We start from the raw sequence: 71,424 nt of genomic DNA on the forward strand, positions 1-71,424 counted from the left end.
CCATCGCAGCGGCGGCTGGCGCTTCCGGCGCGGGTGGTGACGATGACGAAGGCGACGCACGGCTGCTCGGAGGGCCGGCTGTCGCGGCCGGCCGCGGGGCGGCGGTGCCGGTGTGAGGGGAGGCGCGCCGGGCGGGTGCGCTGTGTGCGCTGTGTGCGCTATGCGCGCTGGACGCGCCTCCCAGCAGGGCCGGGCTCACGGACCCCGCGGAGGTGCAGGAGTCAGGAGCGGGCCTGCGAGGACGCGCTGCCCGGCTCGGGCGCTGCTGGCACCGGCTGAGCTCAGGGGTGGAACAACCGGTACGCCCCACAGCGCAGCCCCAGGCAGGTATCCAGCTCTCCAGCCTTGGCTCCCGCCGCCAGCTGTGTGGGCCCTACAGGGGGCCCTGGGCATGGTGAGCCCAGCGCACTCCCTTGGCCTTGCCTGATGTCTGTGTTACAGTGGCATGGGACAAACGGGAAGGGATGTCAAAACTTTGTTAGCAAACAAGAGCCAAAAAAGGGGGAGAGGGAGGAAACTGTTAGATTCTGCTTGCTAAAAGCCTTTTATAGAGAGTTTGTAGTACATGGAATATCAGAATAAATACCATCTTGGTACCATCTCCACTGCTGGTTCGGGTAGTGAATCCCAGCCTTAACCTCAAATTTCAGAGGCTTCTCTGTTTAAGGTGTCCCAGGAAGAGGAGCCCCCCACAACCAGCCGTGTTTCTGGGTTGTTGTTTAACGGCTGGCTGCAGGGTCCCCAGCAGCTTGGTGGCCCTCATAAATCACAAGCTGTGCTAGGCTTGGGTTTAGAGGAAAGTCATCACTGAGACCGACATCCACATGTAAAACAGGGAAGTGACATTGCTTATCCCAGCCATGAGGTTCTGCAAAGGGGGAAGCTGTGGCCAGTGTAGGTTGTTAGATTAACCATTTAGATTAAGCCAGATAGGGACAACTTGATACCTTCAATACCTTTCATTTTTGTTACATGTCCGAACAGTAACGTTGCTATTATTATTCAAGGTACAGGTTTATTTCAGTAGAGTTTGTGATGCAAAATTAACATTTTTCAACCGTCAAAGAGATAGTCTTACAACTGAAATCTGGCTATTGTTAATCTCTTTTGTACTAAAAATTCTCTGACTTGGGAGAGTAAGCTGAGCACCAGATAACTCAGTTACTTCAGTTAAAAGTCTTGCCAGTCATAACTTCTGTAATGTAGACGACCTCATTTTCTCTAGTCACCCATCACTTCAGTAGGGTCGCGTACGGTTGGAATAGACAAGTCTGTTGTTTGAGTATTGATTTGTATCTTTGTTTAAAATCTGTCCTCATGTTTCTAGCAACAAAGGTCAAAAAATCAGGGAGATGCTGCTGGCTGTGGAGTTTACTACCTCTGATCTCTCACTGCCTCTTTGCTCCTGGGGTAGGTCGAAGTCTCGCTCACTGTAAAACACAGAGGTACCTTGAAACCAGAGCAGCCAATTCCTTTTCCTTGCCAGCCTAGTCCCAACCTGTGCTGCCGTCTGCTCATACATGATGGATCTCCAGATACATAAGGGGTTTATATTCATGTCGTGGAGGCATATTGGCTTAGCAGGTAATTATCACTGCTTGGTGAAGAATACTTAGGGAACAAGTTAGGCAGGGTATAGGAAATGATGTTTTTTTGAGTGCTGCTGTGAAGCACAAAGGCACTAAAGTGATCCCTAATAGGGAATGAAATTGTGGATCTCTGCATGTGTGTAAAGAAAGGGCCAGTCTCTGCAGGGTATTAAGTGTGAGCACCAGCTGGTTTGTATCACAGACCTCCTGGCAGTTAAGTATATGCCACAGCAAGCAGATCTCTTGGTTTTACAAAGTGTGGACTCCTTGAGTTGTCATTGCTACTAAAAACCCATCAATTTTCATGAATGGAGTACCAGGATAAGTGCTATGGGTCTTTAGGGTTGTATGAGTACTCCTTCACTTGATTTATGCCGCAATTCCTAGGGCACTTCAGGGATTAATAGTCAAATCAGTGTTGGCGGTGGTGGTGTTGTAAATCCAATGATCCAGGCTAAACTAGTGCCTGGGGAAACCAGTCTCTTCCAACAGCTCTACATCTTCATTTCCCAATTTATCTTCAGATATGATGTCTGAGGGAGTCAGCTGAGTGCATTAAGTGTGTGTCCCAGCAAGAAGGCTCTGCATCAGGAGTTGAGAGTTCTATCAAATAAACATGAAAAAGAATAGGTGAAGAAACTGAGAAGCCAGTGAATAGGCAAAGACAATTTGTAAATAAGAAAAAGAAGGCTCAGGAATGAGGAGAGATGGGTAAAATGTGAATAGAAAATGAAGTCAAATATTCAAACAAAATAATTGTAATGCGTGTTTCAAAATGTGCAGCATTAACTGGTTTGCTTAGTGCCTGAGACTTCTCAAGATTTTTACTTCAAGTAAATCATCTTGGAATGGGTTTATAGTGATGTAAATCCCTAATATATATTATTAATACGAAGTTATAGGTGCCAACACTGGCATTTCTTATTCTGTTAAATCTATGTACGGCTTTATTTATTGCTTTCTAAAAACAATCTGAAACCCCAAACCACGCACAAGGCCAGCGCTAAGCGATCTGACCGTGAGCACTAGGGGGCTGTGTTGCTGCACTGAGGTACTGCTGAAGGGCTGTGATGCGTAGAACGCCCTGTGCACGCCAGTGCGGGAGCAGTTACAGAAAGAGCTTTATGTTGGCATTCACAGAGAGCTAAAAGGCAAGATGCAGACTGAGCAAAGATAATTAAAGATAATAAAACCACAATTAAGGATATTTGTGTGACACAAGAATAGAGGACCAGTGGTTTTTTTACAAAGAGTCATTGTGAACTGAAGAGAGATGAGCAGAAGTATGAGAAGTGAACTGATGTGTGTAAAAAGTGACTGGGCTATAATCACGGTTCACCTTTGCAGATTGTCACTGGTACAAGAAATAAATACCATCCTTCTATAGAAGGAATGTCTCAGCAAGCATGTGAGCTCTCAAGATCAATACAGTTTATTCCTCTTGGCTACATTTTATTAGCAGCTAAATGTGGTCCTTAGAGATATCTGTACTGGTGAAAAAAATTTCCATTTAAGCCCTTCTGAACTGATTCCCTCTATCTAAATATCCAGCTGCTAATACAACTGCCACCCCCTTTCCCACATGCAGCCAGCCTGTGTAGGTCCCACAGCCGACCCTCCACCTCCTGCCTGCATCTCACCATGACTTTTGCCTTTTCCTCCCTCTGCTGGCATCTTCTTTTGGCCTGGATGCTCTATGCCCATGTTCCCGGGCCCTGTGGCTACCGATACCCTGCACACCTGAGTTCCCCCTGGGCTCTGCTGTGCAGCTTCTGGGCAGTGCTGGTGTGCCACGTGCCGTGCGCTTCCAGGGGTCCGGGACTCGCAGCTTCCTGCAGAAACCGGTCTAGGAAAGGGTCACGGGGCAGAGCTGCCATTTAGAAAGGTGGGTAGATGGAGTATTTGGTATCAGTAGCCTGAGTTTTCATGTCAGTGTAGGTTTGCTAGAGGGAAGTTTGCAGGTGCTGTGTGTGGAAGCCCAGACTCTTGCATTATGGGCTTGGCTGACTGCTTTTAGATGGCTGTGTTTCATTAACAAACATCATCTTTTGATGTACCCTGTTTTCCTTGAGTGTTTCTTTTCCATTTATTTTTCTGTAAGTTTTTCTGCTTTTTCAGCTCGTTTAAAACTCATGGGTTGGGATGAGATGGGTGTCTCCAGGTGTCCATCCCGTGTGTTGTCTTACCCCTCAGCTGACTAACTGCTCTTTCCATCATAATGTTCATTTTTATCCTTAAGAGTCCTGGCTCCTGTTACCTCAGATTGCAGGTACCACCTCAAGGTAAATTAGAGATTGGCTTTTCTGTGTGCAAGGAAAACAGAAAGTGCAAGGAAACACAGTCCAAATATATCCTAGTGGCACAGAAATCAGAACACAGATAATAATCCCAAAATGGTTCCAGAAACTGTCAAGGAATTAAAAGCCGGGGTTTAAAATAGAAACGAAAGAAGGGAGCTGTTTTGGGAGGCTGGCTGCAGCACCCATTGCGGAGGCTGATCTCACTAGAGGGCAGCCCGAGATTGGGGTCGCAGCCACAGGCTCCTGCATGTGTTCTCTGTACCTATTCCTGCCTGCTTCAAGTCTAAAAATAACAAAAAAATAACAAAAAAAAACAAAAAAAAACAAAAAAAACAAAAAAAAAAGAAGCTTTAAAATGGTTTCCTGTTTCAGAAGAAATTTGCTTGTTTGCAGCTTTTTCTTTTGCATACAGGTATCCATTTCCACCATCCCCCAGCCTCTTCTGCATTACAGTACAATTATCAGTGGAAAGAGGATTTTGAAGGAATTCAATTTCCCCACGAGTTTAGCAGGCCACTCTTCTAAATACCAGTATAGTCTTACATCAAAATAAGAAGCTATGTCCTTCTTTAAACATTAAAAAAATGAGGGACCTGGAATACCTGGAAATAACTGTTGCAAACTAGAGCTGCCCAGCCTCGCCATGCAGAGCAACATGAAAAAAGCACCGCTTTCTCTGTAAAACAGTAATGGGGAGTCCATAAGCTGAAGCTTTGGTGGCAGACATTTGGTTCCCTGGCTTTGGCAGCAGACATTTGGTTCCCCGGCATGCCGAGATCACATATGATCCAAACCCACCTCAGGGCAACAGCCACTGCTGCTCTCCTGAACAGCTTGTATTTACTAATTAATAGCAGCGTTCTACATTCATGTATTATTCCATCAGTCTGTCTCACGGCCATTACTGTTGCTGTGCTTTGAATCCCATTTAGATCTTGTTGAATATTTTATTTTAAAACAAAATTAGCATTGACTCATGTGGTAGTCATGTGTGATGCAAAATGAGTATTAAAAATGATAAATTATAGAGTAATAGTAGTCACTGGAGTTGTAGCAGACCAACCAGTAGAATGTAATTAATTTGGTTTTGGTTAAACTACATACAATTAGCATAATTCATTAACATTTAAAAATAATACAAACCAAGAGTTTTTGGGCTCAAAACCCAGTTATCTTGGACATCAACATTACATAAACAAGGGGTTTGTGTGTATCTCCACCTTGGGGCTCTGGTGTGAGATGAAGCAGTGCTGACTAGGACTGAGGTGACAGGAGGGAAGAGGCACGTTTCGCACAAAGCTCATGTTAAAACAGCGTATGTTTCACTACAGCATCTTTTGCTCCATTCCCAGCAGGTGCTGAAGAGCTGGGGCTGTGGCATGCTCCAGCTAAGGGGCTCTCACTCATGGAGGAGCAGTGTCTGCAGCTCTGCTGCCTCCTGCACAGCTTGCAGCCAGCTGGTGCTTCATGCCAAACATGCCTGGAGTTATGAACTGGGGTGAAATCCTGAGAAAGTTGAAAAGGTTCATTAATTAAATAATACACTTTCTCATTTTTCTCTGTAATGAGTCATCTTTCTCAAAGGCATCACTATCAGCATGGCCCTGTTCCTGCCACACTCTTTCTCAGTAACATGTGTAGACTATCAGGGCTGAGCCATTCTCTTCAGTAGGAGTCAGCTCGTAAAGATCCATAGAGATGCATTGCTAAGTACGCACACATAAAAGCCTTGTCTGCTGAGGCACCCTGGAGTGTCAGGTCCCACTGGTTTGAATGTGTGTCTCCACAAATGCAGGTAGTGCAACCCAGAGGAAAACAAGTGGAAACTCTTACTCTATTGAAGCTGGGCTGAAGGAGACCCATGGCTGCAGTCTACACCTAACTAGCAGTGTCCTGAAGAGGAGCTAAGAGCTGCTTTACCCTGCCTGGTCACTCAGGTTACTTAGCACCAGTAACACTGGCTGTGACTATGTTGGTAATGCATGTAGGCAGCATTTTTTACAATTGTGTCTACATTATTTTTATATCAACCAGTTTTAGAGGCATCATTGTCATGTAAAGTGTGGCCCAAACAATCATGAGGAATTTGGGCAAATCCCTGTGGCTGGACTGCAGTGAAGGGCACTGAGCTGTGTGCTCGGGAGTCTATCGGCTTTGCTGGTTGATGTTTTCATACATGGGAGGATGAAAAGAAGGCACAGCACCTGAGGGTTTTTTGGCTTTCACTGTGGGCAAGGTCTTTTTGTGCAGGGTGTTCAGGCTTTCAGCTCCCCTTCCCTACTGTGATTTCTTCTCAGCTGCCAGTATGTGATGGGGCTGCGAGGGACTTAATGCTGCTGGATTGCTTTGATAATTGTGTAAAAAAGCCCAACCCATCCAAAGCCAACCAGAAAAACCCTGTTTGAGGTCAGTGCTCTGGTAAGTACCTTTTAAAGAAACAATAACCTGGTGCAATAGAAAATACTTTATCCATCTCCAGTGGAAATCTGATAAACAGCAGAGAGGCAGGTGTCCAAGGAGATAACTGTAGTAAATGCGGCTGCAGTTCTGGAGTGAGCTAGCCTCTCAGGCTGGTAATTAAATAAAGCCCCTCTCAGGAAATGCTGGAAGCTAATAGGTATACATGGAGATGCCAGTTCATTTGCCTCAGCAATATATGTTAATTTTAGCATAAAATTAATTTATGTATTTTGCAGTGGGACAAAACATCAGGGGAAGGAGAAGGAGGAGCTTTCATTCTGCCAGTGATGAGTTCAAGCGGTATTAAGCACCTTCTTAAAAACTGAATAGTGGGTGAGAATGGGAGAGAGAGAAAAGCAGATTCTTTAAACATAATTAACCGGTCACAGATTTAAAAGTGGCCTGGACTACATTTGCGGGCAGCTGCCAGGGGATCCTCTGCTTTGCCACAGCTCAGTTAGTACAGAGCCCTAGTTAGCAAATAGCTTGAGTTGCTCGGTGTTGGTGTGGGTTAAAGGGATTTTGGAGAGTTACCTGAGTGTGAAATTAGGAGTGCTGCAGTGGTGAGTTGCACCTACAGTGGTTATTTGAGACTACAGTAAACTCAAAGGGGCTTTGGTGGATGCACAGGGAAGGGGCATTTGGCACAGAAGCACTAACGGAACCTCACGTGCCATATGGGCTGGCACAGTGAGCAAGTCTCTGCTCAGGACCCTATCAGTGATGTGGCACCTACCCCTGACAGAGCTACCCAGCACCTGGTTTGTGGCTGTCATATTCTGGCAGAAAACTGATTCTGAGGCTGGACAGACACCAAAGTGGGGGATTTTTGCCTGATGTCGGAGGCAGTGAGGGGACTGTTACAGAATCATAGAATCATAGAATAGTCAGGGTTGGAAAGGACGTTGAGATCATCTAGTTCCAACCCCTCTGCCATGGGCAGGGACACCTCACACTAAACCATGGCACCCAAGGCCTCATCCAACCTGGCCTTGAACACTGCCAAGGATGGAGCATTCACAACCTCCCTGGGCAACCCATTCCAGTGCCTCACCACCCTCTCAGTAAAGAATTTCTTCCTTATATCCAATCTAAACTTCCCCTGTTTAAGTTTGAACCCGTTACCCCTTGTCCTGTCACTACAGTCCCTAATGAATAGTCCATCCCCAGCATCCTTGTAGGCCCCCTTCAGATGCTGGAAGGCTGCTATGAGGTTTCCATGCAGCCTTCTCTTCTCCAGGCTGAACAGCCCCAACTTTCTCAGCCTGTCTTCATACGGGAGGTGCTCCAGTCCCCTGATCATCCTCGTGGCCTCCTCTGGACTTGTTCCAACAGTTCCATGTCCTTTTTATGTTGAGGACACCAGAACTGCACACAATGCTCCAAGTGAGGTCTCACGAGAGCAGAGCAGAGGGGCAGGATCACCTCCTTCGACCTGCTGGTCACGCTCCTCTTGATGCAGCCCAGGATACGGTTGCTTTCTGGGCTGCGAGCGCACACTGAAGCCGACTCATGTTCATTTTCTCATCGACCAACACCTCCAAGTCCTTCTCTGCAGGGCTGCTCTGAATCTCTTCTCTGCCCAACCTGTAGCTGTGCCTGGGATTGCTCCGACCCAGGTGTAGGACCTTGCACTTGGCATGGTTAAACTTCATAAGGTTGGCATCAGCCCACCTCACAAGCGTGTCGAGGTCCCTCTGGATGGCATCCCTTCCCTCCGGCGTTATCAACTGAACCACACAGCTTGGTGTCATCGTCAAACTTGCTGAGGGCGCACTCAATCCCACTGTCCATGTCACCGACAAAGATGTTGAACAAGACCGGTCCCAACACCAATCCCTGAGGGACACCACTCGTTACTGGTCTCCAGCCGGACATTGAGCCATTGACCACAACTCTTTGTGTGCGGCCATCCAGCCAGTTCTTTATCCACCGAGTGGTCCACCCATCAAATTGATGTCTCTCCAATTTAGAGACAAAGATGTCATGTGGGACAGTGTCGAACGCTTTGCACAAATCCAGGTAGATGACATCAACTGCTCTGCCCCTGTCCATCAGTTTTGTAGCTCCACCATAGAAGGCTACCAAATTGGTCAGGCAGGATTTTCCCTTAGTGAAGCCATGCTGGCTGTCACCAACCACCTCCTTGTTTTTCATGTGCCTTAGCATGCCTTCCGGGAGAATCTGCTCCAGGAGTTTGCCAGGCACAGAGGTGAGACTGACTGCTCTGTAATTCCCTGGGTCATCCATTTTCCCCTTCTTGGAAATGGGGGTTATCTTTCCCTTCTTCCAGTCATCGGGAACTGCACCTGACTGCCATGATTTTTCAAATATGATGGCCAGTGGCTTAGCAACTTCATTCTCCAGCTCCTTCAGGACCCACGGATGGATTTCATCAGGTCCCATGGACTTGTGTGTGTTTAGGTTTTTAAGATGGTCTCGAACCAGATCTTCTCCTACAGTGGGCCTAGGGTCTTCATTCTTACAGTCCCTGCGTCCGCCTTCCAAGACTTGGGTGGTGCAGTCAGAGCCTTTGCCAGTGAAAACCGAGGCAAAGAAGTCATTAAGAACCTCAGCCTTCTCCAAATCCCAGGTAGCCGGTTCTCCCGATATCTTCCAAAGGGGGCCTACATTGTCCCTGGTCTGTCTTTTATTTGCTACTTACCTATAGAATCCTTTCCTGCTATCCTTAACATCCCTAGCCAAGTTCAATTCTAACTGGGCCTTAGTCTTCCTCACCTGGTCCCTATCTTCCCGGACAACATCCCTGTATTCCTCCCAGGCCGCCTGTCCCTGCTTCCACCTTCTATAAGCCTCTTTTTTCCTTTGAATTTTCCTGAGCAGCTCCTTTTCCATCCAAGGAGGTCTCCTCGCCCTCCTGCTGCACTTCCTTCTAGTTGGGATGCAACACTCCTGAGCTTGTAGCAGGTGATCCTTGAATATCAACCAATAGTCTTCGGCCCCCCTGCCCTCTAGGGCTGTATCCCATGGAACCTTACTAAGTAGGTTCCTGAAGAGGCCAAAGTCTGCTCTCTTGAAGTCCAGGGCAGTGAGCTTGCTGCACGCTCTTCTCACTGTGCTGAGGATCTCGAATTCGACCATCTCATGATCGCTGCAACCAAGGCTGCCCTGGAGCGTCACATTTCCAACCAGCCCTTCCCTGTTGGTGAGCACGAGGTCAAGCATGGCACCTCTCCTTGTCGGCTCCTCTATTACTTGCAGAAGGAAGTTATCTTCCACACAATTGAGGAACCTCCTGGATTGCTTGTGCCAGGCCGTACCTTCACTCCAACAGATGTCAGGGTGGTTGAAGTCTCCCATGAGAACAAGGGCCTGTGAGCGTGAGGCTGTTCCTATCTGCCTACAGAGCACTTCACCCACAGATTCCTCTTGATCAAGCAGTCTGTAACAGATCCCCACACTAATGGCCCCCATTGCTGCTCTCCCTTTAACCTTGACCCACAAACTCTCTGTCGACTGCTCACCCATCCCCAGACACAGTTCCATACTCTCCAGCCTATCCCTAACATAACTACTCCCCCTTCCCGCCTGCCAGGCCTGTCTTTTCTAAAGAGCCTGTAACCTTCCATTCCAACACTCCAGTCATAGGAGCCATCCCACCATGTTTCTGTGATACCAGTTATATCATATCCCCGCAGACGTGCACACATCTTTAATTCCTCTTGCTCCCCATGCTACAGCCGTTTGTATAGAGGCACTCTATATGTTACCTCACTGTGCACACGAGCAGAGTGTGTGTGTTACAGCCCCTCTCTGAGGTCATTTTTACCCTTGTGTCCAGTTTCAGTCATATGAGTCACAGCCGCCCAGCTCTTGAGCACACAGCTGCCTGTGTTGGAGGATGGATGCTGTTAACACAGCACGCTGTGCCATGGTGACTCAGGTTGTCAGGGCTTGCTGCTGGTGTGTGCCTCCACACAGGCCCTCTGCTGTGGGCAGCATGAGCTCCTGCTGGGTGCATGGTGCTTGTAGAGGTAAGGCCCTGATTTACACCTCAGGTGTGGCATTAAAGGCATGACTATAGGTATTTCAGCTCTGAAACACTCACTGCAGCACAGCAGGCTTCTTTCTGTAAAGAAGTCTTCTGATCTGTAAATTATCAGCATTGAGGCAGCAGAAGTGAAGCGGATTTCCCTTTGTTGTTTCCTGCCTTAGAGGAGGAATACTTGCTTGCCCTTCAGTGTGATTACAGCCCATTTACCAACACTTCTTTTTGAATTTCAGACACATGCTTTGGAACGCTCACAAGATGTGTTCCTTTTCAGAGCCGGGAGCAGTCGGTGCCCTGGTAAAGTTCATTTAAGAAAAATGGTAGTTCCAGCTGAATACATATTGTGAAATTACAGGCCCATTTGAATCAAAGCAGAAATGGTGGTAGGTTAGGGTCAGGGAAGGAGGATAATAACATCTGCAGCAAAGTGCGTCCAGCAACTGTCTGCAAATATTTAAGTTTTTTTATAGGATGTTTTTCTTTTCTTTGTATAATTATGCAAAAGAATAGAACTATAAAAAATGCAGCAGATGCTGAAAGCAAGGTCGAGCCTTGCTCAGGGGTTGTAAGTGGAGACATTATAAATAGTGTCTCAGATGCTGATGGATTTTAGAGCGATGGGCTCTGTCCTTCCTGTGGATGGAGGTCTGTGACCTCCTTGCCCGCCGTGTGTCCCCAGGGGTGTCCTCCCTGTGGGGCTGGTGGGGCTGATCCTGGCTGCACACTCCTTAGCAGCCATTGCCCTCATCCCACAGAAGTCAGCTCAATGCCTTTTGTTCCAGACTGCAGCTGTCAAAATGCACATTTTTCATGGGAAAATAGCATTACTGGCAGCTTTTCATAATAGTACTTTAAATATTGTTTGCTCTTCCCACTCTTGCTACAGGGACTGGCTGCTGTGGCTCCTCCAAGGCACTGCTGTAGTGCCTGTCTGACCCTGCTCCGTGGCTCCCTGTTTGTGTAAGACCAGGAGGTGACCTAGAAAGAACCCTGGGAGTATTTTTTAAGTTCTAGCTGTATCAGCCCTGTGTGTTTGCGTGCAAGAGCTGTGTGAGATATGGAGGAGTTGTGAGAGCCGCTGTCATTACAGGAGGGGCTCCAGTGCTAGGGAGATAGATCATCTAAATGATGCCTCCCTTTTGCCTGAGGAATTGCCTGTGGCCCTCTGAGATCACCAAAGGGACTTCTAGAGATTCTAAGAGACTTTGGGGCATGCCTTAGTGTGTCTCTGTTCTGACACTACTGAATCCTACAGAGCCCTTCCATAACCCTGGCCTTTAAACAGAGATTGTGTTTATAGTTGTCCTCTTATGAGGTAAACTAACCAGAAGAAGATAGAAAGAATCATTTCCCACATTGTCTTGCATGGAAAAATACTAAGCTCCACAGTTGCTGCCGTCTATTGCTGCCCTCACAGATAAGGTGGGGTCAGTTCTGGGGATGGAAAACAGGGGTGTTCAAGTTGAAGATGTTCAAGTGAAGATGGGTTACCGGTAGGTTGCAGCTCAAGTTCTGCTCCAGCTTGGTAGCACCAAGAAGTGTTCCTGCTTTGAACAGGGGTGATGAAGGAACAAACCAGCTGGAGCCCTTGTTCTACCTGAGCACTGGAAGGAAGTGTTTCAGAGGCTGGCTTTGTATGCACCATAAGATGCAGCCCAGGACACGCTGCAGCAGCACTGAGTCCTGCTGCTGGGAGTTGTGGGTTTAAAAATCTCTGAGCCTCCCACAGGGCACATGATTTACTAAACCACTGAGATACTGGGTCAGCCTTGTAAATCATTTTAATTATTTCACTAAACAGGTTGTGGAAATAGATCAGTAGAAAATACGGCATTTAGGCTTACAATGCAGTGCATTCATTATGGGAAAGAAATTATATGAACTGATTTAGGAGCTAGTAATAACTGAAAATAACAATTTAATGGAAGTCTTCCAATCCTGCACTTTGATAGCAGGATACAGCTAGATGCAGTCTACCAAATTTAATCTCAGTCAAGTACACACAGCCTTTTTTTGACTCTCAGAGAAATGTCAGTGAAGTACAAGTAACTTGCAGACTTTCAGCATCCCATAAATTACATTTATAATAAGACAAAAGCAGAGAAAGTTCAACAACTAATTTAGATACTGGCAGGGTCACACAAACCAGGCTCATGAAAAATCAGAAAATACATTGCAATATAACAAAGTGAAAGGGTTGCACTGCAGGGGCTCGTTTCCACTTGCAGTTGCTATTTCATGAGCCCACGGATTGCACTGCTGCGCTTGAAGGGTACTTCTCTCTCTAAAATGTTGGGGGTTTGTCTTAAACATCTAAATACTAAATATATGCTATATACTTGAAATATATATAAAGAGACAGGGAGGAAACAAACCAGAGAAACCTAATCTCTTATGCAGCAAAAGCCAGGTGTCAGCATCTAGTAGCTGGGGTCAGCATTGCTTCACTACTACTACAGTTATTTTACTGTAGCTAAACTAAATCTGGTGTGCTGTGTCCTGGTTTTCTTAATGCATGTGTGACAGTCACCTGGGCTGTTGAAATATTTTCTCCTGAAATAAACTCTGCGCTGTGACTTCTTAATGCCTTTTGGGCCATCGAGTAACTGCTGAACCACGCAGGCAGGGCTGTGGACAGAAGTTAAGATGCAGTCCGAGGGTGCACCCACTGCAGGAGGTTGCCTGCAGCCTGCTGATAGGCAGGTGTCACATCAGTGATCTCCATTTTGCAGGCAGAGTTAAGCTTTTCTTTAAACCCTCAGGCTGGATAGCACTCAAATTAAGCACTTGATAAGCACACACCCCAATTAGCTAGGGATGCATGGTGAAAATCATTATCAGTGACATTACTGGGGAAAACACCTTATTTTGCCACTCGGTTTAGCATGTGAAGAAGAAAAACCACATACCATTTTTCTCCACTGAGAAAAGCTTGTTTTATAGCAGAGGGAAACTTTAAGCCGTGGCAAATCCTGCTGCTCCTGCTTATTCACTTGTCTCCCTGAGCCCCATATGGATGTTTTGGGAATGTGAAGTGTTGCATAGGAGTAAATGGCTTCAGCATGATGGCAGCACCTCTGTCTCCTGCTCCCGAGACGCCACGGCAGGTGAGGTGTGCAACATCCAGGTAAGTGTCCCTGTGGGTGCCTCCCTTTCTCCCTTGCCAGTTTGCAGTCACATTCCCAGCTGTAAACAGCAAACCTTCCCCAGCCCTGTAAATACCAGCAGCAGCTGACTGAAGGGGAGCGCGTGTGCAAACACGTGCCATTTCTGGGGCCCTGGACACGAGCAGTGCTCTCTCTGCTGCTGCTCTGCTCCAAAACCCAGCAGTGGCAAGGTCAGGGTTACCCAGGTGGTGCGCCTGAATCTGGGTGACTTCTCCATGCACATTTATGACCAGGTTGAAGAACACTTTATGAATCCAGCAAAGCTCCGCACATTCGCATTTGAGCTGGTTTGCTTTAGTGAAATTCTTTAGTCTGGCATAAGTAGCGTAAGACCTCTCTGGTGTTAATATAATTAACTCTTGGGTTAATAAAGAGATTTTATGTTCTAGAAAAATACTGCAGAAAGTTCAGCTTCTCACATTTGACACTGCGCAAGCTGGGTTTATTAAATCTTGTTACAGTTCAGCTTTTGCCGGGTGTCTGGTGGGTGTTAGCTGCTGTTTGCTTGGGTTTGAGCCCCCAGTGCTGGCAGCAGCAAGGCGAGCCCTCCTCCTGACTCCCTGCGTGCTGAAGCGCTGCAAGGCAGCCACATCTGCAAACCCATGGCAGGGTCAGTGCATGGGTCTGTACACAGTTTTGCTCTTCTGTCTTATCAAACCCTTACTTCTCTGGAGGCCGAAATGCCAGCATTACTAATTATTACAGTATTTCACTATATGAGGAGTCTGGCTGCCCACTTCAGTGGACTCAGCTCACTTGGATACAAAATGATTCGCTCAACCAGCGACTTAACCGTAAGCTGAGGTTCATTTTAACCAAGATTCCAAGTAGCACCTTGCTGTGCATTTAACTAACTTGAGACTTTCATACCACTGTACTATAAAGTTGAGATTATATCCAAGCGCTCTGTAAATGGATTACACTATGAACATTATTTGTAGCTCTGAATGGTTGTATTTTTACTGTCTTCCACTGCATTACCATAAATGAATCACAAACATGAAGGTATTTGGTAAAGGTCATAAAGTAACTGATATTTTCTTAATCAAACTCTACGTTTTAGTAACCTCATTTGATTTGCTTGCCTTTAGCTTTTCCTGCACACTTTATTGAGTCCGGCATTCCCCTCAGGGTAACAGGTATCACTGACAGACATGGTTTGGTCTAGATCCTTGCTCAGTACCGTTATTCCTTGGCCTGGCCTGGATTTAGATATGCACACCATATCCTTGTACAAAGGTTTATCAACATTCCCAGGCAAGTGCTTGGGCTTACACATCACTTGGCTTAGTTGTGTCAAGGCACTCTGATGAGGTACCGCAGCCCTCCAGAGCTCAGAGCAATGTAGGTTTAGTGGAACAATGTGGTGTGTTTCAACACCGTCCTTATTCCTGTTGGACACTCACAAGATTAGCTTAACTGGGGAAAGCAGGCTTTTAAATCCTGAGGCACATGAGGGGCCCTTCAGGAACCGATGAGTGGCTTCTCCTTGTCCCCACTGTCCTGCCGGAGCAGAGCGTGTGAGGCTGAGCTGTGCACGGGGACACTGAGCAAGAGGATTCCAGAGCTGCACTGGCCGCGGTTCTAGGAGCATGGCACTGCAGCCCCTGCGTCTGCTGCCAGGGCTTTCAAGGGGATCCCAGGAAGCAGAGAAACAAGAGCCCTCACCACCGTGTCGGTGATGCTGCTCTGGGCCCTGAGGACTGGTGGTCTAAGTGTGTGTCTCAGAGCACAGACTGTCCCCCAGCCTGGGGCCGCCTGATGCCATGGGAGGACGTGTGTCCCACAGGGAAACTGAGTTACCAGCCCCTTCACTGATGAGGCTGCTCCTATTTATGTCATGGCAGCCCCTGTGCTGCTCCTGGGAGGGAAGGATGAAGCAAATCAAGGCAGGTATCGAAGTGCTGACATCAACCTTCCTCACACCCATCCAAGCAGTCAGAAGCTGTCCCCATGGGATATATTTAGACATGTTTTAAAACTGCAGAGACAGCTGATTAATAACATCCTGACAGGTATCCATCACTTGGATCAACTCTGGAAGCACTAAAGTACAACTGTCCCAAACAATAAGTAAATAAATCACAGCAATGCATTAGAAAGAGACTCTGCCATGGGAAATTAGAGCTAAAGCTCATGTTTGCCATAGAATGGCAAATGAATGAAATGCTATGAATGCAGAACCACACTGTTAAACAAAAACAAACAAAAAAAGACATTAAAAGCTATTACAAAACCCACAGCACTTTGAAATCAGAACTATCCTACTAATTTTTGCCAAACCAGCTGACTTCAGCTGACAGCCTAAATATCATCACCTGCCTAGATATACGTAGATCACTCTAAAGTCAAAATGAGTCATGATACTCAGTGGATTAGAGTAACTTATAAGCCTGGAAAATATTCAGTAATAAAGAATTCCTATTCTAGGGAAAAAAAAAAAAAATCAATTGCTTCAGGTTTTCAAGGAAAATGACAAGAAAATCCAAAAATAAGAACCCATTTTGTGTGGTCATCTCTTTTTTCACCCTGCATAGCATTCCTAAAGTCTTACCTGTTGCTTCCTGTTTCAAGGGTAATAACATAGAGATGAATTAAAAGTTTTTGGCAGATCTGGTAATGGAATAGAAAAAACCTGAAATACCTTCACAGTCCCTTCCCTGCCTTCCTCAGAGTACATTCAAAAATATCTTACCTGAAAAGTAAATTGAAGTAAAATTGAACTGTGAGCATTCCGGAGTTATTAAGACTGTGGTCATTTAATTTGTATTAAACTACAGATGGGGTTTAAGAAACATTTTAACAGTAACAGGAAGCCACATCTATAGGCAACAAATAGAGAAATCCATTAATGAACTCTGCAGCACCGTGCAAGTTGACTCTTACTGTAACTGTGATTTGCTTGGACTGTCCATAGTTGCTGTAATTAAAAAGCTGGCAGTCATCAGAGGAAAAACAGGAGATTTCAATCCATTCATTGACACTCACATGGATCCTTAGAAGCCCCATCTTGCTCAGTGCTAAACTCTGGATTGTTGTTGGTGCAGAGCTGAACCATAGACGTTCTTCCCCACTGGCTCCATTTTCAGTTAACACCCATCTGTACTCAGCAGAAATTGCTGGGTTTTAGAAACAGGGTCTAAAACCAGCAACAACCCCTCCCCTGTCAAACCATGGGGCTGTGCACAGAGGATGGGCTGACGCTGCTCTGGGGCGGGATGGGGAATGCAGCATCCCTCACAGCTTTCATCTTGTTGCCTTTGATTTAGGGCCAGCTGCTTTTCCTATGGATTAACTGTACCCGTTCCTGCGTGAACAACACCCAGCCTCGTCATCAGCGTGCCCACAGCCCTGCTTTGCTCTGCCTTGCTGGCCAGGGACCTGCAGCATTGCCAGGCTGCCACAGGACAACACACCACAGAAACCCCAAGGCAGTGAGTGCAGGTTTTACCATCTGAGCAGTTGTTATTCACCAGCAGCATCTGTGTGTGTTGGTATTTGAGCACTCTCCCATTTCTTGCAGCCCTAGTTCTCCTTGCTACAAATTAATATTCTCACAACCCCCCTCTAATCAGTCTTTGCTAAAAGCATTAATTAAGACTTTAACATTTTTGATCCCATCAATTTTCTGTTCTCTTCTTATTAAATAGATGTACTAGGGGAGTTTGAATAGTAACTGCCCGAAGTTTGGGGGTAATGAATAAATTAACTTTGCCAGCCTCTGGCTAAGCATGAAATTTACTGTGCAGTAACAAATGGAACAGAGGCAGCTCATGCATTAACCAACCCAGTTTTGACACCAAGTTTGGGAGCACATTATTTACTCACTAATTCTGAGTGAGGCTAGGCTCCTGCATAGTTTATGCAGGCAATGAAAACTGCCATGGTCAGACAGTCTCTTGTGTGCTCCATCACAGTGAGAAGCCGCTCACCCACCTTCCCTTCAGTGGGGCGCTGGCCTTGTGCCACACACAGGGATGCTGTGGGGACTGCATGTGTCCTCTTCCAGGGAGCATGCAGGGAATTAGGTAAGTCTGCTTTTCACTTGCCGAGTCTTGGTACTTTGAAGGTCACCAGTGCTGTACAGCTACTTTTGTTCCATGTATTTTCACATGTACATGGCTTTTAGCACTGGCCCTGTTACACTGCTGTAAATCCATTCGTTTTTGTAGCAGGCAGTGAATTTATAGCAGTGTAACTGTGAGCAAACGTGGCTGATGGCACACGCTGGAAATATTACAAGGGAAAGTGCAAAGTTCTATTGATTTTCTCTCAGGAACAATGTGTGTTTTCTTATGACTGTATTATAGACGACTCAGCTCTGGCCCCAACTGCCATCACCCACTTCCCAGCCCAGGGCTGCAGCTTTGCTGGTGAGCTGGCCCCATGCAGGACAACAGCTGTGTCCCCTGGGCCCCCAACCATGGCACTCTCTGCCCAGCTCCACACAGCACTGCAGGCGCCTCACTGCCTTCCCCTGCCTCTGCAGGCTGAGCACTTACTCCTAATTGATTCTGACAGCAGACACCACAAAGAATGCGGAGATTTATGAAAGAGCAAGATTTGCCACTAGCCTCTGTCCATTAAGGGTACAGGAAAACCTCACTTTGCCCTTTGTAAATACAATCAGCAGCAGAGAGGCAGTTGCCCTTTTCAGAAGAGCGAGCACTCTCAAGGACAGATGTTTTAGCAGAAGTCCTTAACGCACTCACAAGCAATAAGCCTCCAAATTCTTTACTTTTTTCTATCAAAATGTTTCTCATTCCTTTAAGTCCTTTTTAAAGACCAATTATGGTACCAAGAGCTGCAGCCTCCTCTTTAGCCAGTTATTTCCCCTGCACTACACAAATACGGGGCCAACCACTGGCTGTGTGTTTTGCAAAAAATGCTGGCCCAGATGTGGAAACCAGGACCCAAAACCTGGAGAACTCAGTTTGCTATTTCTGAAGGCTGAAATATAGCAAAGTGAAGGTACAGCCAAGTTATGGCTGCTCTCTTGCTGAAGTTACCCTGTGTGTGCTGGGAATGGGTGTGCACATGTGCAGGTCTATCCTGGATAGAAAAGATGCCTCTTGCTCTTGTTAGAAGAGGGTTTTTTTTTAATCAAATCCTCAGATTAGTAGTTGTGAGGTTTTATAGTGAATTAGAATGTAAGAATTGTTATTCTTACTGTGGTACACTTAATTCTGGTCTCAAGAAGGATAAGAAAAAAAGTTATTTTTAGTGGCAGATTTAGTATTTTTTCACCTTTAATGTGATGAAAGTCTAAAAGACCTTGATAGTTCTGCTCCTGCCACTGCACACACAAGTCTCAGTTCTGCCACATCCCTGTGCAGGTAACAGGCTACAACACAAAGGGAAGGACAAGTGCAGGATGAGGTATTTCCTTGCCCGGTTTCTGTATGCAATTCAAGACATTCTGTACTCTGTAAGTGATGAAACACAAGTATCAGAGCAAAAGAGATCTGTTTACTAAGAGACCATGCTGGGAAGGGCTGCAGGTAAACCACAGACACACTGCACTACTTCAGGCATCAGCCTTTTCTCTCAATAAATTCAGGCAGATTTTCTTCTTCCTCTTGTGAAAAAATGTGTTCGGGTTCCCTTCCTTAGGAGGAAGACAAGTCACTGAGAAGTCTTCACTGCCCTTGAGGAAAAGCAGCAGCTGATGAGGCACAGTTCAAACCCAGGTGGGCTTCACTCTCACGACTCAAAGGATGAGAGCTCTGGTGACATTCTACACTCCACGTGTAGCACTGCTTGAGTAACTGTGCTTGAGCATGTTCCCAGACATGAATGCTGGAGCTGATTCACGCATGGTCCTACATGGAAATCTTGTTTTCCACCTGTCTTTTCAGGTTACAGAAGACTCGCCCTCCCAAGCACATGTGGAAGCCAAGGACCATGTTCTTCAGTGTCTCACCTCTGATGCACTTCCAGGTTTGCAATCACCACCTCTCCAAGCTTTATGAAGAGCAGTTCCAATTTTTGTGGGATGATTATGGATTATTCCTCAATCCAGGGGATGCTACAGCTGCCATTAAGGGGATGAACATCCTTACGAAGATTTTAACACCTTTGGTGAATCTGCCTCAGCACAAGAGGACTTTTACTATTACAGTGTAGTAACAGGTATGAAACACAGATGCCTTCTGGTTGACACCCAGTGTGATCTGAGAGGCACAAATCCCTCACTGTTACTGGCAGTCCCAGGAAAGCAAATTCTGGCTATCTGAGGAATGGAAATTCCTTTCCTGCCCTCCTCCTAGAAGAGAACTCGGGTATGAGGTGATGCAGTGGCATATACTGCTTCTGCTCCACAGCTTCTGCCAGCAGAGTCCTGCTGGCACAGTGGCTGCCTCCTTACCATTTCCACATTAAGGCCCTTTCTAAAATGCTACACAAATGAAAGGATAAGAATCACAGGTACCAGAGGATGTTTCAAAGTACTTCACTAAATTCAGCTGAAGAAGGTCATGTTTCTTTACCAAGTTATCCCATTATCTCACTTAAACCCCAAGCATTCTGGAACAGGAAAATAACTCCTGTCTTTACTGTAAAAAAAGCCTTTTGTCCCAGTAGAGGACAGCTCACTTGGTAACACAAATGACAACTGTGTAATTTTGAAAATCAGATTATAACCACACACTGGATCCAGCCCTAGGGAATAAAACACTCTAGGTTGATTAATTTCTCTTTTATTTTTTCAAGGCTTGATTCACCTTTCTTCAGGAGGCCTGATGAAAAACACAGCAACTTACCTTGAGTGCTCTGCACCGTGCCCCTGTCCATCTGACCACATCTGGCACTCACAGCCCAGAGACAACTGGCGTGGGCACAACGAAATGCAGCCATAGCTGGTGACGAGCTGTCAGCACCGTCTGCAGGGTTTGGCAGAGTGTTGAGGGGTGTAATAAAGAACTGATTTCACTTCAGGTTTGTTTGTGATGCACTTTTCCTCAGTTGTCTGTGCTGCGCCAAGGCAGGGAAGGGACACAGCCCTGATGCCCTCATGGAGCTCCAGGCACATGGAAGGGCACAGGCATCTGCAGAAACTTTATTTCAAAATCTTTTTATTCAACTGTTATCCAGCAATATACAATACAGTTTATAAACAAATGTCTTACCTTGTTTCCAATCATCTTTATTTAAAAATAAATATTATTGACAGTGAATATTAATTATGGTAAGATGTACCTTTTTAATTAAAATGTCTCCAAAAGAAATAATTTAATTAAAAAAGAAAAAGGAAATCCAAAAAACCTAAACACAACAATCTACTAAAAATATTTCCTTTTTTAGGAAAGGCTTTGACCCAACATCTTTACATATTGTGATAACTGCTCAACAGTTCGTGCAAAATGAAGAGTCAGAGGGAAGGTTTAGAAAAGAAAAAACATTACATTAAAATAGAGAAATCAAAAGTGCCATGCACAGAGCAGGGCTTTACACCAGAGAGTCTGGAAACTAGATGCATTATTCTAAGTGGTTTATTTTCTGTGACATCCCCAAAAATATGTTTATCCCCTACAGAGAACTGATCATGCTGCTTGCAGTCTCTTTCTGTTCATCTTTAAAACCATAGGTATTGTTTGTCAGGAGTTTGTTCGGGTTTAAATAGGTTCTTGGCTGCAGAGGAATGGAGGAAGCAGTCGATCAGTGGTTTACTAACAAATGTACAAGCTGATGCAGTAGTAAGAGGGCCATATAGAGGAGTGGATCTGTAGCATAAATAGGTCCTGTACCTAGAACAGAAAGAGACAAGGGAGAGACAGAGATTTTATTCTTTATCTTGTCTAATATAGAAGATGAAATGCAGAAGAGAAATATGGAAAGATTTATTTTTATATCACTTCAGAGCCAGGGGTCAGAAGTGTAATTTTAATAGTAAAACAGCATCCTCAAGCTATCCAACTCAAATAGCTTTCTCTTCCCCCTCCCAAATCTCACTCCACTTAGGCCATCTCATTATGCATTACTAATGGTATGCCTAAACTTGGCTTCAGCCAAGTAACTAGCAATTGAGATTTCTATAAATACACCTTAATCTGGTATATAGTTTCTTGAGAAATGACAGGTATCAACCACCCACTACTTCAAAGGGAAATGACAAATGTTGCAGCTGTACTCCTCGATTAACAGGACACGAGCCCATTTCATTTGGAATGGGAACAGGAAGACCTTGACATCTTCTTTACCTTTCACAGGAAAGAGCAGAATTTTGCACTAAAAATGTGCACAGGAGCTACAGGACAAGAGCGCAGTGGGACACAGCAGGGAGTCAATGTCCACATCCATGAAGGGCAAAACGGCTCCAGCTCCCTTGAGGTGAGGTTCTGTGGCACGGAGTGGCCTCCGTGGCCATTCTGCAGCTAACCAGGCTGTCCCTGCCTCACAGACACACCGAGACACTTGTTCACCAAGAGAGGCTTTTACAGCGTGTCACCATGGCCAAGCCCCTCGTCCCTGCTTGCAGGAGAAACTGGTGCCTGCAGTACTGACAGCCGCCAGCAAAGTGACTGCTGGTGTGAGAGCATTTTGTGCTTGGCATCTGAGAAAGGAACTGGGCCACGTCTATTGAGGAAACTCTCTTCAGGCACCCTAATGTGAATACTTCAGTTGGTCTCTGGAGCTGTGAGTCTCCCTCAGCTGTGGCATGACCAAAGGACATACCTCGAGCAGCTGCCAAGTAACCCGCCGCTCCTGGGCTGGCTGTTCCGCCTGCCTCAGCCTCACCAGCAAAGCTGGGGTAGTATTATCCAGCATAAAAAATAGTTGATATTAATGTGGTGGGCAATTGAGGAACTCCCACAATGTCCCCACAGCGCTGTCTCACATGCCTAGACTGTGTGGAGATTATTTAGTTATTAAGGTTTTAATTAAATCCTTGCGTGCATAAACACGTGGCTAAGGGCTGCCTATGCAGCCACAGCAAGGCATTAAGATGGATGCAGGATTTTTCTTTTTAAAGCTGAAGATCATTAACAAACACAATTAACACAGGTAACTGAAGGAGTAACTCATTGAAGTCTTGCGATAAGGACACCAGAAGTGCGTGCAGGGAGGCTCATCACAGCCGCTGGAGCTCAGGGTCCAGCCAGCACACAGGACAGAGCATCACCAGCCCAGGGCGCTCAAAAACCTATGTTCATCCTCCCTGCCCCAGGACCCGGCCCTGCTGAGCCGGGGTGCACGGGGGTCTGTCCCTGCATCCCCTCCCTGTGCCGGGAGGGTGGGTGCAGGCAGCAGGAGCCCTGCCTGTGCTGATGCCAACTCTGCGTCTGCCTCTGCCAGCCTGGGAGCAAACAGGGCTGTGACAGCCATTCCCCAGCCTCAGGGACCTCCCTCCTCCATCAGAAACAGAGTCGGTTCACAAACACATCAAACCCTGTCCTTTCCACAGGGGCAGAACCCCAGCAACCTATCCACCTACACCAGCAAGAGAGAACAGTTTCCTCACTGAGCAGGCTGAAGGTGAAACCCCCTTTCTGTGTCTGTCTGACGGGCTGTGTGCGCTCAGTGAGAGGCTGCTTGCTCACAAACGGCAGTACTCGCACAACGACCCACGCTTCCCATCAGCGCATCCCCGTTCCCAAGCTGTCAGGTGGCTCCTCTCACTCCTGGGACATGGCACAGCCCAGGGTGGGCCCAGGGGCTGTCACCATCCCCTGTGCCCGGGGAATGGCACGAGCTGTGCCCGTTCCACACCTGCCCAGCACAGCAGCAATGATCGGACCCCGCATATTTATTATGCTCAAACCCGAGGGCAGCGAGAGCCCCTGTTCCCCTGAACCTGTTCTCTCAGTGAACAAGACTGGAGCTGGGGAGATGCCGCTACCGAAACAAAACTGCGCTTTTGTGCGGGGGAATCCCCTGGAAACACTGAGGAACAAAGCCTGCAGAAACGGGCTCCTGTGGCTCAAGTGGCTTTGCCGCACGCAAAGAGTTGTGGTCAATGGCTCGATGTCCGGCTGGAGACCAGTAATGAGTGGTGTCCCTCAGGGATCAGTGTTGGGACCGGTCTTGTTCAACATCTTTGTCAGTGACACGGACAGTGGGATTGAGTGCGCCCTCAGCAAGTTTGACGATGACACCAAGCTGTGTGGTTCGGTTGATAACGCCGGAGGGAAGGGATGCCATCCAGAGGGACCTTGACACGCTTGTGAGGTGGGCTGATGTCAACCTGATGAAGTTTAACCATGACAAGTGCAAGGTCCTACACCTGGGTCGGAGCAATCCCAGGCACAGCTACAGGTTGGGCAGAGAAGAGATTCAGAGCAGCCCTGCAGAGAAGGACTTGGGGGTCTTGGTCAATGAGAAAATGAACATGAGCCGGCTTCAGTGTGCGCTCGCAGCCCAGAAAGCCAAGCGTATCCTGGGCTGCATCAAAAGGAGCGTGACCAGCAGGTCGAAGGAGGTGATCCTGCCCCTCTACTCTGCTCTCGTGAGACCTCACTTGGAGCATTGTGTGCAGTTCTGGTGTCCTCAACATAAAAAGGACATGGAACTGTTGGAACAAGTCCAGAGGAGGCCACGAGGATGATCAGGGGACTGGAGCACCTCCCATATGAAGACAGGCTGAGAAAGTTGGGGCTGTTCAGCCTGGAGAAGAGAAGGCTGCGTGGAGACCTCATAGCAGCCTTCCAGTATCTGAAGGGCGCCTACAAGTATGCTAGGGAGGTATTCATTAGCGACAGGACAAGGGGTAACAGGTTAAAACTTAAACAGGGGAAGTTTAGATTGGATATAAGGAAGAAATTCTTTACTGTGAGGGTGGTGAGGCACTGGAATGGGTTGCCCAGGGAGGTTGTGAATGCTCCATCCCTGGTGGTGTTCAAGGCCAGGCTGGATGAGGCCTTGGGTGTCATGGTTTAGTGTGAGGTGTCCCTGCCCATGGCAAGGGGGTTGGAACTGGATTATCTTAAGGTCCTTTCCAACCCTAACTATTTTATGATTCTATGATTCTAAGTGCTCTTACACCCATCACGCTGACAGGCTGCTGCGGATGCTGAGTCGGGGTTGTTTCTGTTCTGAATGGGAAGCAGTGTTAGTCACAGCTCCCTGCAGGAGCTGTGTGCCCCATTACCAACACCATCCGCATGCCAGTTTCACCTTCAGGTGCCAGTTTTAGTTTAAATCTCAGTGCAGAACTGGGAATTAATGCAACAGTCCTAAGTTTTTGTCTTTTCTAGAAATTGCCATGGTTTTTAACCTACATTCTCCATCTTCTAAATGTGACAGCAGAAAGTGAGTTCAGACTCTGTTAACAATCTCAACAGTTAAAAAAAAACATTTTTACAAACTTACTTGAAAGCAATTATTCTTACTGAACACCAAATACAACCTTCTTTTTTTTCCTACACTTATTCAGTGTTATTCTCCTCCAAGACTTCAGGCAGTAGAAGCAGATACACAGACCTTCAGAATTCTCCCTCTGAATATAATTAGACGAGGAATGTAATTTCCAGTGACTTTTCCCTGTTTAGTTAACCCAAACCCTTCTCATTATCCGTAGTATTGTTTATAAACCAGCTGGACTTATTCTGGTCTTGACGTTCACTGAAGGAATTTCTCCGCCTGCAGATATGAACAAACAGCACATGGTGCTGACCCCCAGGATCGTGATGTGTTACCAACCTCCCATCTCAGACCAAGGACTTTCTATCCAGAGACTCTGGATCAGCAGCACAGAGTTCCTTACAGATGCTTACAAGAAAACATTTCATTTATACTTTGAATATTCACTTGTTTTGTTATTGCAAGCCTACTTATCACTACAGAGATTTCCAGTTTTGCTTTTAGATTATTGGTATGCATGCGGCTAGCAGGGAAGCTCTGCCTCTAAGCAGAACAGTAACAGATTGTTCTGTTCCTGGGTGGTGAATTGCTCTCTGGCATCACTCATCCTTCTTTTTGATTTACAACATAATGTTTTACTGTAGTTTTCTATTTAGTAATTTGTTTTGTGCAAGCATTCATCAAAGTTTGACTTAAAACAGTTCATCTAACTGAAAACAAACATTAACTAAACAAGAGACGTGCGACACAGAGAGAAAATTGGAAGTTTCTTTTACAAGCTATACCTAACCAGTGGCCAAACCCCCAGTTTCCAGCAGTTACCTATTTTTCTTCCTAGAAAGAATCTGAGAAGTCCCTTGATGTCTCTTTCTGAGGTGGTGGTAAAATGCAGTGGTCCATATATATAAAAAGGTAAAGGACATCAGTGGCCTGTTTTCCTTGGGAGACAGGATAACACGCACAGCCTGGTTGCTGCTGGAGCAGGGACCCAGTCGGTACCGTAAAGGCCATTTCTCTGTGTGGCCTTTAGGCAGTGACCCGGGAGACTCAGCCCGATCCCCAGAGAGGAACGTTCAAGTAAAACACGTTTTTAAACCTGGTGTTTCACCAAGAGGTGAAGGATCCAATTAACCAATTAACCTCACGGGTTGAGCCTCTCAGAACAGAAACTTCAGACTGTGCTTGAGACATACTCTTGGATAAAATGCTCTGGCAGCCTTGTATGTACAGCAAAACCAAGGTTTTATATGGGCTGCTGGTCAAGGCTCATTACAGGTGATAATGTCTCAGACAAAACAAATTCTCAGTGCCACACACTGGAGCATTTCCCCCGAAATGAAGGGAATTTACCAAACCTCAGATCTAAGATCATCTTAGAAGTTTTTAATTAAAAAGACACCGTCATTAAAGTCCCCCTACACTTACTGAAGAGGTAATAAGCTCCACCACATTAGCATTACTTCACAGTCTGAGACATCATCTTATAAGCTGCATAAATCCTTCTTCCACTCAGAAATACAGCACAATCCAATGCTGCAGTTTTGCTGCTGGGTTTAAGGGCTGTAACTGCTCCTCACCCATTGCTGGTTCTTGACGAGCCTGCACTAACCTCAGCACCCTCCCAGCCAAACCCAGGAGCACTGCGGTACACAACGTGATCCTTTTGAAAGGAGAACACAGGACTATGGAGATCTATGCAAAACTACCCAACTGCGCTGCGCCCATTGTTCCTGGCCCCCACATTGCTGACTGTGGACCACCATGCCCAGGCACAACCAGATACAGCTCCAGAGCTGCCCTCTGGTGTTGCTCTTTTTGGCCACGGTGACTTCCCAGATGTTTATAGGCGACTGCATGGGATCTGCTCACCACTGAGCACCTACAAGGCACAATGCAGAATTAAGTTTTCTACCCATCACACATTTTTGTTTACGATTCACTGGATTTTGGAGCAGCTTTCCATAACACATCTCAAAAATATACCTCATAGAAGCCACCACACATATTTATTTCTACACAACCACGCAGGTATAAGCCAGTGATCCTGCTTGCTTCCTTCACCCATGCCAGCAAGGGTTTTAAAGTGCTTAACCTCCACTTTGAGGCGGTAAACTACAGCATGGCCAAGCACCCTGGAGCACTGTGCAGCCCCTCTCTGAGCATATTCTGTGAAGAATGGGTCACATGCACCATGTGGCTATGGACAGATCAGAAAACAACAACTTGGCTGGCGAGGGGTGGGAGGTGCAGTCACACAGGGGAACGATGCAGACAGGAAAGGCTGTTCTGACAGGAGGGCCAGGAAAGAGAAAGGTTCCTTCTGCAGGTCCGTTCCCAAGTGCTGCAGCGCTCTGCAGGGAGCTGACGTGTGTGAGTGCCCAGGACAGGATGGACAGATGCAGAGGGGACTCAGGGGTGCTCCTGAGGAATCGCACAGCTCCTGAGGTGGGTTCTGGGTCTCATCAGGGCTCATTTCAACCGAGACTCATCACGGCCAAGGTGTTCTCAAAATGTTAGGATGGACAATCCCTCCCAGACACACACACGGTGCATGGAGCAGCCCAGTCCTCAATCATCCTCCATGGGGGCTCTTCCTTTTCCTCTTGGGTCATAAGGACATTACTAGACATACGCTACATGATTAGATGGATAATGAACCTGCTCCAGTTCTACAGTTGCTGCAGGTCTGTGTGGCAAGACAATCTTGTATCAAACACAGCTGCTGCCATACAGAAAGAGGGACAGCTAAACTGGTGGGTTTGATTAATGTTTGGAAGTGCATATTACGTAAAGAGCAATAAATACTTCGACCTTTATCAAAAATGTATCTACTTTTTAGGTTACCAGAGAAAAATGCAGTTTTGTTGTCAACAGTCTCGTAAAAACTCATTTCACCCAAGTAACAAGAAGTAGGGGCACATAATATGGAACAGTTGGTTCATTTCCCCTCAATAGCTCGTTTCCTCTGTGAAAGCCAGAGAAGTGCAGAGCTGGGGGCAGCCTTGCTCCACCTCCTCCAAGTGCTACACTGGGCTGTGAAAACGGCTGCTCTGAGGTGGTGGTGCACAGGAATGTACGTACCCTGGATACTTAGAAAGAGTCATTCATTACAGATGGATTATACAGCTGTCATACAAACCCCAACAACAGCTTAAATACTGCACACTGCTCTGCATTTAAATAAGCCAGGAACTTCCCTCTTTTGAGATATTCCCATCAACAGATTTCTGCTTTGGTATCTGTGAGATGATCTCTTCTCACCAAGTATCTTATTTGAGACTCAAAAGATCCAACTCTGGATTTATTTCATTTCCAGAATTTTCTGCAGCTCCATGATCTAAGATCACTTCACAAGACTGAGCATCATTATTTCACTCCTTGACACTTGAATAATGAGAGATACAAAACCATTTATAATGCGATTTGGTGGAAAATGAATTTTGAACTAACACATACAGAAAAGTAGCTAAATTAGTGGTGGTTCAGGTGGTAAACGTGCATCCAGCCCCACGTCTTTCCTCAGTAGCACTGTGTGAGCAAGTCCACGGCACATGGATCTGCACAAACAGCAAAAAGCACAACTCAGACCACCCCCACCATGAGGCAAGGAAGAATCCTGGTGGCTGAGGTGGGTCTGGGCCATATCCTTGAGTTTTTTGTTGTAAGCAGGAGCACTAAAGCCACGCTGCAAAGAGCACACCGCTTCCTAAGTCGACACTTCAGGAACAGACCAGTAATAAAAGCCACGCTGGAGGGAACCACAGATTTCCCCTTCTGTAACTGGTACAAAACCTGCAAATATCTGCAACCCAGAAACAGAGACCAAGACACCGTAGTTCTCACTTCAGTGTCTTCTAGACTGTTTTTGACTTGGTTGGGATTAGGAGGAAGCTGCCAATGTAGTTGTAATTATCACTCCAACCAGAATTACCGAAGTTAAGCAGATCTGAGTGCAGATTATCTAAGGATTTCTCTTAGATAAATAACCCTATCCCGTCCACACTTAAAGAACAGAGCTGAGAGCATGGGCAGGACACATAGAAATGGCTGCACGGAGAGCCTGTGCCTGACAAAGCAGCACGGGCTGTGGTCTGCATGGGGTTTTTTGCTCTAACAAACAGCGACACGTTGGGAGTGATCCACAAATCCACAGATCCTCCACACCTTCCCAGTGGTGGATATTCGGTAGATGTCAGCTAAGTGAAGGCACTGCCCTGTGCCAGACTTCTCAGGATAGGCCAGCGAGGGGCTATTTGGAGAAACCATGGACATGGACATTCCTCTGGGTCCTCTCACATGTGGGATTCCTGCTGCGCAGTGTGAGCGGGATTTGGGTCAGAACACCGACCTCATCACTGACGCAGCAGTGAAGCAGTTCTAACTACCCCGGTGCAATGTCTTCACCCGTCAGCTCCAGTGCACGGGTGGCCACTCCACATCCTGACCCAGGCCGTGGATCCAGGTAACACCGGGCACATCCGTGAGTCCTGTGACCCCAGCTCCGGCCCCAGCGCGGGCACGGCTGCTCCTGCCGGCAGCAGCCACCAGAGCCTCGGCTGTTGGCTTGTTGCCGTTGTGACAGACGCGTTCCCCAACAGCCTGCTTTTCCCAATACAAACCCCCCAGAACTGCTCATTATTGATGCATGGGGCTGCTCTGACGTTACCTCATTTAGAAACAATCCGCAAACAGCAGTGCAGAACCTGCCAGCACTCCAACTGCTTTAGCAAAGCTCAATCACAGCCCAAACCAACCCCCTTTTACTGCCAGCACAGCCCTGCCAGGATCTGTCTTGTCAAGAATTCCCTGCTATGAAAAAAAGAAACGCCTTCCTGGCAGGACTGCTGCAAGAGCCATTTCTGAGCACATCCTGCCTTACATCTGCTCTGCAATCACAGACCACCACTGCTGATACCTTCTCAAAACCAGCCCCAGTTTGCCTGGACACTTCTCTCTGCTGTGACTGCTGAGCACACTACTGCAAGTGTTAGGGACCTTTATAGTCCACAACACAGCTCAAACATTACTTTACATCCATAAAGCTGCACCAGTACAGCAGACGTGGGGAATGTGTAACAGTTACCCACCTCTTGTGAAGGACACAGACCAAGTCAGTGATTAGTAACGATCCATTTTGCAAAGTATCTCTTGAAACCATACATAAAGGGCTAGCATTATACATATATTCCTGCCCCAAATGTTGTTTGTTCATGCAACGAGACACATGGGTACACTCAGCCTTTCCTCATACTAATGCTAAATTTTCACTGACTAATGAATCCATCTTATATAGAAATCTAGACCAATGTCAGGTACAGCTTCCACATTCATTAGGAAGACCTGGAATACTCCTTTCATTGTGTTCAGTAGTATTTCTTTAAACCATTTTTCCATCTATAACTTGAAAGTATTAAAGAAGTTCAAATAATATTCAGATTTCTTAAAGGACACTGCACAGGCTCTGGCATAGGTTAGCAGTTTTGTCTGTCCTCTGGGAACAAGGAAGAACACTGAAAGGTGCTACTCAAATCAACTGCATTTCCACAGTACAAACCCACCCTGGCACTGCTTGTTTCTGTCCCACGTCATGAGGTGACATGGTGCTGCTGTTTGTGCTTCTATTCAGTTTGGGAATTAATCCATATTGCACACACAGAAAAGAAGATATTTGACCTCAGTTGTCCCCAAAGCAGTCTAATTTGCCTAGATATTAAAGTGCTACTGATGTGTATTTAATGGGAATTCTTTTTGCATGTTTATTATCCAGTGACATTTAGGAGGTCAGCCTGGTAATTCAGTTATGGCCTCTGTCTTGCTACTTTTAAAGTAAAGGAAAATGGGATGTGACCCAGGTTGCATTTAACTACAAATAACAACAGCTCATGAGCTCATGCATGGTCTCATCAGAAGCACAGAGGAGTGAAGCAGGCCCAGGCACTCCAAGTGGAAAGGCAAGGAGGCTGAGCAGCAACACAGGGACTTCCCTTCCCTGCTATTTTGTGCCTTGCTCATCTGTCAAAGACTAATGAGACGCATGGGCTGTTCCTCCCGCCAGCCTGCAGTCTTCCCAGTTCTGACAAAACCGGGAGGGCCCTCAGCCAAAGTTAATCCAAATTCAACCACAGACCCTCAGACGCAGCCCCTCCGACAGCCACAGCTTGTACCCCCAGAGAAAAGTGTGTGCGTTTGCTTTCCTGTCTCCAGGCTGCAGAAGCATACCTTTTACTTCCCAGTCCGTGATGGAGGTAACTCTCTCCCATGTGGTCTCCTGCCTCAAGGCAGGCTGCCACAGCCTGACCCTGGGCATGTACTGCTCTTAGGAGCATCACGGGAGCCGCGCACACACACAGACTGCAGAACTGCGACCTGGTGCTTTGTTATCTTTGGCTGTGTAGCCCACAAGCAGACATGCTTCTGCCTCAGACATGAAAGGCTTGGTAGGGGGAGAAGGGAACAGGCGTGAAGACGTACGCTCTTCCTTGCTGTGAGCTCTCATCTCTGCATAACACACAAGTCTGTGTCCTTCCTAGAGCACTCTAAGCATAATGAAGCACAGTTTCTTGTTTCACACTCCCATCCTTGTTTATTTTATTTAAAGGTTTCACTTCAGAGCTTTGAGGCTAGAGATCAAACAAATAAAAGGGAATTTGGAAGCTGCAATGTCTCATCTAGATTCTGCTCAGAAGTTAAAAACTGTCCCCAAGCCAATACACAGTGCCCGTTTTGGAGACAGTTTGGTAGTATCTAACACAGTCAATCTGCGTCTCCAAAGGTCAGCACAAAGATCCTTGTTTATTACTTCACCTACTAGATGACAAAGTTAAGTCTCATAACTAAGGCTGGACTTGAATTTAAGAGAGCTGAAACTAAATTTTGGGATTTAATTTCACAGCTGCCACACATTCAACAAAGCTGGGCACTGCTCTTACTGCCATTTGTCCATCTCATCCATCCCAGACCTTCTGGGACAGAGACACTGTGTATCTTGCTCTGTGATGCTCCCACACCCCTATTTACTCAGTACAAACCAGGACCACTTCCAAACACAATAACATACAGTCTTTCATTTGCTAACCCCAATTTTCTTCTAAAGCAAAAGATTCCATTTGTGTGTAAATATTTAAACTGAAAGCCAGGAAAATATTATTTTCCTTTAGAACCAAATGGACAAGGGCTCCTTCACTGACACCATTAAAGTCAATGATCTTATCAGCAGATCTTTGCCTCCCTGCAGCCTAACTGACATTCTCAGTTTCCATGTCAGCGTACCTCACCAGCAGACAGCAGTAATCAATGTGACTCTCCTGAGACCACAGCACTGAGGTTTAAATACTGCAGATAAAATTCTGTATAATTAGCCAGCATTTCTGGCACAGTGGGCAATTTTTCCATTACACTGGATCCATTCCTGTACATACTATAATGTTGATCACAAATACTAACTACAATTTCAGATGACATCTCCAAAACTATGGATTTTGATTCTACCTGCTTTGTCAGATGTAACTCTGTGCTTTCAGAAAATCTCAGTAACAGACACAGTTATCTGAGCAAGTCCATGTTTCAGTTCAACCTGGAGACGTAAAGAATCATGTTTTTCAAAGGCGCACAGCTGGGACCCCAACAGAAGTCAACAAGAGACTTGTGGGCATGTCCGGAAGCACCATTTAATCTACAATCACATTTACTGGACTGCAAACACAGAGAGGCCCTAACCTACCGCACTGGACATATTGGGAAGATTTCTATTGCAAGGAAAGTAGGATTAGAACCCAGCTCATGCAGGACACAATGGCTGTGCCATGCCACCAGCTTTTAGGCAGAGCTCTCCAGTGTATAAATGAAGGTGTTAACCACTGACGGCAAATCCATTGTTTGCGCACATTTCTACTTCTATACAGAGGAAATATCTCCATGTACAATATAAAGACTTACAGACACTAAAGACTTGAGAGTAAACGTACTGGATGATTCAATTACTAAAGACAGATCTGGTGCAAGTACTTATCTGTATGTGTGTTGCAGAGCTCAAAATAAGGCAATGAATCACATGTGTTATGCTACTATGCATACCTATAACTCATCCAGCAACACAGGTTTAGGTCCTACAGTCTGCTACATTCATGTGAACAAAGGTTTAGTTTGATTTGATGACCCTGCTGTGTGGAAAACCAGCTCTTACACTGCCTGGAAGGGGTGGACTCCAAACTCCAAAAGGCTTCTAGTTTCCAGAGGTAAAAAAAAAAAAAAAAAGAGTTAAACCCAAGTATTTCCTATAAAGACACTGCATTCTTTGCAGAGAAAAATAATTACTGTACCTAAAATAGCTCTGAAGAACACCACTTTAACATATAAATGGGAAACTCTGAAGCTCAGGGACGTAATTTTCTTTTAAGACATTCTGAAGCAAGTTTACTGCTTTCTACTGCTTATCAAACGTGAGTGACAGCACTGCAGACCCGAGTTTTCCATTTTCTCACAAAACCAGGTGATGTCCCTGCAAGTCCTCACAACACCAACTTCCACGTTAGTATTTATTTGGTGTATACCTGCCTAAGTCAGTGCTGTGCACAACAGGAGTCCTCTGCTCTCTCCACTGACTTCAGCCTTCTCCTGGCATGGCACCTGTCCCAGTGTGGCACGATTCACAGACACCACTGTGCGCAGGAGGGACAGCACAGCAGGAAACTCTGGTTTATGCTGTTTCATAGCCCTCTTAGCATCAGTCTCCATCTGGAGATCCCCACAAAATATTTTTCTGCATTCCACTACCTTTTCCACTGATTTAAGTCATTCCATTATCTCCACTGCTGGCCACAGTGCTCATGATTTATTATCAGAATTTAATCCAGCCTAGAAATGATGCACCAGTGCCATATCCCCAAACCACAGACACGGATAAAATCAGGACAGACTGAAGTTTAGATGATCTGGGCAGGGGGTCTTGCCCTAACAGCCATATGTGACAGGCTGTCCTGGCGCATACATTCACACCCATCTGTCGAGATGGAACAGAGCCCACTGCACTTCCACCACCCTGGTTTTAGTTCACGGGCATGACATCAGCTCTGGGTGCAGTCAGCAGGGTGCAGAGCTGTGAATCCTCAACCTAACTTACTGTCAGCATGGAAAGCATTGCAAGAATCCTCACTAGGGTGTGTGTGGAAGGAAGAAACATGAAAACAACCACCAGCTCCAGGCTTCTAGAAGGAAAGCAGATCTATCCAACAGGAAAACACCAGATCATGAGCATTACAGCATCCATCTTGAGCCTAGTGAATTCAGCAAACCTAACTTTTTTTATATGCCCACAGGCACCTGCAGTTAAACCTCACGAATTATCACTTTGTCTTCCACTAGACACCAATGAACAGCAAGCTTGAGTAAACCTGAGTTTTCACACATTTCCACATGAGAAAGAAATTAAATTATTCAGAAATAGCTAAAGGTAGTGGCCAGATAAAACCTAGTACCTGTACAGCAACCACAGGTCACAGTGGTCCATTTACAGCTGATTCCCATCACTATGAGTCAAACCCTGCGATGTTTGCCCTGTGAGTGTGAAGAGGTATCAGGAAGAAAGAAGTGTGAACACTCCAAGTGAGGATTATGAATCTGCGGAGGGGAGCTCAGCGCCTTCCCTGCACTGCCACTGGCATAAAATTGTTTCCCTTCTCCCTCAAGCAGCTTGGCAGGGACCTCTGCTCAACATCAGCCAAGGGACAGCAGCTGAGTGGCGAGCTGAAGCCCAGCCGGAGCAGCACCACAGCTCTGCAGTGTGGCACACCTTCACAGTGCAGATTTAAGACTGTCTTCTTTGAGCCAAACTCTGTCATAAGTGTAAACGAAGGTCTACCACGGCCTTCTCTAGCTAGCTGTAACATGGTAACATGGTAATAATAACTTAACACAGTATTAACTAACAGACAATCAGCATTAGTGCAACTTCTACATTTGCAAACCATAACAGAGCACAGAATCTTCAAATCTCACCCTGCCAGTAACGCAAAGGTGGAGCTCACTGCACAGCGTTTAGAATTTGCCATCCACACCTGGCCTTGATGCATGGCTCACGCCTGCCGGGGCTGACCAGTGGATTTCAGTCTCCTGCACATGAGCCCTGGCTTTTCACTCACCTGAGGCTCATGTTCAAGTAACACCCAAAAAGCTGCATGGGGGAGTTCTGAAAAGGGGGCCCCTACCCCACAGCACACACTGAGAGGACTCAGGCCCCCACCCTGCTCCTGGACCCCCCCCTGCCCAGCCCCTGCACTGGCAGCTGGTGAGGCAGGGCTGAGCTTTTGGGTAAAGGAAGGACATTTGCCTAGTTGTTCAGCTTTAGCATCACAGTGATAGTCCCACCTGTGACCGAGAGGGTTGTGGTGCTCAGCCCTAAACCGAGTGGTGGGCCATGGAGATGGTGTGAGGCCTCGAGCACCATTGCTATATAGACAGGCTAACATTGCTGCGCTTATTCAGCCCGGAGAAGAAAAGGCTCCTTATGGGGAGACCTTAGAGCAGCTCCAGTGCCCAAATAAGTGGTAAATGCCCCATCCCTGGCAGTGTTCAAGGCCAGGCCGGATGGGTCTAGGCGGAACCTGCTCTACTGGAAGGGGTCCCTGCCTGTGGATGAGCTTTAAGGTTCCGTCCCACCCGAACCATCCCACGGTGATCCGTGACCCCCCTACCTGATCCGTGCTGCTGGCGGAGGATGGCGGCCTGGCCGGGCGGCGGCGAGGCCGAGGTGGCAGCTGCGGCCGCCCTGGCGGTGGGGGAAGCGGCGCCATCCCGCGGGGCCGGGCGCTTGACGGGCCCTGGCGGCGGCGTAGGGCGGGCGGCGGGGCCGTGCCGCCGCGGGGCCGTCCCGCTCTGGATGTGCGAGACGGCCTCTGCCGCCTGCACGTCGGGCGGCGCGAAGCGGGACAGGACGCGCAGCAGCGCCTGGGCCCGGTGCTCCCGCGTCTCGTCGTCGCTGTAGTCCGCCACGCGGCACTGGTAGACGCCCTCGTCCTGCCGCCGCACGCCCGACAGCCGCAGCCGGTGCGAGATGTCGTTGCCCTGGACGCGGACGGTCTGAAAAAGAGAGGGCGGCTCAGCACGGGCCCGGGCCCGCCCCTGCCCCTCCCCGCAGCGACCGCGCTGGCCCGGCAGCGATCGCTCTTGCCCCACGGACGAGGCTTCCACGGTCACGAACCCCGAGCCTGGGCTGATTCCCCCCCAAACCGAGAGCACGGGACTCTTCAGCCCAGCACCTCGCTGCCGGAGCCCCATCCAGAACCAGCCCCTGCTCCCTCCTCCCCGCCCAGTCCCGCACGGAGTCCTGCAGCGCTCCCAGGAGCTGGGCGGGCTCCAACCTCCCCGCAACTGCGGTGCAGGCCATGCGCCAGCACAGTTGCACCCCATGTCCTGCAGGATCAGGAGCGAAGGGGGTCCCCACAGGCGACTGAGGTTTGCAGAGGGCAGGGACAAAAAGCAAACTTCTCCCCGGATCCATCCCACTGTCTCTTCCAAGCGTGGCTAAGCTCGGGCTGCAAGGCAAGCATCACCTCCCGGTTTGTGAGCAATGAGACCTGCCTGCGAAAGCAGCAGCAGATGAGAACGCGAGAAGAACCGTGCCCCAGGAGCGGGGCTGCGGTGAGCCCGACGGCACCCGTGTGTCGGGGCAGGAGGGGCCCGCAGGGACCCCACGCGCGCGGGAGGAGGGTGCCCTGCCCAGCTAGAGCTGCACTTACACTGATTTTGGTCGCATCCTTACTTGTCACCTAAAGGAACAAAAAAAAAGGGTGATGAGACTTAGCTCTGCCAGCACGTCAAGATGCTCATATTCCCAGCCCAGTTTAAGGACAGGACATGGACTCTCTCTGCTCACCATAAACACAGCCCGTGTGTGGCTGTGAGGCTCCCTAGGCGACGGGAATGCACCAAACCAGTGCTCAGCTTGGGGGGCCAGTCTTGGTAAAGTGCCTGCAGCACCCACGGAAGCGCTGCCTTCATCAAGGGTGAGAACAGCAGCCAGGGGAACGCTTGTTGCATGCTGTGCTTCTCCCATCACTGACAAACACCGGGGGAGATACTTCACCAGCAGTGTTAGCCCAGCAGTGCAGAGCTTGGGCAAGCTGGATCCCGCACTGCTCAGGAAGAGCTTCAGTCCTGAAACACCCTGGGAGCTGGTATCACTCTGCATGTTACTGCCAGATCACCTAATACTTGGTTATTTTTTGTCTCCAGCCAACTACTGTAAACCCAAGCGATATCTGGGATCCTGGCGATGCACCTCCCAGCAAGATGCCATTACTCTCCAGGCATGCCCTGCCATCGTTTATTGTGAAAGCAATTCAGGGGTTTTATATAAGGTTAAAGAAGACATTTAAATCCAAGCGATTTACTTCCCTGTCTGACAACTGACTTACACTTTCCTCAGCTAGGCGGCATCGCATGAGCTCAGCATCTCTGCTTTGCATCTCTATTTGAGCTCTGCAGGAAAACAAGCCACAGAGAGGGGAGCTGGCAGGGGGGCTGCGCAGGGATGGAGATGACATGGCCTGTGCGGGGGGTGGCATGGCTTGGAAGTCCTGCTTCACCCCACCCCTTGTACAGCCCCGTTTTGCACAGCAAGGTGTCCTGAGCTGGGGAAGCTGCAGAATGGATGGGCTTATGCTGGGGAAATGCAGCTGAAGAATTTAGACTAGAGCCTACTCTCAAGCCAGGCAGCTTGCTAGGGGGAGGGGAAAGGGAATGCAGGATTTAACTGTGCTTCATGCATTTTAATTGCCACATCCGACTGTCTCAAAATGTCTTGCTGCGTTCCAGATATAGAGAGTGTACATGCAGCCCAAGAAACTGTGCATTTGTCTATGCAGATTGATATGTACTGAACATGCCAACAGGAAAGGTTCATCCCTCATGCCTCCCTCTGCTCTATCACGGAGCAAACAGAGGCTCTCCCACCTTTCACAAGCTCAGTCCACAAAAGCACTGGATGTTGCTTGTCCCCACTTCATGCTCATCTATTTTTGACTGCCTCTCACGGGTCTTCACTGCTGATCTTGCAGCAGGACATTTATAATTTTCTATTTACAATGCTTAAAGCACTGATGCAGTTTCCGGAGACGAAGTTGCCCATGGTGCATGCCCTGTCCTCCCACATCCCATAGAGTGCCAGGGATCCCGGTGCATCCACCTGCTTTCTGGCACTGGGCAGGGAAGTGCTCTGCTCTCTGGGACTGCTGAGTTCATCTGCTCACCCTCCGAACACGCTGCACGCAATGGAGAGAGATCTCCATAGCACTGCATTACCTTGCTCCTGCTGCCGGGGACACTGATGGCTAATTCGTGTGCAAGTTCTCTGGCTGGTTCTTTAAGGTACCACCACTGGATTTCCAAGGAGTAAGAGGTGGATCCGCTGGCTCGGAAAGCACAAGGCATCTCAATATCATCTCCCTCCCTAACCGTCACATCTTTGGGAACTTCGGTAAAGGTAGCTGGGAGGGGAAGAGAGTTACAAGGGCTAGTTAACGGGAGGGATTAAGAGACAAATCAGTCCTTCCCAGGGTAACGCAAGCTGCTCCAGCTCCAGGGCTGGGTGCTCACCAACACACGTCTTTCCCGTAGTTTGGTAAAAGCAGGATAAGCGCACCGAGGCCAGCGCCGAGCTGGCCCCCCCCCACCCTACCCCCGAGGCCGCAGCTGCGGCGGAAAGGGGACGCTGAAGACGCGCTTGAACCCCTGGTCCTGCCGGGAGAGCCCTCGGCTGGTGCGGGGACAGCCGGATCCCGCCGCCCGCTCCCCAGATCCGGCGCGGGGACGGCCCTGCGCTGCCGGCAGCTGCGACCGCAACAGAGACACCTTGTTCTGCGAGCCCTGCCCCCTCCGCGGGGACAGCGGCGGGGACGGGGCCTGCGGCGGGTGCCGGCACCGGAGCCCCGCCGCCTCCCGCTACCGAGCGGTGCCCGGAGCGGCGGCTCCCCGCGAGAGGAGGCAGAAGTTGCGGACTCACCGGTGACGAGGAGCAGCAGCGGCGCGCTGAGCAGCAGGCAGCGGAGGGTGCCCCGGAGCCCCCGATTGCCCATCGCACCTGCGTGTGCTGCGGGCGCGGCCGGGCTCAATCCATCGCACGCGGCTGGGCTCCTTCCCAGAAAGCCGGAGCCGCCCGACCGGCCCCGGGGTGTGGGGAAAGGAACGTAAAATCCACAGCGGCCGCTCGCGCTCACTCGCGGATGGAGGCGGCGTTCCCGGGAAGGCAGCAACAAACCCGTCCCGTTCCTCGCTCCGCCGCGGGGTTCAGCTGCCCCGCGCCGCGCGGGCGCTCCCGCTGCCCACAGGCGGGCAGGCGAACCCGGGCTGTGCCCCGGCACCCATCGCGCTGCGGGGCGGCGCTCGGCGCTCGCGGGGAGCCGGCTCCGGACCGTGACCAGGCTCCGCTCCCGCCGCGGGCACCTCCCGAGCAGCGGCAGGGACCGCCCCGCCCCCGAGCCCCGCCCCCGTCGCGAGTCACCGCCTGCTCCCCGCCACCTCCGCGGGCCCCGCGCCCGCTCCGCAGCTGCCCCGCGCGGGCACAACGCGGGAACGTCCTGGTTAGAAGCCAGGAGCGCTCCCGAGTCCAGCCCGTGCAGGCACCGGCGGGAGTTGCCGCCGCTGCGTTCGGCGGCCGCAGTCGGGACGCGCGGGGTCTGCGCTGCCGTGAGCTTGAGGCGCCGTCCTGAGAGAATCGCCTGTTCTGTTCTGAAATGCAGCCAAACGTCCCCGTTCGGTGCAGGCTCAGCTTCGTAAATCACCGCCGCGCCGGGAGCTGCGGGTTTTGATCTGCAGGAAGCTTCCTTTGTATTTTCAGTGGTTTCATTCTGCACGAGGGTGCAAAGCTGGGGACAGGAAGGTCTCCATGGAACATATTTCTTGGAAAATTTCTCTTTCCAAATAACTCGATGCGACCTGTTTTTAGACGGGTGCTATATCCAGGTTCCCACCTAACCCCTGCCCGCTGGGCAGAAGCCTGGGGGCTTTGGCAGCTCCCACCAGGAAAACCTCAGCACAACTTCCACCTCGGAGTGTCAGGAAAATTTGTGTGATCCTGAGCAATGCTGAAACTGCACCAAATCAGTTTTCCTGATGGATTTTTTTCTTTGCTTTTTTTGTCTTCAGAGCATTTTCATCCACTCCTGCTGATGATATCATGATTTTAAACTGAATTTTAAACTGATGGTATCATGGTTTTAAACTGAGAGGGTAGATTTAGATTGAGATGAGCTCTTAGGCAGAAGCTCTTCCCTGTGAGGGTGCTGAGGCGCTGGCACAGGGTGCCCAGAGAAGCTGTGGCTGCCCCATCTCTGGCAGTGTTCAAGGCCAGGTTGCACACAGGGGCTTGGAGCACCCTCCTCCAGTGGAAGGTGTCCCTGCCTGTGCCAGGGGTTGGAACTGGAGAAGCTTTAAGGTCCCTTCCAGCCCGACCCAGTCTGGGGTTCTCTGGTTCTGTGATTTAAATCCTGTGGCAGGCCTCTGGCAGCTCCATGACAACTCCTGGCCTTTCTCCACAGTCTTTCCTGGGAACCTGCAGGGCGCAGCTCACTGAGCAGCTGCAGCAACCCCACCAATCATAAAAGTCTTTATTGTGATAACTATTCAATGCCATTTAATCAAATAGCCTAATAATCACTTAGACTTTGCTTTTCCATCCAAAAGCTCATGCAGTATGCAACACCTTAACTCCTTTCCAACCTTAATTATGCTATGATTCTATGGTCAGTGTTTCTTTTCAGACATGGCCTCAAGCCCTCTAGCACTGCAGGGAGTTCTATCAGCGCTTGCCGGAGTCCCCGTGTTGTGCTTCTCCTTCCAGGCCCCACACAGACAGGGAAAGATGTACTGGGGGGTAGCTGGGGGTAGGTCCAGCAGCACAAGGTTTCCAGTCAACCTCAGGAACAGCTCCGCTGGGTCCCTGCTAGTGAGGAGACTCCAAGACTTGGTGCCCTCTGCAGCAGGATTGATTAGAAAACTCCAGATGGATAAAGAGAATCAAAACACAATTAATTTTTATATCAAATTACTAGTGACATATCACATTTGAAAAACTGTTACTTAAGTTGTTATTAAAATTGATGTTTAAAAATTTCTTCTGAAATTGCGGCACTGTGAAAATTCATAAAGGCTGGGAATGTAAAAATAGGCAGCTCATGTGAAGTCAGTTTTGTTTCCTAGATATAAAAAGTGAGTAATAAAAATGAGAAGGAAAGGCAAATGCATTTAAACTTAGTTCTGTTTTAATAAATCTAAGGTTGTTATTGTAGTAATAGCATTGCTGAAGTGAAGACAGTTTTATCTTGGCTGCATCCCTCAATTTATAACATTAAACCTTCAGTTCTACTGTATTTACTGCCCACCAAATTTGATTTTATATGTAGCAGCTGAACACTGAAGCACTGACATCTCTGTGTTCAATTAAAGTAAGGCATTAGGAGCACAAGTGTGTTTTCCACAGGCTGAAGTTAGAGTAATAAGAGACTCTTTTTATGTTCTCTTCTTCTGCTAACACTGTAATGGGGGGCTATTGTGCTCTACATTGGCCAGCAAGTACTCTGTGCAAATCGTTTTGCTCTTAGGATCATAACAACATTTAAGTCATTTATTGATTCAGTCTTGCCTGCAAAAGGGACTTCACAGTGCAGGAGCTGTCACTGCCTCCACAGGTAAGGAATGTTAATAATACCACTGGGAGAAGCTCCCTCTGTAGTCACTGGTACTGCAGCAATATCCACACCAGTACCACCCACACCAGTATCACCCACACCAGCACCATCCACATCAGTCACTCGGTGTAATCAAGGAGACTGTTTGGGTGCTTAAATCGAAGGCCATATTTTGGTGGTGACTGTATTTTGTGTTGTAACTGTCCCAGATGTCACATTAATCTGCATGGCAGGGTGTAACTATTTCACACCTAGGCAAACTGTAACTGGCTGTCTTTATGGAGAAATCCCATGCCATTTCCATAGCTTTCCACTTCCAGATTTAAGTAGAGAATATTCTCTCTGCTGTAGGATAACCCAAAACACAAGAGCATTTTTTCTGGCAACAGGACTCTTCATCACTTTATCCACATGGCTTCGTCCCAAAGCCATGGCCAAGGAGATGGTAGCAGGGGAAGATCTGAAGTCCTCTTCCTGTCTCCTGAGCACCTTTCCAGGGAAGCCAGGAGGAGTCTGAAGGAGCCATTGGATGAAACCAGCAGAATTCCCCCTGAAGGGATAGTCACCTTTGTCATCAGTCCTACTCTCATATTCCACTGTCAGCCCCAATCCCCCTCTGATGTGAAGAGTGGGAGCATCACTGAGATTGGGGGGTGCCCACTGACAGGGGTGAGGGCCTGGAGCTCACACAGGCCCTGGGGTGGGCAGGACTGGGGGTGGCACAGTGCTGGTGCTGCTGCTGTTCTGCACCATGCTTTATGGCAACTCATGAAATCCCCAAAGTGATCCCCGCTCTGTAGAGCTGATGACATTTAAGAACATTTCTCCCTGTACTTTTTTTAAATGACTGGTAACCCCTTTATTTAAATAACCAAAATTATTTCTAATGGCTGCTTGAGGAGCTTTTAATTCATACCCTGCTGCTTGGAGTTAATCCATTCAGAAATTAAACCAGCACAGGTCACCTTTGGAAAGGAGAAAGCTGCAAAAACACCCAGTTTCACACACACAAAGTGTATGTGATGAGACATCTACCTTGAGGTGGTGTGAACGTCCTGCAACACGCTCCATGTGATGTGATGTTCCTACTGTATTTTAGCAACCTTCACCTCTGCCCTAAATCCCCTGGCAGAAATAAGCCCTGTTCAACACTATTCTTAGATTTTTGTCACGGTTTTTCTTCTTATGTTTCTCATTACCTTGACGTGTTTTCATAGTCAGAGTGGCCGGTTTTGCTCCTACTGATAGGAAGTAAATGCTTTTGCAAAGGACTCCTGTGAAGGTGGAGCTCACAAATCTAAAGAAAGCAAAAGAGAGAGATGCTAAAATGTTCACATCTCTGCTTCCAGCACATTGACCTTCACTGTGGAGCTTCTGCCTCAGAGTAGCTCATAACAACAGGCTGGTGACTGCCAGCCTGGGTGCCTCTAAAATGTCACTGGTTTAACATCTATTCAAGAGGTATATTTGCGTTTTTCCTCCCTTCTCCCCACCCCCAAATTCTAACTCCAGTCAGCCCCAAACCACACTGCCTTCGTGTTCCCTCAAGAAGTCTGTAAAAGGTCAGGAATGCTCCCAGTTGAGAACCCGGATTGTTCTCTATGGACATGGTGACTTCCCTTTTTTCCTTCTGCAAGCAGGGGCTGTGCTGCCCAAAAGTTGCTCCTGGCTCCAGGTGATGGGCAGAAATCTGATGCAGTGTTTGTGAAAGAAGTGTCTGGACTTAGGAAATCCAGGTTCAAATGGTCAGACTGTGCTAACCTTTGGTTGCTCAACCTTATTTTGAACAGGCGATACTGCTGCCAAAACGCTTCATTTTACTTTCCATGACTCTGGCTAAAGTGCAAAGCTGGGCACAACTCTCACTTCATGCAGCAAATGCCTTTTTAATTGCCTTGGTTTGTAGTTTATGTAGCTTGCTTATCCAGTATTCCCTGTTAATCTATCTAACAGTATGAGACACTCATACAAGAATGTAAGGAATGAGAAGGCAACATGTGTTCACAATAGCACAGCAATAGCTCATCTTCTAGCACACTGTGCTTACAACAAAATCAAAAGCAGTCAGGAAATCAGATTACTTCACACTGTAAAATCTACCTGAAGTTTAGGGCTTAGAGCATGTTTTAATGACAGACACCCATGCTGGCTGCCCAGCACTTGGACAGAAGTGTAGGATGGCAAGAGAAGGTTATGTGCAAATTGTCATCTGACAATTGCTTGCCTCCAAGTGTTCCTACCTACATGCTGTTGTTACTTCTTCAGAGTAACATGTTTGCATCTAACTTACACCAGAATCTTTATAATCTATATTAGATCACTACCTTGTAATATCTTATAACGTAAAGATAATTGTTAAAATAATATTTTATAGATTATAAATGAACACATTCTGGGGAAAAAGTAATATAGACATTCTTTGAAAGAGATGAACACCTTGACAAAACTCTGAACACTTCCCATTTGGGTCTACCAAATAATTTTAACAATTGTTTCCCAACAATTCATCACCTTCTTAAAGCAGTATAATTAATGGGGAATCAAAGCCAAAATATTATCAATAAGACTTAAAAAGAATGCTTACTGAATGAAGGAACATGTAATCCAAGAGAGAACACCACTGACTGGGGCAGCAATTTGTGCTTCCCACTGGTAATACCCCCCATAGCAAACTAACATGTATTGACCTCCAAGAACTCCCAGCACCTCATATGGAAAAAAATCCATATAAGAAACCAGCAGTCAGACAAGGTCTGCAGCAGCCTCTGAAACACTCAGGCCTCAAGTGCTTCTGTGTGTGCTGCACTGCAAGTGCCTCAGCATCTGCCACCTCTGAGTGCAGAGTGCCAGGAGATGAGCCCATGCGCAAGATGTTGGAGAAAAATACACATTTCCCATGTGTGGAACTGGAGAGTTTGGTTGGCTTTTCAAAAGAGCTGAGATGGTTTCTCCTTTCCTTTCTCCTCTTTGCACTGCCAGGATCACGTCATGCTGGGCTCTCCACTAATACAAGGCTAGAAAATCAAAAGAATTACAAATTCGAGTCACAACTACCCAGTTTTTCAAGAGAGACTCAGTGAAAGACCAGAGAGTTAGTATAATTACTGCAACATCACAGACACTCAGCAAATAAAGCCTGGTTAACTGGAGGTGGGGAAATGAGTTTTATTTTCTTACGAAGCATTGATTTATTTTTTCTTTTTCTTTTACTTTTTCTTTCTCTTTTTCTACTCCTTTTCCTTCTTCCTGCACTCACCGGTGGGCCTTTTGCTACGACTGATTGTTTTAATAACAGTTTAACATAAAATAAATTTTATTTTATATAGATCTATTTTTCTCTCTATATAGATAGTCAATATTCAGGATTGTTGTGCTTTAAATAATTTATATGATTTTTCTATACTAAATACCTTTATAAATGCCACTTAAGCTGTGAGAACGTAGGGGAATACTCCCAACGGACACAAGTTACTGCAGCTGCTAGTTAGGGATTTAAGGACGTAGCACGCCAGAGAGAGAGGTAGCAGGAGAATAGGTGTTGACAGTGTGAATCTGGCTGTTGATATAGCCAAAATCATGACCTTTGTTAAATCAGTGCAACCAGAAAGTGCACAGGAACTCTGCCTTTCCAGTTCATACTAAAAAATAAAAGAACAGAATGCAAGAAAAAGTAAAGTTCAAGTAGAACAGAATGTTATGCCTTATATAAAACACACACAGAACGGAAAATCCTATTAGGCACAAACACCATGTGCCTAAAACTCACCATACTGATGGCTGACACACAGGAAGGCTGCTGAGTATTCAATTCATTTTCCTTTACAGATCAAGACTATTTTTATTTCTTAAGGAATTATCTGCAGCTGCTCTCAGCCTAAACCACTGAAACCTCCCCACTTAACACAACAATGCAGTACAGCTCAGCGAAGCCAACAGTTTCAAAAAGCATCCATTAATTTTGAATGCTTCTGGTTTTAGATGTCTCCCTTAATGGGCCTGAATGTAAACATGTTCTTAATAATTCTGCCAAAACTAGGCTAATAACTTGCTGTCTTCATTTATCAGCTGGAACAGCTGACCTCATGCTGTACAGATTAATTAGATGCTCTGACTTAATGTTGATATTACTTTTCTTTATCTGAAATGAAGAGAAACATGGGACCAGGCTTGTGGCTGGGAAGGTCAGAGCCCACTCCTGCCAGGATGAATTTTCTCTTGGGTCATTTTCCTGTAGCGCACAAGCCTAAAACAATTTTTCCCAAAAGGCAAAGCATTGCAGAGCCCCAGAGGGCCAACAACATTTCAAGAACTGATGGGATTTCAGTCACTTGCTTTGCCGCAAATGGCCCAAGAATAGGAGCCTGTCCTATTCTCCTAATCTCTAAAGAGATTGTGGCACCAGAAGACCTGGGGAGATGTTGTCACAAGCCAAGGAGAGAAGATGGAAAGTGAAAGGCAGATTGCTCTTGATTTCCCATCTGTTGCAAAAGCATCCTGGAAAAGAGTCTGAAACAAAAGATCTTCAAAAACTGAATCCTTAGAGGTGAGCAAGTACATAGGAAGTGTTTCAGGCACAAATAGTTGTATTTGCAGAGTTTTAAAAAAGAATTGCAACACACCTTTGTTCAAAATGATTCCTCTTAGGGGAAGCATGTGTCTGACTTAGATGCTTCCCTCTGAATGCTCGACTGACCGTCAGGAGGTTAATTTAGGTGATAATATGTAGATAACAAAACTTGAACACATAAATACGTTTCTCCCTTCCTTATCTCTGATATGGGTAAGAGTCCTGATCCTCAGCTGTGACTGTGCTCTCATTTAAGCCTTCCACATGGTGAACATGTTTGAGCAGACTGAACATTTCTGAAGCTGTAGTTAAGCCATGCCCGTTTCAGTGCAGGCGGACGTGCAAACACTGAGGCAGGTATCCAGGTCAATTGGAAGGGACAAGCTTTACCAGATGAAGTTGTGTCTCCAGGACCCAGGCTGCTGGGTGTCATCTGTGGGTATTTCAGTAGATTGAGCACCTGCTGAGTGGTCCTTGGCGCTGGCGGACCACAGCTCTCACCTGTCTGAGCCAAGGCTCAGTCCCAACCCCAGGGACACACAGCTCAGGGCAGCACATGCCCTCAGCATCCTGCAACCAACAGGTAGAAGGTAAAATACACAGAATAAATAATATCACTAAGCAGAAAGGTATTTGAAGTAAACAGTAACAACCCAGTATAAAAGCTAGAATTCCACTATTTACAGCTACTTCAACATTAAGGCTTTTAATTCACTAATCTGAGATTAATCTGCCATGTAAGAATATATATTTGTTTAAATAAATTGACCACACTGCTAGTTAGACATTGCCATTTCCACAGTTCAGGTCTGCTTTATTTTGACCCTTTTTTAGGAGATAATCCTCATAATCCTGTAGAAAGTTGACTACAGTACGTGTTCTCCCTTAGAGCTCTTGGCATTCAGCAGCTGTCCTGCTGCCACTCACTGTTTTCTACTGTGGAGGTTAGGTTTTCAGGAGGAAAACAGGAAGCAGTTTTGAAGACATTAACTGCAGGGATAACCAGAACGGATTCAGACACAGTACTGTCAGCACACGAACACTAAGCACTGATTAGCGTTTTCTACTCCACCAAAATCAGTATTTTCCGGGAGTGTGTGCACTCCCGGTCTGTTCCAGTGCTTCCAACTTAAGCCTCCACATGTGGAAGTTCTGCCTTGTTTTCACAGCATTATTATTCTGTGTTTGAAAGCTCTACAGGTGATGTTTCTGTTTGTCTACTTTTATTGCATCTTGCTTAGCAATAAAGCCTCTCTGAGCTGTGCTTTGCACCTCAGAACAAGCCATTGCCCAGATGGTTGCTCTGACAAATGGGGAGAAGTGCCTGAAGCACATGTGCACCCCTGGGCACATTTGCACCAGCTCTGCAGCCTGTGACACACGGGGCTGAGCACCCCTGGCTTTCTTGGCAGCAGGACAACACGGACAAAAGCCACCCCTGAGGGGATGATGGCTGCACTGGATGGAGACTGCTTGACACTCCTGACCTGGCTGTGCCTGACACCTGCTCCCGAAAGCCAAAACCTCACCAAAATGTTGTGTTTTCTTCCTGGATGGCTCATGTGGCTTTTGCTACGAACACCACTCCCAAAATTACAAAGATGGCTTTGAATGGGAAACTCCGAAGTGTAATTTACCATGGCTAATCTCATACTGATGATCAGCATTACATTATCTGCTTGATAGAGTATCATTTTATCTTATGGGTGAGGAGAAGAGGAGCTGTGTGAAGACCTCAGAACAGCTTCCAGTATCTGAAGGGAGCCTACAAGAATGCTGGAGAGCTGCTCTTCATCAAGGACTGGGGTGATAGGACAAGGGGTGATGGGTTCAAACAGAAACAGGGAAAGTTCAGGTTAGATCTTAGGCAGAAGCTCTTCCCTGTGAGGGTGCTGAGGCTCTGGCACAGAGTGCCCAGAGAAGCTGTGGCTGCCCCATCCCTGGCAGTGCTCAAGGCCAGGTTGGACACAGGGGCTTGGAGCAACCTGCTCTAGTGGAAGGTGTCCCTGCCTGTGCCAGGGGTTGGAACTGGATGAGCTTTAAGGTCCCTTCCAATCCAAACCAGTCTGTGATTCTGTGACTCCTCACTGCTGCTTATGATGTTATGCTTTATGCTTGTGAAGTACGAAATACTTTCTGCTGTCAGAGAGGGTGTCTTTTGAAGTCCAACTTCATGGCTTTGTTTTGTGGATGACAAATGCCAAGTTAAACAGGCAGGGCTGGTTGGCTAATGAGACTCTGGTGAAGTGCTTTGCACTGAATCACAGATCCACTGATGATTATTGAAATCCCTGATAACAACAAGCAATGTTTCTCATATTAGGAAACTCTTCAGTTGTCTATAGTTTCTCTGTCAATGTGATAGCTTTAGGTCAAAAGCAGATCTCTGGAAATCAGAGGTCTGAAGCTGGTGATGGCAGTCATGGCTTAAAGAAACCATAGTAATTAATGTTTTAAGTAATTCCCATGTTATAGCATGGCCCTGCAGAAAGGGCACAGGTGCTGTGGGAAGGAAGATCCTGTCATCTTTATTTAGCTTTTCGTGCAGGCTATTTTTGGTTGTTGTTTTGGCTATACTTGGATCTACCTGTATATCCAGCAACAAGGAATTCAGTCTTTCAGGCAGTTGTCTTTGACCTTTCTTTGTGCAATAACTGATAGCTTTCCAGACTCCTCGACTAGTGGGTGAGGTTAAGCTAAGACTAAAATGTTCACTCGGGTGTTTTTGAACTTGTGGCTTACTTGGGTAGAAAAAACAAGCTGCCCTTTTGACACAGATTTGCTTCCAGACCACTGTACATGTGTTTGGGCTGTAACCACATACGCTGTTCAGTTGTATTGCACATGAATGTTTTTATAATATTCCACACATAATATTTATAACATTCCCCAGCTTCCTAGTTTATGAAGGAACGACTTGTGCTAAATCTGCCCTTCAGCAAGCCCTTGGCCTGTGCCCTGTGCTTTGCCATTGCACTCCAGCTGAATGGGAGTTGATGCTGCAGTACAGCTAACGAGTAAACGATGAAGAACTGAACTCTGACCAGATTATTCAGTCTCTGTCTCATGAGTCAGAAACTGTATTGATGTTTCTTCATGGGCTGCATGTACCTGTGTGCTCTAGCACAGAGCACGTGCTTTTGCTGTCGCTGTTATTAAACACTTTAATGGTTGTTACATTTGTCAGGTTTTTGTAAATTCAGTGAAACGTCAGACAGAAAGCACAGGAAACACAGCATGTTTCTACTGAAGGACTGGTGCTGTTCCTACATTTGCCTGTGCTGTTGTTGGGAGGCAGAGGGAGGGAAGGTGTTGTGACAGCATGTACTAATGCTACTAAGCTGAGTGCCAAACCCCCTTTTTATCTTGGATTCTGCAATGGTTTTGGTTTTACCCCTGCCTTTGGACTGGAGGCTTGTGAATCTTCAGTTTAACACTCTCTGTGCAGAGCCTGTGTCTTATCTCCAGGACAAAGAACAGCAATGGTGGGGATCTGTTCCATGAGTAGCATGCTATAGAACTATCAGCTCGGAGTGGCATGGAGAGCCTCTGCAGGCAGCGCTGCCTTCCCTTGGCCAGCACACACTTATAAGTACTGCTGCGAGCAAGAGGGGACCTCACTGGCACCGGTGTCCCTTCTGCATGGCCATCGACTGTGGGCTTTTTACCCTCTATTGAAATGCACAGACAGTGCCCAATGTGACAAAGCTTCCAAATAATTGTAAGTGCTCTTTGCAATTTCCTTGCAATACCCTTTCAAAGTTGTCCTGTTTTCTTTCTCTTTGAATGCATATTCAGAGCAGACACATTTGTAGGCACACAACGAGAGGTTGATTTTGAAAAGAAGTAAATATATTGCACTGGCTGGCAAAGGGCTTCTTGCTGCCCTTTTATTATGATGTGCACACAACTTGTTACAAATTCTTTACTTTGCATTTCGATCACAAAGATAAATGAAATTGTCAATCCTGTTCATATTTCCTTTTGATGGCTATATATAAAAGTGATAGCCATGGTGCCAAAAAAAGCTTTCATTAATTCTTCTATTTATTAAGGTGAAAGGAGGACTTACTTAAAAGAAAGAGGAATAAATGGACTGCAGTGAAATGTCTGCTCCTTTTCCAGAGAGTATAACTTCTGCATGATTCCCAACTTCAGGATGAGGCTGAGCAGCCCTCAAAATGGATAAAAAGCTTCTTGACTTCAGATCCCTGTAACATTATCTCAGTATTGTACCACTCCAACACTAAACAGAGTAAGTGAAATGCTGTATGGTAATGTTGAAATTTAATTTAAGGAATTGGACCACAAAGGAAAAGAAAATGGAAAGGGAAAAAAGGAGAAATTTTGTGTTTGTTGCACGGAGGTGTTGTGTATATAAATTTACATATCTCATAGAATCATGGAATAAGAGAAGAGTTAGGGATGCAAAGGACCTTAAGATCATCTAGTTCCAACAATGTTGCTATGGGAAGGGACACCTCACACTAAACCATGTCACCCAAGGCTCTGTCCAACCCGGGCTTGAACACTGCCAGGGATGGAGCATTCACGGCTTCCTTGGGCAACCCATTCCAGTGCCTCGCCACCATAACAGTGAAGAACTTCCTCCTTTATATCCAATCTAAACTTCCCCTGTTTAAGTTTGAACCCATCACCCCTTGTCCTATCACTACAGTCCCTGATGAAGAGTCCATCCCCACCATCCTTGTAGGCCCCCTTCAGGTACTGGAAGGCTGCTCTGAGGTCTCCACGCAGCCTTCTCTTCTCCAGGCTGAACAGCCCCAACTTTCTCAGCCTGTCTTCATACGGGAGGTGCTCCAGTCCCTGATCATCCTCGTGGCCCTCCTCTGGACTTGTTCCAACAGTTCCATGTCCTTTCTATGTTGCAGACACCAGAACTGCACACAATGCTCCAAGTGAGGTCTCACAAGAGCAGAGCAGAGGGGCAGGATCACCTCCTTCGACCTGCTGGTCACGCTCCTTTTGATGCAGCCCAGGATACGGTTGCTTTCTGGGCTGCGAGCGCACACTGCAGCCGGCTCATGTTCATTTTCTCATTGACCAACACCCCCAAGTCCTTCTCCACAGGGCTGCTCTGAATCTCTTCTCTGCCCAACCTGTAGCTGTGCCTGGGATTGCCCCGACCCAGATGTAGGACCTTGCACTTGTCATGGTTAAACTTCATAAGGTTGGCATCAGCCCACCTCACAAGCGTGTCGAGGTCCCTCTGGATGGCATCCCTTCCCTCCGTTGTATCAACCGAACCACACAGCTTGGTGTCATCGGCAAACTCGCTGATCCAGCACAGATCCCTGAGGGACACCACTTGTTACTGGTCTCCGCCGGACATCGAGCCATTGACCACAACTCTTTACGTGCGGCCATCCAGCCAGTTCTTTATCTGCCGAGTGGTCCACCCATCAAATTGAAGTCTCTCCAATGACAAAGATGTCATGTGGGACAGTGTCGAACGCTTTGCACAAATCCAGGTAGATGACGTCAACTGCTCTGCCCCTGTCCATCAGTTCTGTAGCCCCATCATAGAAGGCCACCAAATTGGTCAGGCAGGATTTCCCCTTAGTGAAGCCATGCTGGCTGTCACCAACCACCTCCTTGTTTTTCATGTGCCTTAGCATGCCTTCCAGGAGAATCTGCTCCAAGATGTTGCCAGGCACAGAGGTGAGACTGACTGCTCTGTAATTCCCCGGGTCATCCATTTTCCCCTTCTTGGAAATGGGGGTTATCTTTCCCTTCTTCCAGTCGTTGGAAACTTCACCTGACTGCCAAGATTTTTCAAATATGATGGCCAGTGGCTTAGCAACTTCATTCTCCAGCTCCTTCAGGACCCACGGATGGATTTCATCAGGTCCCATGGACTTGTGCACGTTTAGGTTTTTAAGATGATCTTGAACCAGATCCTCTCCTACAGTGGGCCTAAGGTCTTTGTTCTCACAGTCCCTGAGAACAAGCCTTCCAAGACTTGGGTGGTGTGGTCAGAGCCTTTGCTAGTGAAGACTGAGGCAAAGAAGTCGTTAAGAACCTCAGCCTTCTCCAAATCCCAGGTAGCCAGTTCTCCCGATAGCTTCTGGAGAGGGCACACAGTGTCCCTGCTGTCTTCTATTCGCAACGTACCTATAGAATCCCTTCCTGTTATCTTTAACATCCCTTGCCAAGTTTAATTATAACTGGGCGTTAGCTTTCTTAACCTGCTCCCTAGCTTCCCAGACAACATCCTTGTATTCTTCCCAGGCTGCCTGTCCCTGCTTCCACCTTCTATAAGCCTCTTTTTTCCCCTTGAATTTTCCTGAGCAGCTCCTTATCCATCCAAGGAGGTCTCCTGGCCCTCCTGCTGCACTTCCTTCTAGTTGGGATGCAACACTCCTGAGCTTGGAGCAGGTGATCCTTGAATATCAACCAATAGTCTTCGGCCCCCCTGCCCTCTAGGGCTATATCCCATGGAACCTTACTAAGGAGGTTCCTGAAGAGGCCAGAGTCTGCTCTCTTGAAGTCCAGGGCTGTGACCTTGCTGCACGCTCTTCTCACTGTCCTGAGCATCTCGAATTCGACCATCTCATGATCACTACAACCAAGGCTGCCCTGGAGCATTGCATTTCCAACCAGCCCTTCCCTGTTGGTCAGCACGAGGTCTGGCATGGCACCTCTCCTTGCCGGCTCTTTTATTACTTGCAGCAGGAAGTTGTCTTCCACACAATTGAGGAACCTCCTGGATTGCTTGTGCTGGGCCTTACCATCCCTCCAACAGATGTCAGGGTGGTTGAAGTCTCCCATGAGAACAAGGGCCTGTGAGCGTGAGGCTGTTCCTGTCTGCCTACAGAGCACTTCACCCACAGATTCCTCTTGATCAGGCGGTCTGTAACAGATCCCCACAGTAATGTCCCCCATTGCTGTTCTCCCTTTAACCCTCACCCTCAAGCTCTCTGTTAACTGCTCACCTGTCCCCAGACAGAGTTCCATACTCTCCAGCCTATCCCTAACATAACAACTCCCCCTCCCTGTCTGCCAGGCCTGTCTTTTCTAAAGAGCCCTTCCATTCCAACACTCCAGTCAGAGGAGCCATCCCACCATGTTTCTATGTTGCCTACTATATCATACTCCCGTAGTTGTGCACACATCTCTAATTCCTCTTGCTGCCCATACTACGGGCATTTGTATAGACGCATCTGAGCCGAGCTCCGAATGAAGCCGGCTCATTGGCTGCAGCAGCTGGAATATCTCTACATTGCTCCGAGCATTTATTGTAGGTGCTGGCAACTGACTGGGTGTGATGGGATGGAATGATGCCCCCTCCCCCCAACACATATAGTTTAAAGCATCCTTGACCAGACTGGCAAGCCTCCTACCAAAACCGCTCTTCCCCTTCGTTGTCAGAGAACAGCTCCACCAGCCTCCAGTAGACCTGGCCTCCCAGATTGAGTCCCATGTTCTAAATATCCAAACCCCTGACTACGGCACCACTCTTCTAACCATTTATTAACCTGCCAAATCCACCTAGCCTTTTTAAGGTCCTCCCTTTTATCCTGGAGAATTGATGAAAAGACTATCTATATATAAACTGTATATAGACATATATATATATATAAAAGCCCTGCTTTTTGCATCTGTGTCCATCCATAAACACATTGGTACAGATACCGGGGTAATTTCTTCCAAACCATCTTGGGAAGAGATTCCCCTCCTAAACCATTGTTGCTAGGTGCAGTCTGCAGCAGAACCTCCTGGACTGCTGCAGTGGAGCTACCCCCAAACCACCTTTCCTCCGCGGCACCAGCAGAGATTCAGCCCAGCAACACAGCACTGGGTGCCAGGATCCGCTGTGATCCGCTGCCGAAGCAGTGAGCAGTCCTTGTGGCTGTGGAAGGGTGCGCAGGACTGGGGGCAGAGAGCCCCTGTGGGGAGGCGTGGTTGGGGGAGACCTCATGGAGAAGTGGAAGCCACCGTGCAGGCTGGCACAGGGCAGCCAGCCACGAGACCTCGGGATGGTCCCCGAGGGAAAGGAGCTGGGGCCCTCAGCAGGGCAATGGAAGAGTCAGATGATGGTTTTCAGAGGTCATCTCTGAAGCCTCTGCAGATGGGGTGAGTCTGTCTGCAGGGAGGGCAGGTTTTCACAGCCCCAGATACTCTCATGCACTTTGGTCCTTTACTCTTTTCACAGCACTGCCTTTTTTCCCTGTGGTTTTGTCATTTCTGGCAGAGGAATAGGATTTATTAGATTAGATTTTGAGAGAACAGCAGGCCTCCAGAGAGAAATAAAAGTTTGGAGACTGTTAATTAAGATGGATAGATCTGTAAATCATCTGAGGTTTACCAGCGTCATTGTCACCACTGATGTGCTCTATCCTCCTATCCTGCCTGGAAAGTGCTTGAGTCAAGAGTTCATTAATGGTTAGGGGAGGAGGAAATCTGGTCCTCCGTGAGGCAGGGAAAGAGCAGGATGTCCTGAACTCCATGAGGCAGGATCAAATCTCAGTTACCACAGTAAAGTTGTCTTATTTGACCTCAAGAGATGCAAAAGGTCTCAGGACAATTAGTTTTGTCTGTTTTATTGTTTCAGTGTGGAGCTTAAACCCCTGACCTCTTATCACATCTGTTTACCTGTATAGCCATGGCTCAGGACACAAGTAAAAATGAGATGCGTGTTCTGTGTTTGGCAGAAAAATAGAGTAACAATTAATTCTCTGGCTATAGCAGTCCAACTGTGTTTAGGTTTTCCTTCTTGTATTCACATATAAATCTACCTCCCCTCTTTCACTGATTTGCATCTACATGTGTTTATGTGTCTGTGTAAATCTTCATAGTAATTTTTTGCTGCACCTTTTATTAGCACAGAATGTATAAGATTCTCCAAAGGTTTGGTTTCAGAACCTAAAACTCTTTTGCTTGTTTAGATTGGGCTCAGCCTTCCCTACACAGGATCATAAAGCACCAATTCCCAGACTTGGTGCCCACAAAGCGCGATGCTGACTCCGGTCCTAGTGCAGCCGTGTGTGCTGTTATTCACAGCCGAAGCTCCAAGCCAGCTCCTGCTCCACTTTGAAATCGAAAGAATCACTCTTTCTATCAGTGAAGGAAACAAGCAGCTTGAGTACCACAGCATTCAGACACCTCCCCTTCCATCTCTTTCCCTCCCTCAGTGGCAATGCAAACACCAGGGATGGAAGAAAAATAGTGTTGTGTTGCCTGACTCAATTAATTTTACAGTAGTTCAACTTTAACACCTTTGGACATAAGCACATATGGGGAGATAAAGCTTAGACTTACAAAGCAGGAAAACATCAGTAAACTGCTAGCAAAAACAAGTGTTTCCTTTTCAAAGGAAGCAAAGGATTTAGCCACTGGGAGATGTTTTAAACCCCATTTTTTTTTTTAATCAACATAAGCACTATTTCTGATTTCATGTGAAATTCAGATCCAATTTCAAAGGCTTCAGAAAAGCCAGGCAGGAAATCTTGAGATCTTGTTTGAAAACAAAAGGCAGTATCTGAAAGTACAGCCTTCCCTGATGAAGTCACAATTTAGGTATCAAGTTTTGCACAGACAGAAAGATAAAACCTCAAAGCCAGCCACTTCTTATATCAAAACTTGTTGTTTTTAAGGATTATCCCTCATTTTGTCTTGCTGCATGTTCTGACAGACCTGTTGCCAGCAGTGCTATGGTGAGGTTACCCCTCTGCACTACCTGAGGCACTGGCAGGCTGCACCTGGGGTACTTTGCAGTGTCCTGGGTGCATTTCTACATTGTGAGTGGCCCTGTCACAAACCACTGCCCCTGACAGGAGACCACAGGAGCCAGCAGGGCTCAGCCTGTCCCTGTGCACAGGACCCTGCTCCCCTGGCCCAGCGTCAGCAGCCAGGCTGGTACCCAGCATGTGTGTGCTGCCCAGGATCCCTCTGTCCCTTGGGGGCACTTTTTGTTCCTTCAGCTTTAGTTCCTTTTTCTCCCATGATACTTAAAGAGGATATGAATGTTAGGGGCTAGATTCTTGTCTCCTGAAACTCTAATGGTATTGAAGCAGCAAAGGTGCCTGTGTTTAAACCCACAGGACATTCACTAGCTACTTGGGTGACTGTTCTTTGCTGTGCAGAGCCCTGCAGTGTTTTCAGTAGAGCCTTATGTCAGCTTTTGAGCATGACAAGGTACCTTGCAGTGAGTGTCACAGTGCATCAAGTGGAAAGCCAGCATACAAATGACTCAAAATATTTTACAAAAAATTATTGACGTTTTTAAGCTGCTTCTGCTTTTACCCAGGAAGTGGAACACTTTATATGGCATTAAAGTATTTTTAGGATAGTTTGTACTTTTGGGAGAGATTACACAAATGAGGAATGTTCTATTTATTGACTATTATACATCTGTCCTTCTGCACATTCCCTTCATCACCCAAACAAAAGGACTGCATGTCAGAACAGTCAGCAGAACCCAGGTCTGTCTGGTAACAAGGCTATGTTCAGCCCATGAGCTACCAACCCATCTGAGAGACCTCCCCTTACAAGAATATGACTGCCTTGCCTGCAGAGCAGCTCTGTACATGATGTTCAATCATTATGTTCATTAGTGGGGAAAAATCCTTCCAGAGGATCATTCTTTTTAAAAGCCATATGCAATTGTGTGGCTGAAAAGCACAAATGCTTTTAATTATACCGACCATGCTTGAAGATTAAAGGCATAATGACCCATCTGCATCTGTGTAAATCGGGCATTAGACCTGAAGTCAGTATTCATTTGTGCAAGTCTAGTTAAAACATAAAGGAGTAAAACACAAACACAAGCATAATGTTTCGAGTTTGTGATGGATGGGAGTGGTATAAAAGGACTCTCAGGTCACCAAATCAGTGACACCACATGAACAGAAAATCATATGAGATGCTGGATGATGGCATAAGAAGCAGGAAAATTTGCTTCTAAATTTAGAGAATTTTCTCCACAAATGCAATGTGGATATTGTCACTCATCCTTCACTTTAATAAATCTGCAGAATGAGGCTTAGGAATATCTGAAAAGTAATTGGAGTACAAAGCTGGCATCATCTCCTGGATGTGAAAATATTTCAGGAGAGCTTCTGCTAGCTGGCATCAATATGATCATTAAACTTCCTCCTCCAGATCAGGGAACTACATTCGCTGATTTCAGATCCAAAATTCAAATTTACATTAGAAGAGTTCAAATACCTACAAGGAACATCTGGAATTTCTTTGTCAGACACTTAATAAGCCAAGTCTTCAGGACAGGGTTCTCTGTGTGTGTGTGTTTGGTTAAAATATATAACAGCATCAGTGTCAAGCAAATGGAGGTACTGGAAAGAGCTACAAGAGATTACAAAAGGCTCTGGCTCCCTTTACAGGGAAGCATCCCTGTGCGATGCTTCACGCTCCTGGCTCCTGCAGAAGCTCCTGCTAGGAACAAACAAGCAGGCTAACAAATCCCAGAGCTGCACAGACAGTGCTGCAGACATCATTAGCCACAGCTGGGGAATAAGCCAAGACATCCTGACACTGGAAAGCAAGTCCTTGCTTGACTGGTGCCAATAACAGCTGTATCAGCCCTATCTGTTCGCACTGCGGGTTGTGCTGGGAAGCTCTGTTAAGGGCTTACGGTCCTGATGCAGAAAATACCTATGCAGACGGAGTAGTTCCATCCATCCAGTAGGGATTGGCCCTGTGTGTCCTGGCAATCAGTAACCTGGTCAGGTTAGCTCAGTTTGTGTTTTGTAGTGGTCACAAGCTGACATGAAGTACGTTTGGTTAATGGCTCTGTGTCAAAAAGCACAAGACTATAAGTAATTCGGGCAAGAAAAACTACTAAACCCAGTGCTGCTGCTCCTGACAGAGGCAAAGGGGTTCTGCTGAGTGAGGGTCACTGCCTCCCCTTCAGTGGGACTCTTCCTGTGCCTGGTGCATCAGCCAGGCAGCTGGGGCTGGAGACAGAGCCTGAGGGGGTGACAGAGCAGGGGAGGATGTTCAGTGATGAGACAAGACCTGGAGGAGCTGATTCCTCATCTCTGGAGTTCTTAGGCTTGAAAGACAAGGAGGTTTTATTCACTCTGATTTTTACCTTTTTTAAAAAATATCTGCCTAACAGAAAACCTAATTTTATCTGGTGTGAGATCAATTAGTCCTAGTGCCTGTGGAACCTATTAGCTATTAGCAGCACCACCACCAGCATATACAGTACAAAAATAAAACTGGTAATTTCTGTACTTTCATCTTAATTGCAGTTTTAAATCTAATGATATTTGTGCTCATTAAAATAATGCTGAAAACAAAAGCTGAGGGTTTGGGGGTTAAAAATCTTTTATTTCCTATGTTCTTTTCAAAAAGCTATGGTAATTATTTTCATAGTGACAAGAGGATTATTTGACTTAATTTTTGTAGATGATTAAGTTCTCAGGAAAAAAGAATCACTGCAATGTACACAAATGGAAAAAACGTTAACTTCTTCCTTTATCATCATTAGAAGTTCCCCATCGTATTTGAGACAATTGTGCCGTGTGTGTGCAGTGAGATTTGACCTGGAGCTAAAACCACCTGGTTCCTGGAAGCACTTGGAGAAGAACAGCTAAGCTGGAGAAGTGACCAGGCCACTTCCTCAAGGATGCCTTTTCCCCATGTTGCAGCAAGGTCATGACAGGAGAAAAGGTAAAAAGGGGAGAAAGAGACTGAACTGTAAAACCAACATGAGAAAATGGTGCAACCATTCCATTGTCCTCCACCAAGCCTGCCTCCATCCCCCCTCCACACTGTTACTGAGCAAGTCACCCTTCTCATTTACATCAGCAGAACGCTGTCTCTGCACACAAGGGATGATGTGGACCAGCGGACAGTGTGTCACAGCACTGACAGCTCTGCAGAAGAGCCAGGATACACTTTGTTTTCAGGAACAGTTAATATTCCCCACCAGAAGGACAAAGAGAAACTGAACTGCCTACCAGTCCCTGCTGCAAAAGGAGTTTCATTAGCAAAGCTCCAGCCATCAGGAGAGCCACGCTGAAGAAGCCTTCAGCATACCTCTGCCTGGGCACACGTGTTGATCTTCTCTATCATTTCCTGGGAGATATGGGGCATTCCTCAAAGAACTATTGCGGTTTAAACCCAGCCGGTAACCCAGAACCATGCAGCTGCTCGCTCACTCCCCCACCTTCTTCCTCTCCTGGCTCCTGGAGGGATGGGGAGGAGAATGGAAAGAATGCAACTCCCACGGTTTGAGATAAGAGCAGTCCAGTAACTAAGGTATAACACAAAACCACTGCTGCTACCACCAATAATAATAATGATGAGGAAAATAACAAGGGAAGAGAATACAACCGCTCACCACCCACCGACCGATACCGAGCCCGACCCAAGCAGAGATCTAGCCCTTCCAGGTAACTCCCCCCAGTTTCTATACTGGCATGATGTGCTGTGGTATGGGATACCCCTTTGGCTGGTTTGGGTCAGGGGATGATAAGCTCCCCTGGATGACGGGTGAAATCTTTTCCTATATTCCATAGCTCAGTTGAGGTCTGGGATTGAGAAGTCACCTCTTCTTCTTCCTCTTCCTCTGATCCACATAATAATAAGTCTTGTTCAGATGCTGTCCCATGTAGTAAGTCCATTGGTTCTTCATCTTTCTTCACTGTACAGGTTGTTTTTTGCGCCTTTTGTTGGCTTTTCCCCTTGCGTACAGGGGCAACCCATATTGTCATGAATTGGTCCTCTGGTTTAGCTGCAGTGATTAGCGCTGTGGTAGGAGCGTCTGCAGTATCTGTTGTAGTCAGAGTTTGAGTAGCTGCTGTACTTGTCACTGGGGTTGGTGTTGCTGCTGTATTTGGATTTGGAGTGGCTGTGTTGTCTTTTGCTTTGCCATCAGATCCAGAGACATCTTCTTCCCTTTGAAAGTGCTGGATAGTGTTGAACAGGGCTCTGTAGGCCAAGCCGCAGCACAAACAGGGTACCAGTGCCACAACCACATGTCAAACTTCTGCACCCACGACCCCACACCAGCTCACTGCTCTAGAAATTCCTCCCCACCCCCCAAGTAGTTCTACAATGGAAAGTATCTTGGTTTTCTGCTTTCTAATAAAATTTTTAGAGATTCTTTTAAATTAAGTTTAGCTGTGAACTAATGGAAATAAATTAACTATGAAGTATATCATGGTGGTCCTGGTCTTGCAGTCTGCGGTGCGATGATAAATGATCAGCATCATAAAATAGCTGTTAATAGATTTTAAAGCCAGGAGGAAAAATGATGATCCTCTAATTCTGACCTCCAGCACAGAGCTGGAGACTGGACCCGCTGCACCTCCTGCCTCAGGTACTGCTGCTTGCTGACCACAGGGACACTGCAGCCAGCCCAGCCCAGCCACCCCTCTGCAAGAGCAGAGATAAGGTCTCACCTGGTACAAGTCAGAATGGCCACAGCACCATGGTAAACCTGGCCTGACACCTTCTTTTTTTGTGGTGCCATGAGTCCTGTTCTCTTTACTGGAGCAGCTCTGTTCTCATGCTTTCTCTGCTTGGTCGATCTCTCTAAGCTTTCCTTTTGCTCTTACCTTTCCATCCCAGGAAGCTCTCTAACTATTGCTTTCCCTATCCTCTCTGCAAGCTGTCCTCAGCCCTTGCCCTTTCGTGGTCACGTTATTTCTGTGCTGGTTGACCAAATGACCAAATCCATCTGTTGACTCTGCTTTTTAGGGACAGATGCCAATATCTTGCTCATGACAGCAACATCTACAGAAGGATCTCCACTGATTTTCCTTTGTTTCAGCTACTTCTCCTAGCTCTTGCCTCCCGGAGGTCACCAGTGACAAAGAGAAGCCCCAGGTGAGCAGACATTTTCCCAGAGAGGGCCATCCCCTTGGGAAAGATCTCACCGCTTGTAAGCAAGTCATGAACAGAGAAAAGGGATGAGTTAGCTGATCCTCTACCAAACACTCTGTTGTGTGAGCACCACAACCTTCAGTTTTCAAGGTTTGTCTCTAAGCAGTAATTTCAAGACATGAAAAAAAATGCTGTTCAGGGGGGTCAGGTACATCCCTGCCTCTGCTTCCACATTCAGGAGAAACTTCTCAAAGCACAGTCCCTGGCTGGCAGTGCTGCTCACTGCTGATCAGAACTGCTATACTGTTCTTCTCCTACCTAAGAACTTACAATGCCCCATGGGGTTTTAAAGGTAATTCTACCACTAGAAGAAGTCCCAAATGGAATTTGAGCCCCAAGCACCTGCCAGTTTTGATTTGCTCAACACTATTCTTTATTTTTACAAGTGTGTTGGCCCTTTTCACCCTGAGGGGGCAAAGTTTGCCAGCCCAGCCCATCTACCACTCCTATTGAATAAATATATACATAGGTAAATAAAAACAGAAGTTGCACGGGCAGAAGAATATCTGGTCTTATTCAAAACCATCCCAATTCATGACCTGACAGCCAGTGGCAAGAGGAAGAGGGGAGCAGGCTCCACTAGCTCTCCCTAGAGATCTTCCCAAAGCTCTGGGGATTGCTGAAGGAGAAGCAATTGCTGAAAACTCATCTGAAAGGCATTTGAAAGCACTTACAGCATCTCCTTAGTGACATGGGTTCCTGTGTGAGTGCCAGCAAACACCCGTGTGAGGCAAAGACATGTTATGCTTCTGCTGGCTTGCTCTTATGTGAAAGTAGGGTGACCTGGATTGATTCTGGATACGGCTTTTCTGGTTAGCATTGTGTAATGCCCATTATAGCACTGCCGAGCCTGTGTCAAAGGCATAAAATATATTTCAATCCTGAATGGCAAAATAAATGACTTGGCTTGGGCAGATGGAAAAGGACACTTTCTTTCACTGCTGTCTAGCACACCAAAAGCAGACTTTAGTCCAGTGAGATCAAAAATAGCCCAATAAAACCTGTGGTCTGCAGCAGTACAGACGCCTTGTGCCATCTCCTAAGCCATTTACTTTTAAAAGCTGAAAAATGGCAGCACTGGAATTTTAGGTGAACATTTCACTGCAGGTGATCACCGTTCTGAGCAGCAGTACTCAGGCTCTCAGTGATGAACATCCCACCCTCCTGCCTCATTTGCCCCCACAAAAGACCTTAGAGCCAAGCCAAGGTTTCAGCATCCAATGCAGGATTGCTGACTTTAGGACTCACTTCCAAATCTTCAGAGCATCAGCGCTGCTCGCAGCTGATTATCGCTTTCACAAATATTTACTGCTTTCCAACCCCTGAACAGAATGTGTGATGAAATCTCCATATGTTCAGGCACAGCATCACTTACGGGTGAAAGACAACAACTCTGTTTCAGATTCACACTGCTGAGCGAATGCTTACTGTATTGAATTCATACCTCATTTAAAATTGCCTTTACAGATAATAAATCCAAATGTTCCTTTGATAATTATTCTGTACTAAAATTAATGCCAAATAATGTGCAAGCAAGCAGGCAGGCCTTTATGGGTATGATTACAGCATTTACTCCTCTTTGGGAACTGTTGTAACTGTCTATATAAATAATACCATGCCATTATCCTTAAAGCAGCACATTTGTTTTACAATGAACCCTTGCAGGGAGAACTTTCACGTATATCCTATTGAGGCTTTCTGTGCACCTTACTCATCTATCATATCCTTTAAGAAAAGATCTCGTAGAAGAGAACTCTTTCTTTGCCCCCACTACTGCTTGACATAAAGCCATAATGGTTGTTGTGCATATTGGAAACCCCCCCACCATTCTAAAAGACAATTTATCTTCTTTATTCATTCTACTTGAATGCTTCTGTAGGGAAAGAAACTTTTACCGTGCTTTGTCTGGAATTCACACACGTCGTAACTGCACAGGGAACTGCCTGAGTTCTGGGCGCTGTTTCTCCCAGCCTGATGTGTCTCAGTCCTTCACTGCTGCCCCACAGCCTCTTCAGAACCCCATCTGACCTTTCTGCTGGGCCCTTGCACCTCACTGCCTGCCTGGCACTGCCGCTCGTGCTGTTACCTCCTGAGCCTGGTGGGAATTAATGTATCACACAGTCCAAACAAATCCTGTGCCCAGCGAGCAGCTGACAAATTACAGCCTCACCCGATCTGTTGCTATTAATGGGTTGTAAGTCAACACCGTATTTTCTACCAAAGTCAAACCACATGAGCTCTGGGAACTGGGGAATAACAGCTTCATTACAAATGGGGAGGGCTATGAACACCAAGTCCAAAAGCATGGAATTGCTGAGCTGTTACTTCCTGATTTACACTGGCATCAGAAAACCAAAAATACATGGATGAGGAAAAACGGCTGTTTTGCTGAAGACTGCTACTGAGCGGCAACTACACTCTAATCAGAAACATTAAAAGGAACAGCAGGAGTCACTCATTTCAGAGGCCCTTAACTGTCAGTTACACAAGAGTTTTTCTTACGCAATTTGCTGTGTGGCTACTGAGGGTTTCACTGATGGAGTGAAATCACAGGTGCTGCATGCCATTACAGCTGTAGCATGCCATTACAGCTGTAGCATGCCATTACAGATGTAGCATACCATTACAGCTGCGGCATGCCACTACAGCTGTAGCATGCCATTACAGCTGTAGCATATCATTACAGATGTAGCATGCCATTACAGCTGTAGCATGCCATTACAGATGTAGCATATCATTACAGATGTAGCATACCATTACAGCTGTAGCATGCCATTACAGCTGTAGCATGCCATTACAGATGTAGCATATCATTACAGATGTAGCATGCCATTACAGCTGTGTCATGTCATTATAACTGCAGCATGCCATTACAGCTGTAGCATTCCGTTACAGCTGCACAGTGCCTTTACAGCTGCAGTGTTCCATTACAGCTGTAGCATGCCATTATACCTGCAGCATGCTGTTACAGCTGTAGCATTCTGTTACAGCTGCAGTGTGCCTTTACAGCTGCAGTGTTCCATTACAGCTGTAGCATGCCATTAGAGCTGCAATGTGCCATTGCTACTGCAGCATGTCATTACAGCTGTAGTGTGCCACGACAGCTGCAGTGTTCCATTACAGCTGCAGATGCCATTACAGCGCAGTGTGCCCTTACAGCTGCTGTATAGCATTACAGCTGTTACATGCCATTACAGCTGCAGTTTTCCATTACAGCTGCAGTGTGCTATTACAGCTGTAAGGTGCCATACAGCTGCAGTGTCATTGCAGTTGCAGCAGGCCATTGCAATGGAAAGAAGACTCAATCCTGGTAAAAATCCCTGTGCATAAGAGCATTACAGCCTGGCCGTGTCTCTAGTTACCTCCTGTTTGAGCATTGTTGTGCTGGTTGGTAACTCTTATCATGTAACTCCATTAACACAGGAATACCAGTAGCGCTGCCTACACCGGAGAAGTGAGGCTCCTCCCCCTTGGTGTGCCAACCCCATAGTCAATAAAGCAGCTCTGTGGTGGATCCTGAGAACAGCTTTTTCTTTCACTTCTTATTTTTCTTAAGGCCTTTGTTGACAGCCCCTCTCCCCTGATTTTTCTCCAAAACATACATTTGGGTTTCTAGATTCTAGTAAAACGGGACTTGAAGAGGGCTTTTTTAAGTTCTTATACAAATGGCAACACACAGAGGGACCATTTCTCCTAGGAATGAGAAATATGGATACTAATGCAGTTTGGAAAAAGCAGACAGGAATCGCCCAAAAAAGAAGGTGAAATACAGCACATTGGGACTGCAACTGAAAACATGAGACTCGAGATAGAAGAGGAAATAGCTGATTTTAGGTTGAGAAACCTGAAGGAAATGGACAGCAGCTGCACCTGCTCAATCCAATTAGGAAAAAAAGATTTAATTTAATTATTTTGTACAGATCTTGGTCTCCAAGAACCAGTCTAATGAGAGAGAGAAAAAAGGCTCCTTTGGGGTGAATGTTTTCAGCCAAAGACATTAAAGGAAGTTAGTTTGAACAGTATAGAAAAACCCATGCAGAAGAAAATACATTTCTCTTCCAAGTTTCCTTACTCTCCTGTGAAGTATTCGCCAACTTTTTTCAATGAGCTTTCTCAGCAGAAAGAACTCTGAAATTGCGAAGCCTTACAAAGACACCTGATGAAATCAACTTGGACAGGTGAGGTTCAGAGCTTGCTAAAAGGTCACACAATTTAAACCGACAGGTATCACAGGAGACAACCTGACTCGTCCAGTATATGTCCCCTGCTAGAAAAGCCAAGAACTCGCAGGCAGCAGATTATTGTGGATGCTGCTACCAAAAGTTATTTAACCTAGAGAGTCAATTGAATTCCTGGCTACAGACAGCAAATGGCACCAGAGCTGGTGCTGCTCCTCCATGTTCCCTGCCCGGCTGCTGCCCAGCCCCTCGCACATGCTTTGGCTCCAGCAGCCGCACGTGCCGGCCACACTGATCTCGGGTGCAGGGCACTTACCTGAAGTGAGTCACAGAAGACAGCCTGCTCTGGCCCAGGTCCTGCTTCTCCTGCCAGTGGTCACACCTCAGGAACAGAACAGAACCTAAGCAGCCAGTTCATTCCTTCCTACATGAGTGCAACAGCCCAACATCTCCCAACAAAGTGAGCTCCAACACCCTCCAGACGTGCCCACAAAAGAGAAATGATTGGTGTGAAGGATTTGTGGAGCTGCAGAGCGTCCTCCTCCTCCTCACCTCAATGTGACTGAAGCAGCAGCAAGGGCTGGTGAAGAGTACACCTGGATAACTGAGAGCTGCTTCACAGGTCCTCAGTGTTTGTATTTTGTGGACAAAATAACCATGTGGCTCAAATATGCCTGCTTTCCCTGAGTGGGATTTCATTATTTATGGCCAAAAAATGCATTGAGCCACTCTGGACCCTGAGTGACAAAGTGCTCTTGCAGAGGTTAGTCTAACTGCACTACTAGTAGTGCTAAATTACAGGGGGCTTTTCACTGCATGTTGATTCCAGGGATGGAAAGGTCAGTGCACACACATCTTCAGTGCTCACACACCTTTGGGTGCAAATGAGAGATGAGACAATGCTTAAGCTTTCATCTTGCTTCCAAAAGCTTTGAGTTAAGCTTTGCTGAAAGTTCTAGTGGTTTCTGACTGCTGAAGGACAGTGTTAAACCATGACTGTACTGATGTCCTGCTCAACACTGCCCATGGCCAACTCACCCCCAGTGCCCACGCTTTATAAGAAGAGTATGAGGAGATAATGGGATTGGAATGAGGAGCCCTGTCATTTGCTGCACTCGGTGGAACAGGAGCAGCAGTCCATGAAGGCTCAGCTTGCAAAGGTGCTTGTGACACTCTTGGAGGAGGGACATGGCAGACTGCTGCAAGAACTGACCAGAACAGAGGGAATGCAGAGAAAACTGAGGTTAAAAAGGCACTAAACGCTGCCAGAGACACAAACAAACACAGGAGCCCTTCCAGTGGCAAAGCGTCATGGTGGAGGAGTGCACACGAGCCACTGGAATTTGAAACAAATACAACTGAAGGATCTCAGCCCAGTGGTGAGGGAAGCAGGGTATGTGACAGGCACTTCGCAGGGGAGATTCCTGGCACTGTAAGTTTGCTGCAAAGGCACAGGATGCTTCAGGCCAGCAAACTTGTCCCCTGTTCACATTGTCGGTTAGGGGAAGTCTCAGTTTTCTGACACAGAGGTAGCAGGGGTTACCCTGCAGCCTTGAGCAGGCTGGCACAGTCGAAGCCAACACAGAAGGAATGGATTTGCCACCACCCCTGGATGCCATGAGGCCAAACCTGCCTGTTCTCTCTCTCCCAAACATCCAGCACTCCTCTGTTCGTGGCTGTGTGTGTGCTGCTCCTTCAGGTCCTGACAGACACCAGGTTTTGTGAAGCACAAGTTTAAAACAAAGAAAAGCTTTCGTAAACTTTTCGGAAGAAGTGAAGCACAAGAATCCTGTCCTTCCTGATGACAACAGCACTGGCATCCCCCACTGATTGCGCTCACCCCAAGACCCTGCACTTCTATTACTAGCATCACTGGCTTTTTCACTGTATCTTTACATTTCAGTTATGGGTTATATCATGGGACTACATAAAACTGCTGCCTGTTTTCCATTTCATAAATAAACATGCATGGTAGCAAAATTTCCAAGCATCATTTACAAACAGCAATTTTGCTATGAAAACTGGTATTTGGCTGTTTCTGACACTGCCTCTGTGCAAATGGACAAATGGCAATGGCTTTTATTTTTTTGTAGTGTTATTTCTCACTAACACAATTCTTTGCTATAGCTTTCAATAGCTCAGTAAAACCTGGCAAAACCTTCCTGATATTTGTTTTATGGTAATGATATAAATGATTACACTTTCTAAATCCAAACAAGTGCTGAGAAATTTCCTACCTATCTGGAATGAGTTTTTCCTTGGAGTCTTCCCCAGGACAAGAAGCAATGCAGATAACCTACACACAGTTCTGTTCTGACCAGCCACGGCCATGCAGTTCCTCTGACCTGTGTTAAACTGCTCCTGTTTCTGCTGACACAGAAGAGTGCCCTTTCAATCAGTCACATGATGGATGATGGACAGTAGTCTCTGCTGTTCCCAGAGAGGTTCCGTGCCCCATTCATTGGGAAGAAAGAGACTGAAACTGCCACAGTTTGGATCAGTTTCCAAAAACTAACTTCTGTCCAGAGGAGTGAGCTTGACAAGAGGACATGGCACGAGCAGTAAACTCCAACCCTTCCAAGGAACTGAACTGCAACTAAACTCCAAGCCCTTCTTGTCCCAGGTCCTCAGATCACCCCTGCCCAGCCCATCCAGGCCTGCTTAGTCCAGCCGAGGCTGAATTGAAAAGTACTTTGGCGGCCTGGTCAAACTGGTTTGTTTGAAGAAACAATTTCCTCAGAGTTCAGCCATTAATCCAGTTAAGTGTAATTAAAGCATTTGCACAAGTCCGAACTAATTTCTCCGTTTACAGAACAGATTGGATAAATATCCCTGTGAGAGGCAGAAAATTCATTACGCAATGGCTTAGGTCCCTGTATTTCTAAGCTGTCTTGATATAAGGAAATTACTTGGGAACCTTAACGCAAATCTATCATTTCAGTGAGCTCTTAATGTGAAAGCACTGTGGGAATAATGTCAACAACCTTGTGATGACTAATAAATAGACTAATGTACATCCAGCTGCACATAATAAACCTTAGAGAGCCTAACGCCATCATGAACAGGTATCACAGGACTACAACTGAGGTTTTGTACACAGCACTTCCCTCACATTAACATTTATTTCTCCCCTTGCTCCTCCCCGTTTGCTGCCCTCGATGGCTCCAGCCCCACTCCCTGCGCTGTGCCCGCAGCTCTCCCAGCTCACCCCGAGGCTTCCCAGCACTGAGCTTTCCCAGCAGCTGATCCTGGAGCTGCTGCTCCACACCAGCCACGTTCGAGTCTCGGAGCTGTGAGAGGAGCAGGGATGGAGAGGAGGTGCCAGGGCTGGTGCTGCCATGCCCATGCCCCAGCCCTCGCTCCCCACCGAGGCTGCAGAACAAAGAGCACGTTCCAGCACAGTCATGACACTGGGTTTGGGCTCTCTCCATGCAATTACGTAGAAGACAAAGACACTAGTTTAAAACTCAGCTGTGCAGTTGTGATTCTTGTGCAGTAACAACAGACTCACAGTGTTTTCCCGCCAGCTGATGGTGTTCGTGTGACTAGAAAACCACTAAACTGATCCGAGCTACAGAACTGTGTAGTGGGAGTTGTAAGCAGATACAACCATGTGGTGTAACCATAAGGCCAGCAGGTACTCAAAGTGGAAGAATATTCCTGAATACCAATCTCCTGAGCATCCAAAAGTGCAAAGCTACAATTCAGCATAGCCACAGACTAGGAAATCAGGGAGTATACTGGCTGTCAGTTTACATTTTTTAAATGACTGATCTTTTTTTCCTATAAATATCTGCTTGTAAACAGGTTTCTTTATGGCCCAGACCTTTGGACTGGAAAATGTTCTCAAATTCTGTTTCCTTCCCAAGGCTCTGTTGGGTTTTAGCCAATCTGTGTACATTCCAATCTTAGAGGCAAAATCACTTTGAGTAACGATTTTTCTGTCCTTGCTTTAAAAAACCTCAAATATGAGGTGTTTCTGAACCTGTTGCTGATCAGAAGCAAACCCTTCCTCATTTGTACCCCTTTTCTTTAGTCCCTAGGGTGGTAAGGTGTGTGACAAACCAGAGCACCTCTAGCTCTTCCTACTACTCCACACACTTCTCTTGTGATTCCTATTGCGACAGCTCCAGGTCTTGTTGTGGCTCCCACAGACTCCTTCACATGGGAGATTATAGAGAAGGATCCTGCAGATGGCTCCCAGAGCAGATGGCCATCACATCACACAGCACTCACTGCTTCCCGAGATCCCAAGATCCTCCTCTTCTTCTGGACATGGGATGGGATGGTGATAGCCCAGCTCGTGACCACTGGTGTTTGCAGGTTTGCTTTTCTGACATCCTGTTTCTTGCCCAGGTGCAATGCTTGAGATGTGAGCTAGCAATGGAAAACCAAGAAATCCATGTCAGGGGATGCTGTCCTAGAGAAGGATGATTTTGTGGTCCCTCAGCAGCCAGGTTACGCTGCTGCTCACGCACCCCTGCAATTCCCAAATTGCTGTCTCTTTAGTTTGCATACAACAAGGGCATCGACAGAGCACACCACAGTCAGCCCTGGGGACAGTATGGCAGCCTTTGAAGTCCTTAAAGTTGCAATTGCACAACCTCTTTATTTGTCCGTTCGGGTCCATGTATCTGTTCTCCACAGGAATCTTGGAGAATTTTAAGTGGCTCTCATTAATACACTGGAAGTGATAGGCTGTGCTCATTAGAGGTGTGTGAGGCTACCAGGGATAATTGAGGACAGTTCAGTGAAATATTTGCCTTTCTCAGGTTGCAAATATTGCAGTTCCTCATTAGTTTACCCTGCTGTTGCCTGTTGGCTCACTAACCAGGGGTTTGCAGCCAGAAGGGACAGCAATGAATTCTTAATGAAACAGGACGAGGCCCTTCATTTCTGGAGTTCAGTACACTGTGCGACACTCAGCAGACTTTCTGGTGCTCTTTTATCTGGGCAAGAGATAAGGCACTGTAAGGGAAGACACATGTAAAAGAGGATGCAACCTGGTGTTCATCTATGAGCTGCACCTACACGTTCACATAGGTTCAAGCGTGGAAAGAGAGTTCAATGCAGTAACATTCACGTCATGGTGAAACCAAAGTTCCTGAGCGTGGTGATAGTGTCCATGTGCTGCAGTGGCTTTCCAGGGAGGTAGTGCCACCCCGCTGGGACCTCCCCCTTCCTCTGCTGTCTCCTGAGAGCAGCTTGGTACACGTGCAGCTCGCAGCCTCCCTGCACAGAGCCATCACCACAGGGTCCCCAGCCAGCACTTTGGCCAGCTGATTGCCTGCTTCTGGGTGAGAAGCTGAAGTACCAAGCACTGAAGCACCAAAGCAGCTCCCTCTGCCGGCTTCCAACAGACGCACTCCATCTTCCACCACCCCACCTTCTACACCTGCATCGATTTCACTGCCACTGACGGGTTCTGAATGACAGCAGGTGTTTGATCATAAACCCCGACCCTGATTAATCTCAAACTCTTGAAAGGGAAAGGCAGGAGGAGCTCTCAGTTGAACTGGAGATCTTTCCAGCTGGCCTATGGCAACTGCTTTGCAACAGAAATCTTACTAACGGCCCTCCACTCTTGTGCAGTTTCATGGCACAGTTTAGTTTGAAATGATTATATAATTACACTGGTGAACGTAATCCTGGGGGTATTATTCTAATTATAGACCACAATCCTTCTTAGCAGCTTTCACAGAAATAATTTGTGTAATGAAATGAAGGTTTCCAGCTGCAGGAAACAAACCAATCTCAAGCTCTTTTTGTAAATGACAGGATATCCCTAATGGTGTGACCAAACTTGGATCAATCCGCTGACTCGGTATTTGCCTGGATTTGGGGGATTCCTTATTCTGGAGCAGAACAAGGCTGAGGGCAGCATGCTGTGAGCACAGAGCCCACAGAAGCTGTCTAAGATGATAAATAATGCAGAACAAAAAAGAGCTGAGGCCTCAGCTATTCCATCCAAGGGTGACAGTACCATGGCTCCAAGTGCTGTTGTACAAAGAAGCTGCACACACAGGCCTCCTGCCTTGTGGGCACCTTTACTCCAATGAGCAAATTTTACTCAAAGAAGCTTTTATGATCTATAAACACTGCACTGCATCCCAGAGCAATGAACACAGCTCAAAAGCAAGCACAGACACAAAAACTCCAACTTCATCTGGCTAAATTGTGATCTTTGTAGATACTAAATGTCTCTGTGAACACTCCAGTGCCACTGAACAGTGCTTTATGATACCAGCATACTGTTGGGCTAAAATCTATTCACACTCTCAAACCCATTATCAGTCA

General features: G+C 47.0%; 2 protein-coding genes and 1 long non-coding RNA gene across 6 annotated transcripts in view; 1 reads left to right on the plus strand and 2 right to left on the minus strand.

The window, feature by feature from the left end:
* POP4 (POP4 homolog, ribonuclease P/MRP subunit) overlaps positions 1–281 on the minus strand; it is a 3,294-nt gene extending 3,013 nt beyond the window's left edge. Inside the window, exon 1 of the mRNA XM_080637809.1 lies at positions 1–281. This exon is cut by the window's left edge and continues 3 nt beyond it. Within this exon, the coding sequence (XP_080493935.1) occupies positions 1–4 (4 nt within the window). The 5' untranslated portion in view covers positions 5–281.
* A 12,942-nt stretch (positions 282–13,223) lies between these two features.
* Positions 13,224–22,286, plus strand: LOC308231989. Of its 4 annotated transcripts, XR_013958792.1 has the most exons (7): positions 13,224–13,488; positions 16,798–16,962; positions 17,446–17,556; positions 19,142–19,218; positions 19,387–19,660; positions 20,240–20,464; positions 21,736–22,286. It is a non-coding gene; the product is annotated as an uncharacterized lncRNA (long non-coding RNA). The 4 variants fall into 4 exon arrangements; XR_013958793.1 differs by lacking the exon at positions 17,446–17,556; XR_013958795.1 differs by lacking the exon at positions 17,446–17,556 and having other exon boundaries at positions 13,224–13,468.
* Positions 20,993–39,024, minus strand: VSTM2B (V-set and transmembrane domain containing 2B). Its single transcript, XM_080637920.1, has 5 exons — positions 38,823–39,024; positions 38,123–38,307; positions 36,559–36,588; positions 35,515–35,899; positions 20,993–21,273 (listed from the first exon to the last, which is right to left on the minus strand). The coding sequence occupies exons 1-5, from the start codon at positions 38,893–38,895 to the stop codon at positions 21,185–21,187; spliced, it is 762 nt and encodes a 253-aa protein (XP_080494046.1). The 5' UTR covers positions 38,896–39,024; the 3' UTR covers positions 20,993–21,184.
* Positions 39,025–71,424: the final 32,400 nt, after the last annotated feature.

Source organism: Psittacula echo (genome assembly GCF_963264785.1).
Source record: "Psittacula echo genome assembly, chromosome: Z".
Taxonomy (NCBI): Eukaryota; Metazoa; Chordata; class Aves; order Psittaciformes; family Psittacidae; genus Psittacula; species Psittacula echo.

What these genes read in the sequence shown, in the direction of transcription:
- VSTM2B (XM_080637920.1), bottom strand. Translation starts at nt 38,895, where the DNA reads ATGGGCAATCGGGGGCTCCGGGGCACCCTCCGCTGCCTGCTGCTCAGC. An exon ending in AGGATGCGACCAAAATCAGT is followed by an intron (nt 35,900 to 36,558) that starts GTAAGTGCAGCT and finishes TCTCTTTTTCAG; the next exon opens with ACCGTCCGCGTCCAGGGCAA. An exon ending in CCGCCAGCAGCACGGATCAG is followed by an intron (nt 21,274 to 35,514) that starts GTAGGGGGGTCA and finishes TTTCTGTTCTAG; the next exon opens with GTACAGGACCTATTTATGCT.